This window comes from Crocodylus siamensis, chromosome 3 (assembly GCF_052110815.1).
Source record: "Crocodylus siamensis isolate JL-2025a chromosome 3, ASM5211081v1, whole genome shotgun sequence".
In the NCBI taxonomy this organism is placed as follows: Eukaryota; Metazoa; Chordata; order Crocodylia; family Crocodylidae; genus Crocodylus; species Crocodylus siamensis.
Genome location: NC_143397.1, coordinates 36,693,015 through 36,765,103, shown reverse-complemented (window position 1 = coordinate 36,765,103; position 72,089 = coordinate 36,693,015). Strand labels below are relative to the sequence as shown.

Here is a 72,089-nt window from a genome sequence, read left to right as displayed (position 1 = left end):
TTGCTAAAGTACTATAGTTTAAAATATTTATTAACTAGTTCTGGGAAAATAATTCAGTAGCATATGATTTATTTAGCTTCTTTCTGCTCAGCAGATTTTCCTGAGAAGAGCCACATTTCCTAGAATTTATTTATTTGGATGCATTCTCCCCCTGTTGACTCTATGGATTGATTGCAAATATTTTGATTTGAGTACCATGTGAACAGAAATATAAAATCACATGACATATAATTTTTGTTCCCTTATTGGATGAGCGTAACTCTTACCTAAATGGGTAGTAGTTTAGAAAAAGGCATTTGACTTCTCAAAGATATGAGCTTAAGGTTATGTTCAGGTTACATTCATCTTCCCATGTGATCACTTGAACAAAAGGAACAAGAGCGTAGCTGAACAAACGCTGAGAAAACAAATCTTTGCACACCTCTTCCAGTGATACTCTTTTTAAACACACATTTGTAAGTTAACCATGAACTGTTCTTTGTAGTAATTATTTCTATTACTGCCTGGAGATATTCTAGTATTAATACCAAATACATGAGATGATATGCTATAGGATGGATAGCTCTGTACTTACTGTATTACTATTCCATTATAAAGTGAAACAGCAAAATCTTTGAAAGAGGATATGGAATGAGGAAAAGTGGTCTGTGTTTGTGATTTTTAAGAAAAGCTTTACCAGATAATGTTTCACGTTAACTGCAATAAGTTTGACATCAAAACATTTAGCTGTCCATTCTGGGTTTGGAGACTTGGGATCATGGGAACACAGGGCTGGGAGAGACCTCACAAAGTCATCTAGTGCAGCCCCTTGTTCAAGGTAGGACCATCCCTGACTAAACCATCTCAGCCAAATGTCTGCCTAACCTGCTCTTGAAAACTTCCAAGGATGGAGAGTCCAAAATTTCTCTAGGTAGCCTGCTTCAATGCTTGACCACCCTTATAGTCTGAAAATTCATTTTGAACTCCAACATAAATTTCCCCATATGGTAATACCAGTGCAAACCAAGCCATAAAGTAGATGCAGTTATACCAGATAGGTACTTTAACAAGTTCCCATTCCCTGCAGGTTGGAACAAGAGTTGTAGTGGGGGTGATTTGGCAGGTGATATCAGGAAGTTTACAGTAGTTCAGAGCAAACACATACTCTACCTCATGACTGCAAGAAGTAGCATTAAGCACATGGAAATTCAAATAAAGATCCAAATTTTTTCAATACAAATGGAGTCCCTTTATTATTGCACAGAGCTCTGCGGAAGAAACAGGTATAATCACAATTGTAACCACGCACAAAGGGAGGCCACTCAAATGACATACTGTTATGATTTTAAAAGAGTACAATACCGGTTTGTTTGTAGGGCTGTGCGAAGCTTCAGGTGGTGATTCGATTTGGAGGAAGTTCAGCCCAATTCGGTGGCCAAATCTCCAAATCCAAATCGAATCAGGAGACCAGTTAAAAGGTCTGAATTGATTCAAAGTTCTCCAAATGTTCGGAAAAGATTCGGAGAGCTTTGATGATTTGGACAGTCCCCAGTGTCTGCAGCAGGGAGCTGCAGCTGGACTCTGAGCTGGTAAGTACTAGGGGCAGGAGCTGGGGGCTGGGGGAGGGGACCACGGGGAAATCCCTGCCAGCTCCCACCCACTCCCCCAGCCCTTCCAGCTCCCACCTGCTCCCCCAGCCCCCCCGTGGCTGCCCCACCCACCCCAGCTCCTGGCCCTTTAAAGAAAATCCCCTGGTGCCAGGTGGGGGTGATCCCTGCTGCCCCCACTGCCCCACGCTGCATGGGGGGCTCTGCATGAGCCCCTTGACCCCCCTACTCTCCCAGCTCCCGCATGGCTGTCCCTGTCATGTCTCCGGCCCTTTAAGAAAAAAAATAAAACGGAGAAAAGCCCCAGGACTCTCTGTTCCTGCAGTGGCCTTGGGGCTTTGGGGGGCTCATGCAGAGCCCCCCCCACATGGTGTGGGGCAGCTGGGAGCAGTGGGGATCACCCCACCATGCAGCAGCACCCACTGAGTCAGGGGGGTTTTCCCCCAAGTGCCAGGAGCCTGCAGCGGGCGGGGCAGCCATTGCCAGGCTGGGTGGGATGGGTCTGGCTGATTCGGACAATTGATTTGGGACAGTGATTTGAGTCACTGGATCAAATCACTGTCCTCTGAACCGGCTGAATCCGAAGTGAATACTAGCCACTTCGCACAGGACTATTTGTTTGTAGATAGGCCTGCTGTCTGTTCCTCAGATATTCCATGTCTATTAAAATAAAAGTCCCTACCTCACAGGGTGGGAGGATAACATTAAAAATTGTGAGATACTTGGATACTTTGATAATGGTGGCCGTATAAGTACTTAAATAGAAAGGTGGCTAAAACAGTGGACTGGGGGTCAGGATTTGTATAGGATTCATTAAAACTTCTCTGTGCTTCACCATCTTTTATAGTAATATTATGGATATAATAATAATTCTCTTCCTTTCAGGGTTTGTGAAGATTGGTAGGTTAATGTTAGGCTCTATAATTTCCATATTGGAATTTTTAGTTGTGTTCACTGTTGTCTTAGCTTTGCTGCCACTGAATTCACCGGGATGTCAGAGCAGAGTGGAGACAACACTAATTGCCTTTAAAAATCCAAATCCAAGATGCTATTTAAATGCAAAGTATTACTAGCATTTTTGTTGGGGGCTGGATTTGATCATGAACCTTGAGGCCCCCTCCCAACCTTATACTTCTTTGTGTGATTAATTGGTATAGTTTTTCAAAACAAGTAGGCTTGCAAAATGGCACTCTTGCTCAGTCCATTACAGGCCCCTCCCCCACCAGCAGCATAAAACAAGCAGCAGGAAAAGCAAACAGAGAAAAGAACCCAAGCAATGAACAAGATCCACCTTCACAACCAAGCAGTGTAAGGGTGGATATTGAGGCAGACACAGGAAGCCAGGAAACCATGAGTTTGTATTGTTTGCAACACACTATTATAAGCAGTTACTTGTTGCTTCTTTGCCTTCACCCCACAATGACCCTGATCCACCCCTGTCTCCCTGAAATGCAGTGGCATCCTCCTGGCCCTGCTGGCAGTCATATGGCCCTCCTGTGACCCCACTGAGTTAGGGAGAACAGGCTCGGCTGTAATTGTCCACTTGTCTTGCACAGAGGCAAGAAGAGCAGACTGATTTTTCCCTTTCAGGTGTTGTACCCATTTATTTAGGTACTTTGCACACTCTGAAAGTGTCCTGTGCCCTCTGTAATTCAATGCAGGACTCGTCGACCACGTTGCTTAAATTGTGCGTGGTGTCTTACACTTGCTCGAGGATGGCATCCTCCTTATGCAGCGACTCATAGAGTTAGTCCCGCCAGGCATCTACGCGTTCTGCGCTGGCTACTGAGGACTCGGCCAAAACCTCGAGTGAGCTTTTGTAGGACTGTCTCTGTTGCTGCAAAAATCTCTGCAGTGCTGTGCTGTAGCATGAGCAGGGTGCCGTTCCGGGCAGCCATGGGTTGTGGTGGCTGATAAACAAAAAAGCAACGGTTGCCTTTTCCCCAAGAGGAGGAAAGTACACCCCCCCACCCCCACCATAGAATCATAGAATCAAAGAAGTAGGGTCAGAAGGGGCCTCGTAGATCTTCAAGTCTGACCCCCCGCCTGGACAGGAGAAAAACTGGACTCAAATGAGTCCAGCCAGGTAGGCATCAAGCCTCTTCTTAAAGACCCCCAGGGTAGGAGCCAGCACCACTTCCCCTGGAAGTTGGTTCCAGCTCCTGGCCGCCCGGACAGTGAAGTAGTTCTTGCAGATGTCTAATCTAAACCTACTCTCCAATAAATTGTGTCCATTATTCCTTGTCATGCCAGGGGGCGCCAGGGGAAACAGTGTCTCCCCCAAACCCTTCTGGTCCCCCCTAGTGAGTTTATAGACAGTCACCAGGTCCCCCCTCAGCCTTCTCTTGTGAAGGCTGAACAGGTTTAGGCAGTCTTTCATTGTAGGGTCTGCCCTGTTGTCCCCGGATCATGCGGATGGCCCTCCTCTGGACCCTTTCAATGTTGTCCACATCCCTCCTGAAGTGGGGTACACAGAACTGGACGCAGTACTCCAGCTGTGGCCTGACCAGCGTCGTATAGAGGGGGAGGATCACCTCCTTGGCTCTACTTGAGATGCACCTGTGGATGCACGAGAAGGTCCGGTTAGCCCTGCCAACCGTGACCTCGCATTGTCCACTGCCCACTTCCCCCCAGGTTGAATATGACCATGCAGTGCACCAAATGTTGGCAGGCATGGAAACAGACCCTGCAACAGTGGGCACCACTTGTACTACCCAAAACTTACAAGTACGCACTTTGGAAACAGGTCCATGACTGCCACTGCCCATGCTAGCTGTAAAAAATTAATTAAAGCAAATAATAGTTTGGCATCTGTGTTACATTATGAGCTATCGAACCCGTCATGCACCGAAAGAACATGCCAATAGAAACTATAGGCCAGTTAGTCTTACCTGAATCCTGGGTAAGCTTTCTGAGAGAATTATCCTGGCACAGGTCCACGAGGGACCAGCGGGGGAGGTTATGCTTAGGGTCAACCAACATGGGTTCATTAGAGGCAGGTCCTGTCACACCAATCTGGTGACCTTCTATGACCAGGTCACCAAATCCTTAGATGCAGGGGTAGCAACAGACATAGTCTTTCTGGACTTTAGGAAGGCCTTTGACACTGTCTCTCACCCCTTTCTCATTAAAAAACTAGGGAACTGTGGTGTCGACACCTACACAGTCAAATGGGTCACTAACTGGCTGGAGGACCGCACCCAGAGAGTGGTGGTGGATGGGTCATTTTCGACCTGGAGGGATGTAGGCAGTGGGGTTCCTTAAGGTTTGGTCCTCAGGCCCGCACTGTTCAACATCTTCATCAGTGACTTGGACTTGACTCGGGAACCAGGAGCAGCGGGGAGAGGAGGGAGCCAGGCACATGTGTGTCCTGCATGCACGTGTGCCCCCTTACCTGACCCAGGAGGAGAGGAGAACGGAGCAGCAGCAGGGGCAGCTGTAGCTGAACCCCCTAAGGTAAGTGGGGCAGAGGGACTGACACAGCTTAGTCAGATCTGGAGAGGAAGCCCCCCGGATCCCTCTTAACTGAGCCAGTAGGGAGCCACGCGAACAGAGCGCGCAAACAGGCACGTTCTGTAAGAGCGCACTGGCGTTTGCATCGGTGTTTGCACCAGCAGGCAAGCAGGAAGGGCCAGGAGGGAGAATCCTGCTAGAGCGGGGTGAAGGCACTGCACTCAGCCAGAAACAGGCAGTAACTCCTAAGATGGTGTCGACATGGAGTGCTGCCAGGGCCCCTGCCTGGGGTGGTGCGGCCTTCCTGTGGCTTGTCTGAGGCCTCTACCCAGACAGAGCCCATGGGGAAGCTGGCATCTCCCCACCCCCTGGCCTGCAGGAGTTGCCCAGCAAGGCCTGGGGGGGGGCAGGGATTGGGAACCCCCACACCTGTCCTGCAGGCGCCTGCCTTAGGGCCCTGAAGGCACAGGTGAGGGAGCTCCAGGAGGAGGTTAGCAGGCTGAGCAGAATCAGGGAGGCGGAGAAGAAATTGACAACTATTTTCTTTCCCTGCAGGGTTATGCACCCATAGAAGAAGCACCTCAGGAAGTGCCCTCCACTGCTGAGTGGCAGATGGTCACCTCCAAAACCAGGGCTGCTCGTAACACAGCAGTACCAGTTCCTCCAGTCTGGCTATAGAACAGATACGAGGCCCTGGCAACTCTGGAGGAGAAGGAAGGAGAGGAGGAAACTGGGGAGGAGGCAACTGCACGCTCCCACGTCCTGAGCAGACCGCAGAAGATAAGCAGGCCAGGAGGAGAAAGCGTTGTGTGATTGTCATAGGCAACTCCAACCTGAGAGATACAGAGGGCCCCATCTGTCGCCAGGACCCCTCAGCATGGGAGGTTTACTGCCTACTCTGGAGCAAAGATTCAGGACATGAAGGGGATGATCCAAACTGTGATCCAGCCCACCGATTACTACCCCATGGTCCTAGTCCATGTGGGTACTAATGATGCTGCCAGGAGAAGCCCTGATCACCTGATGGAGGACTACCACACTCTGGGGGGTGTGCTAAAGGAGATAGGCACACAGGTGGTTTTCTCTTCTATCCTACCAGTGAGTGGATGTGGAAGACGGCATGCAATGTGCATCGCGGAGACCAACTGGCGGCTTCGGGAATGGTGTCTTGAGGCAGGCTTTGGCTTCCTCAACCATGACCGGCACATCATGACAAGAGACATGCTCGGATGGGATGGGCTCCACCTTTCCCCTAAAGGTAAGCATGTGTTTTCTTCTAGGTTGGCGGACCTCCTCCGGCGGGCTTTAAACTAGGCTCGTTGGGGGAAGGGGAAGACGAGGGTGGAGGAATCATCAGACTGCCAGACCAAGCAACACCTACAAGTACAGCCCAGCCTAGACCGACGAGCGAAACATATACACAGGTAAGCGACAGGGGCCAGGGCAATGCTGTGATTAGGGGGCCAGTGCACACATCCTACAGGAGGCCTCAAATGCCTCTACACAAATGCTCGTAGTATGGGAAACAAGCAGGAGGAACTCACCCTCCTGCTAGCTGACACCAACTCGGACATAGTGGGGATCACTGAAACATGGTGGGACTCAACACATGACTGGGTGGTGAATGTCAAGGGCTATAGGCTGTACAGGAGGGACAGGATAGGAAGGAAAGGTGGGGGCATGGCACTCTACATTAAGGAGGAATACCCATCCTCGTCAATTAACAAAGAATCAGAGGAAGGGCACTCTGAAGTGCTTTGGGTTAGAATACAAGGCAGTCAAGGGAAAGAGACTTAACGGTGGGGGTCTACTACAGACCTCCCAACCAAGGGGAAGAGCTTGACCAGGAATTCTTAGGTCAGCTCACGGAGGTAGTGAAGTCAAAGGATGTGGTAGTCATGGGGGACCTGAACTTTCCTGGACATCTGCTGGGAAGAGCAGTCAGCCAGGTCTGACCGCTCACGTAGGTTCCTAGCCAAATGCAGGACCTCCATCTAACCCAGGAGGTGCACAGCCCCACCAGGGGGAGACGCCTTGTTGGACCTGGTGCTGGCCACGGGAGATGACCTGGTGAGGGGGCTGAGGGTGCTTGACCACCTGGGTGACAGCAATCATCGCCTGCTGGAATTCACCATCCAGCGCAAGGTGGCAAAGGCCTGCAGCAAGGCAGCAGCCCTAGATTTCAGGAGGGTGGACTTCATTGAGCTAAGGAGAACTAGTCGGGGAAGCACTGAGGTCCCTGGAGGGGAGGGGAGCCAGGTGTCCAAGGAGAGTGGTCGCTCCTTAAGGAGATGATCCTCCAAGCCCAAAGGGAGGTAATCCCAACACGGATCAAAGGGGGCAGGAGGGCTGCAAAAGCCCCCATGGCTCACCAAAAGCATCCAGGAATGTCTTCTAGCTAAAAGGGAGGCGTACACCCAATGGAAAGGAGGGGCCATCACCAGGGAGGACTATACTGCGGTTGCTTGGGGTCTGCAGGGGGCACGGTCAGGAAGGCCAAGGTGGAGATGGAACTGGACTAGCTTCCCGGATTAAGGACAACAAGAAGTCCTTTTTTAAATACATAGGGGGTAAAAAGAAGGTTCCGGGTAATGTGGGCCCTGCAGGACACGTTAGGAAATTTGGTCGTCACACCAGACAACAAAGCCAACCTATTTAATGATTTCTTTGCCTCCATTTTCCTAAGCAGGGACTGGAACAGTCACCCCCCCTGCTGGGCCCCCCTCAGGCCCCAGGGAGGTGCACCAGGCCAAGGGTTAGATGAGGATCTAGTCAGGGAACTTCTGGAGGGACTGGATGTATTCAAATCAGCTGGTCCAGACGATCTCCACCCTAGAGTACTAAGGGAATTGGCTGAGGTCATTGCAGGACCCCTGGCATGGCTTTATGAGCACTTGTGGTGCTCTGGTGTGGTGCCAGAGGACTGGAAGAGGGCCAATGTGGTTCCCATTTTAAAAAAGGGGAGGAAGGAGGACCCAGGAAACTACAGGCCAGTTAGTCTTACCTCGATCCTGGGCAAGCTTTTTGAGAAAATTATTCTGGCGCATATCCATCGAGGGGCCAGCAAGGGGAGATTATGCTTAGGGGTAACCAACATGGGTTCATTAGCAGGCAGGTCCTGTCAGACCAACCTGGTGGCCTTCTATGACCAGGTCACGAAATCCTTAGATGCAGGGGTAGCAGTGGACATAGTCTTCCTGGACTTTCGGAAGGCCTTCGACGCTGTCTCTCACCCTGTTCTCATTAAGAAACTGGGGGACTGTGGTGTCGACACCCACACAGTCAATTGGGTCGCCAACTGGCTGGAGGGCCGCACCCAGAGAGTGGTGGTGGATGGGTCATTTTCAACCTGGAGGGATGTGGGCAGTGGGGTCCCCCAGGGCTCGGTCCTCGGGCCTGCACTGTTCAACATCTTCATCAGTGACTTGGACGAGGGGGTAAAAAGCACCCTGTTCAAATTGCTGATGACACTAAGATGTGGGGGGATGTGGGCACGCTAGAAGGGAGGAATAGGCTGCAATTGGACCTAGACAGGTTACAAGGGTGGGCGGATGAGACTAGGATGGGATTCAACACTGACAAGTGCAAGGTGATGCACCTGGGGAGGAACAACCGGCACCATACCTACAGGCTGGGGAACTCCCTTCTTGTCAGTACAGAGGTGGAAAAGGATCTTGGAGTCATCATTGACTCCAAGATGAACATGGGCCGGCAGTGTGGGGATGCAGTCAGGAAGGCCAACCACACCTTGTCATGCATCCACAGATGCATCTCGAGCAGGTCCAAGGAGGTGATCCTCCCCCTCTATGTGGCACTGGTCAGGCCTGCAGCTGGAGTACTGTGTCCAGTTCTGGGTGCTGCACTTCAAGAGGGATGTGGACAGCATGGAGAGGGTCCAGAGGAGGGCCACTCGCATGATCAGGGGACAGCAGGGCAGGCCCTATGAGGAGAGGCTATGGGACCTGAACCTGTTCAGCCTCCACAAGAGAAGGCTGAGGGGGGATCTAGTTGCCTGTTACAAACTAGTCAGAGGGGATCAGCAGGCATTGGGGGAGTCCCTGTTCCCCTGAGCACTACCAGGAGTGACTAGAAATAATGGTCACAAGCTGGCAGAGGGTAGATTCAGATTAGACATCAGGAGGTGCTACTTCACGGTCAGGGCAGCTAGGATCTGGAACCAACTTCCAAGAGAAGTGGTGCTGGCTCCTACCCTGGGACAAGGCTAGACGAACACCTTGCTGGGGTCGTTTGACCCCAGTACTCTTTCCTGCCATGGCAGGGGGTTAGACTAGATGATCTGCTCAGGTCCCTTCCGACCCTACCGACTATGAAACTATGACAACCCACCTACTATGAAACTATGAACCTGGTGTTGCCTGGCAGTGGCAAGAGGCAGGTTACAAGAGACTTACCAGGTCCAGCATGTTCTTGGGTCTCGGTAGTAATATATGATGCATCAGCTGCATGGGTTTCTTCTTGACCCTCCACCTCCTCTGCTTCATCATCTATGCTAGTCTGTGGAACAGAGGGGCTAAGTGGCATTAAGTGTATGATGACCAGTGGTTCTTCCTGACAGTATTAATGACTATAATAAGAAGATACAGGTACTGGGAGGACATGGAATACACAGAGGAAAGCAAAGAAGTGGAATTTTACTGGGCTCTGTGGAGAAACTTGAGAAGGACCAGAATATGCACGGTGTGGGCCTGTGAGAGCAGCTCAGACTGGTCTGTGGAGAAACTTGAGAAGGACCAGAATATGCACGGTGTGGGCCTGTGAGAGCAGCTCAGACTGGTGGGAGTGAATCGTGCTAACCACTTGGAATGACCAGCAGTGGCTGGAGATGTTCTGAATGAAAAGGATATATGAAAAGGATGTCATACTGTCTCAATGCTGGGGCCCCACACCATGAGGCAAGACTCTAACGCGCATCAGGCCATCCCACCAGACAAGAAGGTTGCAATGGCCATCATGAAACTGGCCAGCCCATCCAGCCTCCGCTACATGGTGAACCAGTTCGGCGTGGCTGCCTGCATGGTTGGGCTGGCAACTTATGAGTTATGCCAGCTGCTTAAGGAGATCGCTGCTAACAAAATTATCTGCCTGGCGAATCCACAGCAAGTCATAGATGGCTTTAATGAGAAGGGGTTCCTTAACTGCATGGGGACTTCAGACAGCACTAACATCCCAGTGCTGTGCCCTGTGAGGATGGGGAGGATATACACAATTAGGAAAGGATATACCTCTGTGATCCCGCAAGCTGTGGTGGACCACTGGGGCTGGTTCACGAATATTTATACTGGGTGGACCGGCAGTGCACATGAAGCATGCATGTTCAGAAACTCCCCTCTGCTTGCTCTCATGGAGGAAGCACACTACACACCTGGCGTGGAGGAGACAGTGATCCACAATGTTGCAGGTCCCCCGGTTATATTAACAGATGCTGCCTAACCCCTAAAGCCCTGGCTGATGAAGCCTTATGGAGGGAGTATGACTGACTTGCAGAAGCTGGCTTTTAACTACTGCCTGAGCAGTTGTAGGATGGCCATGGAATGTGCGTTTAGCCGACTGAAAGGACGGTGGAGGGCGTTACGTGCTGGCTCGAGATGGAGCAAGAAAATATCATGGCCTTTGTAGTGGCAGCCTGCGTGCTGCACAATATCTGTGAGAGCTGTAGAGAGGTTTTCAAGCAGTCATGGGAAGAAGAAGCATGAGCACAACAGGCAGTGGCCAGATGACAGAAATGTGGGGCAGCAGCAGCAGCACAGGGACCAAGGAGATATCCTCAAGGAGAGGCTGGTCAGACAGCCCTTTTGCGTGGACTGTCTGGCAGGATATATTGCCAACAGCAACACCTGGTGCTTTGTTATAAAATAAATTCATTTTTTTACAGTTTAAATCTGTGTCTGTCTACAGGGGCGTGCAGTGTTGCTGACAGGGGGCAGAAGGGAGGACAGTCAGGGGAAGGGGGAGGAAATCTGGACTGGGCTAGGGGTTTACTGCTTCCAGACTGTGAGTGGTTTGGGGGAGTGGGACATTATGCACCATCACTCGCATCTGAATGAGTCCCATCCACGCCCCCCCCCACACAAACACCCACATGGTGAGAAGGAAGGATAACTATATTATAACTCTTAGCAGGCTAGGCAGGTGGGGGACCAAGCCAAACAGCAACCCACATTTTGAAAAACATTCCAAAAACATTTATAAAATAATTCACAACACACCTCCAAAAGCTGTATTTGGCACTGCACAAACAGCTGGACAGTGTACCTGGGCAGGGATTCCAATGGCAGCCGCCACTAGAAACTGTATGAAGAACAATGAACTCAGGAATGCTGGGAAATGTAGTGCAAAAAAAAGCAAGAGCAGCTCACTACCACCAATATCAACAGCAATCACCAATCAACCAGGCAACAACAAACACCCACCCACCTACCCACCCACCCGCTACTCTAGGATATCATAGCAGTTATCACAGCAGCTATAGCAAATGAAAAAAATCACATATATTTGTGACATGGTGGGATGGGGAAGGGAAAGGAATGGGAGGGGAGGATTCATGCAACTTGTCTTTGGGAATCGGATGGGGTCTTTGGATTTGCGTACTGACAGAGAGAGACCAGACCAACCAAGCATTGGCGGGTGCAAGCAACAAGGATTTTGGCGTGACCATGCCCATGCCCAGGGGAGACTCCCAGTGAGAGTCCAGGCGTGGAGATTGGGGAGCCCAGGTGGTTTACATGCGCCTCCTGCTGTAATACATTAGGAAAGACATTCTAGGGGGTAAATTGGTATTTGATTCTCCCTACTGAAATCTGCAGGGAATGATACATGAGGCTTAACTCGCTCAAAAGTGCCATTCATGTGAACACAAATGCCCTGTTGTGCAAACAAAAATGCACTGCACCAAAAAAAGGCGAGTTAAAATTTTCAGGCACTCTACATTAATGTGTGTGTGTTCTACACACGCCCTTAGAGAATAGAAGTAATTTCATTTTAAATGTTGTTTGTCAGGGATTGTTTACCTGGAAGTCAAGTTTGCTTGCAATAAAAGCAAGACTTAAAAAAAATAGCCATGTGCTTTTATTGGAACATTTATCACTGTAGTTGAGTTTATATAACCACAAATGTAATTGCAAAATTTACATACAGGCATAGAAAAAATCTTGGAAAGAGGTCAGGTCTCATCAAAATTACACATGAAAGAACTTGTGCAGAAATTGTTCTGGAAAGTGATTTGTTCTGAATCCAAAGGCACAATAGAAGATGCACTATAAGAGGCCTTGTTGTTTCTCATTTGACTGCTCTGCAATCTCATGTGCTCAGGAACAAGTTGCTTCCTCAGCATTATCTACAGCTGGAGAGAGTTTGGGGGAGCATGCCAGCAAATCTGTAAGTTCAACAAGATTCCTCCTCCACCCCCTTACACCCTTGCACAGCAAAGCACCCTAATACTGGCACCTGTTCAAGAAAATAATGGATTGATTTAATTTTCATGTTACTACTTGACTGCAGCTGCATTAATGACAAAAGAATTCTTGCCCCATAACACAAAAACAAAAAATTGTGTGTTGATGTTATTGCCATTTAAAATATACCTATCTAGGAATGTGTTCCATTTTACTAGGCCATGGGTAACTGTGCAAAGCAGCAAGTTTTTTGCTTCAGATTCGGATTCAGATGATTTGGAGGGGCAGTAATTCGATTTGGTGATTCGAATTACTGTCCTGATTTGATTTGGCCGATTCGGATCCAGAGATTTGGCCGTAGATTTATACAGGCAGCGGTCCTTAATGACACTGGACACAGCTGCCTCCAGCTAGTAAATCTGTTGTGGTGGGCAGAGGGGAGAGGGAAGAGGCATGGGAGGGGCAGATCAATGCCCCCACAGTGAGGGAGAGATTGGTGCTGGGGCTGGGGGGCATGGGACTCAAGGAAGGGGGCTTCTGCCACTGCGTGCTGCCAGTCCAGGATCTGCTTTTTCGGTGGCTCCTCTGGTGGCTCTCGCTGCTGATCCAGGAGGGCATGAGAGCAAGCATGTGCCTCCGGATCCGCGTGGGGTGGGCTGGGCCAGGCTGTGCTCCAGACAGGCGGCAGAACACATTGGGTGCGGGCACTATGCCCTCCCGCCTCTCACCCAGCCGAGGCAGGGAGGCATAGGATGGTGCTGCTGCACTGACTCAGACAAGCAGCATGCAGCAGTGGAAGCCACTCCAGTTTCCCTGTGCCTCCCAGACATGCAGTGGCAGGGCATGAAGGCAGGCACGTGCACCTGGGTTGGGGCGGGGCTGGCAGCAGGGGCTATGGGGAATTTTAGGGTGGCTGCAGCCCCCCCATGGCCCCTGGTCCATTGATCTGTGAGGTGAGCAGAGCCAGGACTGTGGCTGAGGCTAGCTGCCTGGAGCACAGCCCTGCCTCCACCTGCCCCATGTAGCGCAGCCCAGTGGTGGGCAGCGGGGACTAGCCTCCCACATCGCAGCCTGGCCCAGCCCATGCTACGCAGATCTGGGGTCACTTGCCCACACCTATGCCCTCCCAGACTGGCAGTGAGAGCCACCAGAGGAGCTACTAGAAGAGCAACTCCTGGACCGGTGGCGTGCAGCGGCATACAGTGGTGGGAGCCCCCCTCCCTGAGTCCTGTGCCCCTCTGCCCCAGTTGGGTAGCTTGTCTCAGCCCCAGCGCCAATCCCTGCCTTGTGTGGTGGTGTTGACCTGCTTCTCCCACACGCCCCTTCCCTCCCTCCTCCAACCACCACAACAAACTTAGCAAGCTTGAGGCAGATGTGTCCAGTGTCATTGAGGACTGCTTCCTGTATAGTCTGTGGCTGAATCTCTGAATCTGTCTGAATCGATTTGGCTTCCATAAAATTTTAATGCGCCTTTTTTTGGTGCAGTGCATTTTTGTTTGCACGACAAGCTTCCAAATTGGTTTGGACCTTTTAATGGGTCTCCCGATTTGATTCAGATTTGGAGATTTGGCCACTGAACCGGGCCAAATCTGCTCTGAATCAAATCAGCTATTGAAGCTTCGCGCAGCCCCAGTAACTACCTCAGCAAAGCATTTTAACATCTTGCACTTTCTTTTGTGTGTGTGCCCATATTATTTCCTCAATGAAATTTCATTTTCCAGACTACTGTTGAGAGATGTTGGCTTTCATTGTCTCAGCTTCTTGCAGAACGGAGTACTGAGTCATTAACTGAATTTAGTTATCGTCTCAAAATGGAGAAGTAAAATTAGAATAAATTATTTCATTATATTTAATGCTTTTGTACACTGCTTTAGCTATACGTATGGCACTTTGCAAAGAGAATGCCTAAGAAACTTAGTGCCTTGGTTAGATCGCATCATACAAGGGCAAAAGGGAAACAGTACAGTCGCATCTTATGTGGAGGTTATGTTCTGAAGTCAGCGCGTAAAGCAAAAATTGCATATAGTCAAAATTATCTTGAAAATCTCAGCCCGTGCGTGCAGTGTGACAGCTGTGCAACGGGGTGGTGGCAGCAGGACAACCTGCTGCTGCTGATCTGCATGTCCTCCTTACCCCTCTTGTCCTCTGCCTCCTCGTCCCGCCAGGGCACCCAGCTGAGCATGAGCAAGCAGCCACCCCCCAGACATGCCGGCACATGCAGGCAGTAGCACATGGCACCGCACTACGCGCCATGCCCCCGGCCAGCACCTGGTGGCCAGCCCCAGCAGCCGAATGCATATAGCTGAATTCATGCAAGTTAAATGCGTGGAAGATGCAACTCCACTGTATGTGCATTTCTAACTAATTTGGGTTCACTGTCTTGTTATGATCTCTTCTGGATACCTATTTGTTAAAAGAACACCTTTCTAAACAGCAACATAGCACCAATACAAGCCTAAGCCAAGAGCTATACTGTACTATTGTACAGGTTGGCCTTAGCTGTCTAAATTGAACTTTCTTGAGTGGGAAACAAACAAAAAAAGGCCTCCCAGTGAGAAAGTTGTGACCACAAGAACTTCAGGGCTAATATATGAAAAATCACATTAATTGTAGAGATAAGCCTGAACTCACAGCTACAATCCAAACCCTGGAAATTCTAGAGAAGCCTGAAACAAACATGGTTGATCTCTCTGTCTAGGGTGGGCCAAACTAAGACTGTGGAAAGCAAGAAAACCCTGTATCTGAACATCAGTATACTTTGAGAATACTCAAATCTAGCTATGCATCAGTAACTGAGTATTGTGCTCCTTGCCCTTCTTCAAACTGAGGTCTAATTAAACTGAGACTTCTCACAACTGCTTGAACTGTGGGACTTCTCACAACTGCTGTCAGACGAGCTGCATCAACATGGCCAGCAGGTAGGAGCTAATGCTGCTGCAACCAGGCTCGTTGCCACCAATTTGTTTTCCTCAATGGAAATCTCAGACCAGTAATTCTGCAGCAGGTTGAGCAGTGGCAATCCCTGGATGCTGGCTTCTCTGATCTCTTCTAGCAACAGGCCAAATGACCCATCTCTGTGGGCTGCATTTGGTCTGCAGGCCATGTTTGACACTGTTTCTTTAGACTAATTCTTGCCCCACCAAAATAAAATAAATTCCATCTTATTTAGGTTCCATGTTTATTCACAGAAATAACAGAAAATATTTGATAATGGAAGCTTAAAAATTCCACACCCTGTTTTTTATACTAGTCATCTAAAGCACCCACTGCTGGCCACTGTCAGAGACAGGGTACTGGGCTCAATAGGCAGTTGCTCTGATCCAATATGAAACTACTTCTCATATTAGGTATGACTGGAGAGATTGTTAATCTCAATAAATTAGTTTTAAGATGGTCCAAGTATCCTTTATTTAAGGATGGTTGGCACATCGCTTTCCCTGCCAAATAGCAAGCCAGTGTCTTTTAGAATCTATGAGTCAAGTGAGTAAAATATTTTGCCAGGGTGGATCCAACTATGTATTTGGACACAGTTGTGCATGCTCAATCACTCTGTCTCTCTTGCATAGCAACACTAGATAAAATTTCACCAAAGGTGACAGTGCATCTGCCAGTGCTTGGTCTCATGTTCATGTTTATAGACATGGTCATTCTTCAATAGAGAAAAGCCAGACTGTTCCACAGTGGAATCATCCTAGATCAGTTGGCCTGACCACCATATGAAACATTGTCACAGCTGATGGATGCTGTGGTTAGTGGGAAAGAATCCTTTTATTATCCCTTGTCAGAGTAGCAACTGCATAAGTATCTTAAAAACCCTTTGTGTTTCAAGCAAGCATGCTTGGAGCAGTTACCACTGTCCTTCCCTGCTGTTTCAACATTTGCAGGCCATCTGTAGGCAATGGTAACTTAAGAGAACAGTGTGGAGGAGGACATTCCTGGGTACCATTTGATCAATACTCTAAGGGCATTTATAGATGTGCTCTTGGAGTTGGGCGGGGGGGAGAGGAGTGGGAGACACTTTAATTAGCAAGCTGCACTAATTAAAAGTGCCCAAGCATCACGTGTATCAGTGTCCCCATGCTGAAAAATGGTGGCAGGGCATTTTGAACTAAAGCTCATTGAATGATGCTGGAGTGATGCTGGAGGTTGCTGGAGTGTGTTAATGTCCACACTCCCTCAGACTTGATAAATCAAGTCTGTCCAACATGCTGGATTTACAGCAAGTCAGAGCAGCTTCACTCACGTCTATAGGAGCCTTAAGATTTTTTTTATAATACTGTGCATCTCCAACTCACCAGTAGAGTTTTCCATCCATTGAACAATGCTATCTTCAAGGAGACCAGAGCTTTATGAGTCTATCACTTTTTGAGATCAGACCAAGAGATCCCCCAGCCCCGGAGGAAGGCGAACAGGCCCTGACAATGAGCTGTGATGAAGCTACCTGTGTTAACTGTGTGGCTGATAGATGGGAATTCCACGGCCTCTCTGGGTAGCCCCTTTCAATACTTAACTACCCTCATACAGAGAATGGTCTCCTTAATATCCAAAATAATTTCCCCTGTGGCAATTTGGGACAGTTGCTCCTAGACCTGTTCCCTATGGCCATAGTCTGTCTCCATCATCTTTTATAACCATCCTTCAGGTATTTGCAGACTATTATCAAATCTCCTCTCAGTCTTTTCCAGACTAAATAACCCTAGCTCTTTCAGTGCAGGGTGTTCCAGTCACTACTCTTACATCGGACAGTATGATGGACAGGAAGAGAGAGAAATGTGCTACTTCAAAACATCTTTAAAGTAGCACTTCTCCAACTGAATGCTTATGACAACTAATAAGGCTTCTTTACTGCTTGCAAGGACACAATGTTGCAATGAAAACAAGGGAGTCTTATGGAGTGTGGGGGTGGGAGGAAGGGATGGATGCTGCAAGCACAGTCAGTAAACTCAAATGTTTGTCCCTAACCTATTTACTCTGTTTTAATTAAACTGATTCCAGGCTAAAATACGAAGGCATGTTATCCTCCCAGGGCCTGAGCATTATTATGTCCATGTCCATGTCACAGCAGGCTGAAAAACCCTGTCAAATGACCCTCATGGTGTTACATGTGTAGGACCAGCTGTGCATCTTCCACCTTGCAGAGTGCCCCCTCAATGGTCCAGCGTGACACAAGCTGGTCCAGGCTTTCTTGCAATGTGAAGTGTCCAAATTCAAATGTGACGTGTGCGGACTGGCAAGTGGGAGACAGGGAAGAAGATTCTGAGGAAAAAAATCTAATATGAAAGGGGAATAAATTGTGTATATTAATCTGATTGCATTTAATACTTTCAGGAATTGTTTGCATGCAAAATTAACAGGAATGTTTTATGGCTAAGATGGACTGACTGCCTTAAGAGAATTCCATTATTCTCTTGATAATAATAGAGCAATCTTGCAGGATTTTGTTACCCTTAATGCTAAACCACTATTGATTCTCATGGGCATAAATTATGTTGAATTGATATATCCTCTGCCTATTAAAAACGGTGAATAACTGGTTCTGAAAAATTAATCTATACCAAAGTTAATTTCTTAAAGACAAAAATATAGCATTAAGATTTGAAATACTAGGGGCTAGAGGGAAAAGTGTATTGAAATGTAGCAGTTAGTTTCCAATGGTGTAACAGAGAATCTTTCAGATGACTGTATTTGTCAGCTGAAAACACAGAATATTCTCTCTCTAAATCAATGTGAGTTTTAAGTAGAGATGGTCTCTAGCTGTAAAATTGTAAATCTAGACTGAATAAGAAAGGTAATTTTTTTATCTGGATCTAGGCTTGGGTTTTGCACATGCAAAGCTATTGGTTTTTGAGGTGGTTTTATTTTGTTTAGGTCCATCCTTTCTGGTGAAACACAAGTCAGGACAGAGCTTGTTGCTGCAATAAGGGCAAATCCTGAGCTTAGCACCTTGCTTGAGGGTAGATGCAGGGATCAGGAAGCAGCCACTCCATGAAAACTGATCTAGATCATTGGCTGCAGTAGCCCATCTGGCCTTCTGGTTGCTCCTTAGACCCAACGGGGAGGGGAGGAAAGGAGAATTCTCATTGTAACAGGTTCTTTAGCCCTGCCTTTGCTCTGTCCTAGTTGCTTTGGGCTCTGCACTGCTCAGAGGGTTCATAAACCTCTATGATTTCAAAATTATGCTCCTCCTTGCATGGCTGAATCAGGGGTGCCTGATAGCTGTGGTGGGGGAGGGGAATTGGATTAGTCCTGTTGTAAATTCTTGCACATACTTGTTCTGGTTTACATACATTTTTATATTCCTTTTGCTTTTGGGAGGGAGGGGGGAGAAATAACTTGTCAGAGTTTTGTTTAATAAAGGCCCGAACAAATTGTTTCTCTAAGTTAAGGGGGACTTTATATGCAAGTAGTGTTTTCTAGAATCATGCCCAAATACTGTGATTTCATATATTTCAATGGCCAAAACATTTCCAAACTTATGATATGAAAAGCTCTGAACTTGCATGTGTTTTGGCTTTTCTCTTTTCTTTTTTTTTCTGAATTGAATATTCTTCTGACAACATCAGTGTGGGCCCAGTCCCACTGGGTTCAGTGGTGTTCTGTCTGAGTAAAATGTGCAAGATCTCTGGGAGGAGACAAACCTATAGTCATGCTGTCAGTTAGCAGGAAAAATTATAAAAGACGCTGCCTTTGTACTTGTGCTGAATCAGACTTCATCAGCACTCTGGTATGCCAGACTTTGCAAGGGTGAAAAAAGCAACCAGGAATAAAATCAGGTTTTAATTCAGGAATTATATTTGTCAGAAAATAGACAGGTAGTAATCCAATGAACTGCAACAGAAAGGATAGAGTGGGGCTTCCAAGTATGCATTCCCATCATGAAAGAGAGAGCTGAAGTTGCAGAAACACATCTGAAGTAATTGAGACCAAAAGCTTCAAAGAAACAGAAGTTAAATATGTATCCCTTCTTGCCTATGACACGACAGAAATCCAAAAGTGTATTTTTATATGTGTTAAGAATAAATAACTGATTTTGACAATATTAGAGTTCTCCCTTTAGAACATAATGTATAATTCATACATTTCAATACAAGGACCCCCCCCACCCCCACCCCCATTTCTCTGAAGTCAGCTGTGAAGAGCATGCTTCCTTGCATCATTTTAGTCATCCACGATATTTTGGCTTGAATGAAATCATTCAGTGTGAAACTCTATTGTATTGATTTTGCTGCAGGATTGTTGTGGCAATGAAATGTTATCCCTAGTTGTATAGGTGGGAAATAAAAGCAGCCCCCATTGTAAATCCGACTAGGGAGGAAATGTCTCTGACCAGCTGTCACTAACACAACATCCTGCAACAACTTGAAAGCAGCAAAATGTCTTGCAATGAAATTTTGCCATGACCAGATGTCCACAGTGGCAATTCTGTAATGGCAAGCACACAGCAAGAGGACAAGGATCACAATGGATGGATGTCTGTTGCTCTTGATGTGCTAGAAAAAAATCCTTTGTTTCTAAATTAGAAAACACTGAAATGCATCATTAAATTTTAATATTATGTTCCAATAAAAAGGAGAGAGCTAAAGGAAATTGGACAAGTGATTAATGGGGGGTCTATTACATTTCACTTCTATTAAACCAGTGAGGTGGCTGGTAAGCAGCATAACGTACTTTGTCAGTGCTATTGGAATGAACTTGCCAGCAGAGTCTGCAGCAATACCAAGTCTCCTACCTATGGTCTGTATGATCTTGCCAAGGATAGGAGCAACATTGATCAATGCCCTGAGCATGCAGATTAGTTCCTTTTAATGTTGCAGGGGTTTTTTTTGCCTTCTCTTAATGCCCCCCCCCCCCCGAATTTTGAAAGGAAAATATTGATTTTTTGAGTATCACATTTTACAGAGATCTGCCTCTTGCAGTTAATACAACATGAATCTGAACTGGAGAATTTATGATTGCTTTTTAGATCAATAGAAGCCTGCCTAGAAGGGCATGATCTATGTCAGAGGTGGGCAAAATACAGCCCACGGGCCGGATCCGTGGGCTGGATACGGCCCACAAGGCCATTCTACCCAGCCCTCTGGGCACCTAAAAAATTTAGAAAATTAATATTTATCTGTTCTTGGTTCCTGTAAAAAATGGCAGGAGACAGGGGCAGTAGGACCCAGGGGAAGCCCCAGTAGGCTCCTGCAAAAGTAGGGCCCACTTGGCCCTGCCCCCCAGCCAGCTGCACGGGGCTGGAAACTCAGGTAAGGGAGGGGGGGAGCAAATGGCAGGGGAGGACCCTGGGTAGGGAAGGAGCTGGTGCTCGGTGCGGGGAAAAGTGATCCCTCCCCCGCCTCATGGCTGGCGCTCCCTGCTGCAGCCGCTCGCAGCCCGCATGGGTCTGTCCTGAGCAGGTACAGGCAGCCCCTTGCAGGCAGTGAGTGACTACAGTGCGGGGTGCCAGCCACAGGGCAGGGGTGGAGCTGCTTTTCCTGTGCTCAGCACCAGCTTGTAACCCACCCCCACTGCCAGCCTGGGCCCTGCGCCAGCTCCGGGCTCTCCCCTCAGGGCTGCACCATAGTGGCAGCAGCTGCTTGGTGTGGGAGAAAGCAGCTCCCCCGCTTGCCACACTGGGCAGTGTTTGCTGCTTCTGCCTGGCCAGAGCTTGCATGCTGTGCAGCACAGAGGTGGTGGTGGCAAACACTGCCCTGGGCGGCAAGCAGAGGGGCCTCTTTCCTCCATGTCGAGCAGCTGCTCCTGCTGTGCACAGCCCTGGTGGGTGAGCCTGGAGCTGGCGCAGGGCCCAGGCTGGCAGCAGGGGCAGGTTACAAGCGCAGGAAAAGTGGCTTCACCCCTGCCCTGTGACCCCCTGCACTGTACCTGCTTGCAGGCCACATGGGGCTGCCTGTGCCTGCTCAGGACAGCCCTGCATGAGCTGTGAGCAGTTGCAGCAGGGAGCACCAGCCATTGGGCTGGGGAGGGGCCGCTTTTCCCCATGCTCAGCACCAGCAGGGGCTTGGGGCTGCAAGCTGGCCCCCACCTGTACTGCAGGGCTGAGGGGCACTGGGAGTCAGTGGGTGCCAGAGTCAGGCCCACACCAGTGTCCTGGGGCCAGCACCAGTGGGGCCCAGAGCAGGGTGTCAGGAGTACAGGGTCCCAGCTGGCAGTGGCTCTATAAAGCTGGGCCAGCTCCCCACTCTACCTGCTTGTGCAGCCCAGCCCGGCTCCACAGACCCCTGCCAGCCTGCACCCCGCTTTGGGCCCCACCAGTGCTGGCTTTGGGACATTGGTCCCAAGACATTGGGACACTGGTCCCAAGATGGTGACCAAATGGCGAGGCACCTGTCAAGGGGTGGGACTACCCATTCGGCCCAAACTGGGTAAGTGGCCCTCTGCCTGAAATAATTGCCTGCCCTGGTCTATGTAATGACCAAACAAGAAAGCGATGACAAGGGTAAGTTACTTCAGCTGCAATGCAAGGACCTATAAATAAATATTAGAACTGAAGCATATTTTCACTGCACTGTTATGTTTTTCCCTTAGAAGTCTCATCAGAGACATTAAAACTTCTCAAATAAAGGTGATCATGTTGTATAACTGCAAGCAGTTTTATTCTGAGAAACATTCCAATTTAAAGCCGACTAAAAGATATGATTTTTTAAAGCAAACCATAAATAACCCATGGAGCCCACTGTCACAGCTTTCATGGTGTCCAGTAGGGCTGTGCGAAACAGTACTGTTTCATTTTGACTTCCATTTCACCATTTCGATAGGACAATGTTTCATTTCTAGTTGTGTTTCATTTTGAAAGCACTGTTCCGTTTGCAGGGATGGTAGCCCCTTCTGAGGGCATGAAGCCTGCCAAGTTTCAAGGAGAGAGGTGCATGGGGTTTCTGGGAAACTGCACCTCAAGCTGCTGACAAGCAAAACTCATGTTATGTGTGTGTGTTAAGGCACATCAGGATGAGAACTGCAGGCATGGTAGCCCCTGCTGAGGCTATGAAGCCTGCCAGGTTTCAAGGAGATAGGTGCAGGGGTTTCAGGGAAATTGCACCTCAAGCTGCTGACAAGCAAAACTTGTGATGTGTGACTGTGTGTGTGTGTTAAGGCACTGGTGGTGGGGCCTCTATATGGTATGGCAGCATGCCCCAAAAAGGACTTCTCCTCCCCTATAGCCCCAGGCCAATCCACCACTTGAAATAACAACAGGTAATAATAACTTAGTGAGCAGCACAGTAGCACTAGCAGAATCTCAGGCAGCCAAGCTGTGACAGAGCCTTTCTTTCCTCTCCTGCAGGAGCTTCTTCCCTAGCAGCTGCCAGAGAACTCTCCCTGCCAGCTCCAGGGAGGCTTAGATGTGCCCAAGGCCCTGCATCCTTCTGGTCAGGTGCTAGGGGTGGTGCATGGCACTGGCAGACAAGGTTCTTTGGGTCAATCTAATCTGGTATATTTTAGCAGACTGACTTAATAGTTACAGAAATAGATCTTAGCAAGGTTTCAGGTTAAAAAACCCTTCATCAGGCTAAGGAAGCACCTGCAGTTGGTGTGTGTGCTGTTTCTGGATGGAAGAAATAGTAAAGAAGCCAGAGGCTGGCATGCAATGCAGGCAAGAAAGCCAGTCAGCGAAAATGGAAATGGACGTTTCAGGGGGTGAGTGACAGGCTGGGGTGGAGTGGGCGGGAAGGGAAGGGGGTTGACAAAGTACAGTTCATAGCCTCATCTGTTTAAAGTGGTTTGTAAATTCAAACAAGAACCAAACCTCGCTAACCTCATCACCAGAAGCCAACTTCCTACAGCCCAAAACACTGAATGGATCCAGGCCATGCCATGATAAGACATGCAAAACCTGCCAACAATATCTCTAGTATGGAGATATCTTCATAATATAATACGTATCTCCATCAGGGCACTTTCGTAGATTTCTGGTGCTGGGCAAGCCACAGCCAAATGTGGCCAGATCTGGCCATGGTTGCCTAGGAACACCTGTCCTGTTCACTGATCAGTGTTCCGAGCAAGAGGGTATTCAGCATTGCTGGGGATGTAGTAACATCCCCACACCTGCTTGGATCCTGGTTTGGTGGAGCAGCTAGTGTTCCTCAAGCTGAACCTCCCACTACTGGGTTCTCCAAGCTCTAGGTGCAGGTGGAAAATACATGGAGACACCAAGCAACAACTGCGTACCAGAATGAGCGCACACTGAAAATCTGTGTGGGGCTCACCCATCACCTCGGCTTGAAGGAGAGCCCACTGATGGCCTGACTGGTCCCACCAGTGCCCTGTGGGGGAGAGGTAGGTGTGATCTCCACCCTGGCTGCTCCAGATGTCCAAGGTGAAGTGTAAGGCCACCTGTGGACCTGCCTTCCACAGCTCCTCCCTCAAGTACTCCCTGCATGCCTCATACAGGGAGGGCACTACCGTTCTGCTGTAGGTGATGCATCAGGTCACTTTGAATGTTGGGGCCACAAGCATCATGAGCTGATTGAACCCTGGCTGCTCAGCTAAGGAGAAGGGCTGGCCATCCACAGCAAGCATCTCCCCAGTGCTCTGGGTGATCTCATTTGCCCTTGCAATGTGTTCCTCCCCGTTTCTGTATGCCTTCCCCCTACTGTTCCAGGGTGGCCTGCCTCTGCTTTGTAGGGACAGGGGCTTTGGAGCGAGAGGAGGACTTCCCTTTGGGCACACTCCCACTGGTGCCAGGAGAAGGAGAAGGAAGAGCAAGGGGGTGCTGCCTGCAGAGATGCATCAGCATCCCCATGGTGCTCATGTGTTTTGTTCCTGTGCCCCGGCTGGTTTTGGCTCGGCAGTGCAGGCAGCTAATGTATGTGGAATCATCTGCCAGCTCAAAATGATCCCAGACCACACTACCTGCTTTCTTCTGGGGTGCGGGTGCATGTGTGGATGCTGAAATTTCTCCCTCCTAGCAGGCAGAGGCACAGCAACAGGAGGAGCGGACTCAGCTGAGTCACTCACCTCTGCAACCTCTACCTCAGCTTCCTCTGAAGTGCCTTCTGTGGAAGGAGACTTGGCTCTAGGGGAAACTTGAGGGATGTGGAGCACAAACTCAGATGATTCCCCCCTCCTTCCCCAAAATTTCCCTTGCTATGGCACTCAGCTCCAGATCCCACTCCAGCTCTTCCTCTGACACTGGAAGGCTCAGCATGGGATGTGAAATGGGGGTGGAGGAGACTGACATGCTGGCACTGGTACTGCTGCTTGTTGTCATGCTGGTGAGGGCAGGGGGGAGGTAACTTGGGTATATACTCCACTTCTCCAATTGAAGGGGATTGTTAGCTGGCAGGTGTGCGGGTGGGGGGAGCTATGGCTGGTGCCATTGGAGGGGATGCAGGCTCAGGCACAAGCAATGTCACTGCTCCCCTCTCATTCTCCCTTTGTACTTGGCCTTGGTGAGGCTGCAGCTGGAGTACTGCGTCCAGTTTTGGGCTCCACAATTCAAAAAGGATGTGGAGAAGCTTGAGAGAGTCCAGAGGAGAGCCACGCGCATGATCAGAGGTCAGGAAAACAGATCTTACGATGACAGGCTGAGAGCCACGGGACTCTTTAGCCTGGAAAAGCGCAGGCTCAGGGGTGATCTGATGGCCACCTATAAGTTTATCAGGGGTGACCACCAGGATCTGGGGGAACGTCTGTTCACCAGAGTGCCCCAAGGGATGACGAGGTCGAACGGTCACAAACTCCTGCAAGACCGTTTCAGGCTGGACATAAGGAAGAATTTCTTTACTGTCCGAGCCCCCAAGGTCTGGAACAGTCTGCCAGCGGAGGTGGTTCAAGCACCTACATTGAACACCTTCAAGAGTAAATTAGATGCTTATCTTTCTGGGATCCTATGACCCCAGCTGACTTCCTGCCCTTTGGGCAGGGGGCTGGACTCAATGATCTCCCGAGGTCCCTTCCAGCCCTAATGTCTATGAAATGTCTATGAAATGTCTATGAAATGACATTAACTGAACACGTGACATGGGACCGATGTGGCTGGGAGCCCCATCTGCTAATCAGAGCCCCCAGCTTGGGGGGGTACACCCCAGAGCCTGGGAGCTCTCAGCAGACAAGGTACCCCGTATGACACCCCCCCTGCCACCCTCACAACTGGGACATTGCAATAGCCAGCTTCAGGCTCCCTGCTGCAGGGGTCCCTGGGGTGCCCCCTGGACTGGGAGCCCAAGTCAGCTGATGGGACTCCCAGCCACAAGAGTGCATGGTGTGTCCCTGCATCTGGAAGCCCCATCAGATTTCCTAGGGCTCCCTGCCATGGGAGCTTACTTCTTGCTAGTGCACCAGCAATAGAGCACAATGGGATCTAATGCATGATCCACACAATCATGCCTCCTGCCATATCTTAGGGGTGTGCAAAATGGGCCCTATTCAGTTGGGATTCAGATTTGGCCAGAATCAGGGACAGTGATTCGATTCATTGATTTGGATCGCTGTCCCCAATTTGATTTGACTGAATCCAAATCTGAAGATTTGGATCAGAGAAACAGTGATTTGGCCATAGATGGTGCTTTAAATGTTTTTTCTACATACCTTGAGGTACCAGGCATGGCTCATGCATGCTGCAGTGCTGGGATGGATAGAGCATCCCAAGGAGTGGAGGGGGCCCCCCCACATGCTCGGCAGCAAACTCAGAAGTAGACTGGAAGTACATCCATCCTACTTCCAGGTCCATCAGGAAGCACACTGGGGGCCCCCCTTTGTCCCACCTGTCTTGGCAATTGGCCATGGGGGGACCCCAGGTCCCCCCCCCAGACCCAGGAGGCACCAGTCGCTGAGCCACTCCCTGACAGGCCCAGAAGTGGACCAAAAGTGCTTCTGGTCCACTTCCGGGTCTTCTGCCAAGCATGCTGGGGACCCCCCCACCATGCTCTTGTGCTCCAGGGAACCCTAGCCCTGTTACCAGGAAGCAGAGTGGCTTTGTAACAGGGAACCCTAGACCTGTTTTCAAGAAACAGGGCAGCCCTTTAAATCCAGACCCTGCTGGGCGCAGCCGGCCATTTGAGCAGGGGTTAAGCCCTGCCAGCTGGTCAAGTGACAGGAAAGGGAAGGCCAGAACCATATAAAGCACAAGTGGAGAAGACCAAGGAGGCAGCAGAGAGGGAGACTCCTGATGACTACGGAGCAGCTGCAGCAACCTCCTTGGGAAGAATATGTCATGCTGTGAGACAGAAATACAAGTACATGTAAGCTGGCACTTTCCCTCTCTGATTTTTTTTTATTTTTATTATATGGCCATAGGAGCCTATAGTTTATGTTTAACGTTAAAATGCCCTGGTTTGTGGATGAGGATGTAGGGAAGGAGGAGGCCTCATTAGTGCCAAGGGGCACCATGACAGAGGGCTCAAGAAGCCCTGCTGCACTAGGGCCATGAGCCCAAAGTCACCTGAAGGGGACATAGGAGCCTTGAAGCCAGGTCCTAGTGAGTGGACTTAGGCGAAAGGGCCTAACTATAGAAAGAGGGGCAAAGCTGGGGGGGGGCGGGGTTGAGGCCCCAACAGCCTGATGCCACAGGGGTGCAGCATAGAAGGGCCAGTAGGCCTGGTGTTGTGGAGAGTATGGAACAGAGGGCCTTGAGCCCACGCGAGTTAAAGGGCTAGAGCCTTGGAGTCAAGCCCTGATTAGTGGGTTTTGACTAACAGGCTCAGAGAGAGAGGGGGTAGCCCACAGTGGCTGAGACCCCAACATAAAGAAAAATTTATAAAACATCTGTGAGGCACGAGCCACATCAAGGGGAGGTAGGAGCATGCTTTTTTTTTTTTTTTTGCCCTTAAGGCAACAGCTTATTATCATACAGGTGGTGAGCCTGGAGCCTGTCTGGGAACCTGTGGGCCAACCTCCCTCTCATTTTTAGAACCAAATAACATCAAGTTGTGGCAGAGGAGTAAAAGTGTGTGTGTGTGGGGGGAAGCTGATCCTCAGAGAAGGAAATTCAGGCAGACTTGATGGGGGCACACTCACCGGCCTATTTAAAAAAAAATGCATCTGAAGACGGCACCCTGTCACAGGGACGTTCCATCTGCCTCACCATTGCATCATTCATGAGCTGCCTAGTACCCTGAGGTATGTAGAAAAAACATTTAAAGCTGTGTCTATGTCCAAGTCACCAAATCTTTCCAAATTTCTCCAAATCGATTTAGAGGGTTCCAATACTATTCAGAGAGATTAAAGGGTCTCCTGATTCAATTCAGATTCAGAGATTTGGCCACCAGATCAGGCCGAATCTCCACCGAATTGAATCAGCGACTGAAGCTTCGCACAGCCCTATCATATATCTGTGGCATAGCAGGAGGCGTAGCTGTGTGACTCATGCATTAGATTCCATCATGCCTTTACCTGCAAATGTGGAGGGGCCCTTATGATTGTCTATATTTCTCCCCGGTGATTAGGCCTTTGTCCAGGTCACTGTAGTGTTATAATTATTGTGCATTTAAGTTGCTGACCTATGTTGGAAATCATATAAAGCCCTCCTCATTAGGCTAGCAAATCTGTGACCAAAAAGCCACCCACATAAAGGCCTCACCAGTGCCCATTCAGCTCTGCTGCTGTTCTCCATATTGTACCGACTGCAAAGTCCTCCATCTGTCTTACCTTTTTCAGAGAAATCACTTGAGTGGGAGCCGATTATGGTTGGAACCCGTGACCAGAGTCCCAGCTGCCTGCACTTCCATAAAATAAGAACTTGCTCCTTTCTCTGAGTGCACACTCCTCCCAAAATTTGAGTCCATGTGCAGTTGTTATGGGAATGTAGGACTGGAAGGGTCTACCTGGGTCATTGTATCCAGTCTCCTGCCTTCACGGGTAATCACTACCCAAGGAATCCCTCAAGTTACCACTTCAAACCATCACCAACTGTAAGGTATAGCTCCCAAAATACCAAGAAGATCCTACAATATGCCACATGCATAAGGGGAGATGCTGGCATTTAGTTATCGCCCTGTCACTGCAATGATGGGGAAATAATTGGTTAATAGATGCTTGGAAAATCCTAGGAAAAGGATGGCAAGCCCTCTCATAGTCTGTGCCAACCTGAATTTATTTCTTAAGTGGCGCTAGGCTGGAGACAGACATTCAAAAAGCAAGAGCCTGAATTGATTCAATCCTTGCAGGTCAGTCTAATCTTTGCAAGTGAACAGACGTTCCCTCTGCACTGATGAAATGCAAGCACATGCCTGCAGCCACTTAGCCCAGCAGCCAGGGGGCACTAGAGCACACCCTCAGATGCAGGGAAGCTGTGCTGGGGGTGTGGCCAGCCCTGGCAGTACCTTGGAGGGAACTGGCCAGGGAGGGGATTTAATTCCCCCCTCCCTGTCCCACTGGCATGGACCCAAGCCTGGGTCTTCCTGGTGATCATCCCTTGCTGCTGCAGTGGCAGAGGTGGGGGCACAGCCAGATACCAACTGGCCTGAACCCCTGAGGCAAAGTGGGCAGGGAGGAGGCGTTATTCCCCTCACCACACCCTCAGGACTGCAGAGGGGTCTACCCACCTGGACCACTGCTGCCCACTCCCTACATGGGGAAAGCAGCAGGATAAGCCCCCTCCTGCCCCCTGTGCCAGATGCCAGAGGGAGGGGGAAATAACTCCCCTCCCTGCCCCCTTGCCTAAGGGACCATGCCAGGCAGCCTCTGGCCACACCCCCACCCAGGCCACTGGAGCAGGGGGGAGGTACCCTGATGGAGGCAGCACTCCCTGTCATGGTGCCCAGGGAGTGTAAACCACTTCCTGGCACCACAAACAAGGAGTCAGAGCTGCCATAGACTGTGTGGGGTAAGCGGCAGCACTGGGGCTCAGAGGGGTGGCTATAACCCCCCAAACCCCCCACTGCACCACTACCATCACTGCTCAGCCTTGCAGTCTGTGGCAGCTCTGATCACCTCGTAGCATGCCCCTCCCCCCCATGCAGGGAAGAGGCTTGCGCTCTGGGACACTACTAGGGGGGCTGCAGACCCCATCATGGTTGATCCTCCCTTGCCACTCCAGCAGCAGGGGCAGAGACATGGCCAGAAGCTGGCAGAGCCCCTGAGGTGGGAGGGCAAGGAGAGGGGGCTATCCCCCCTCTGCCCCTGGGGGACTGCAGCCAGCGTCGGCCCACCCCAACCACTGGCGCTGCTCATTCCCTGTGTGGGGCTAGTGATGGGATAAGTCCCCTCCTGCCACCTCCACCAGACACTGGAGGGAGTGAGGAAATCCCCCCTCCCTGTCCCCTTGCCTAAGGGGCCCTGCCGGTGGGCTTCTGGCTGTGCCCCTGCCCCTGCTGCTGGGGCAGTGAGGAGGGAACGACTGTGATGGGGCTGCAGCCCCTGTCATGGTGTCCAGGAACACAAGCCTCATCCTGGTGGGGAGCTGCACTGTGGGGTGGGGAAAGCTGCCACAGATGGCATGGAGCAAGTAGTGGTAGTATTAGAGCGGGGGGGGCGGGGCTTGGGAAGCTATGGCCACCCCTCTGAGCCCTGGTGCCACTGCTTGCCCTGTGCAGTCTGTACCAGCTCTGACCCCCTGCTTGTGCCCCCCCCCCCCAGCAAAAGGCTTGTGCTCCCTGGATACCAAGACAGGGGGCGCTGCCCTCATCAACAGCTCTTCCCCCTTGCTGCTCCAGTGGTGGCGGCATGGCCAGAGGCTGGCTGGCAGGGCCCCTTAGGTGAGGGGACAGGGATGGGGGTTATCCCGCTGCTTGCCCTGTGCAGGGAGAGAGCAGTGGCAGTTGGGACAGGCAGACCTCGCTGCAGTCCCCCGGGGCAGAAGGGGTGGAGGAGGGAATAACCCCCCTCTCTGCCCCCTATGCCTGAGGGGGCCAAGCCAGCTGGTGTCTGGCCAAGCCCCTGCCCCCACCACTGCAGCAGTGAAGGGGGAGTGCCAGGTAGACCCCAGCTTGAGTCTGTGCCAATGGGATGGGAAAGAGAGAATTAAACCCCTTCCCTGGCCAGTTCGCTCCAGGCTACTACTGGGGCTGGCCATGCCCCTGCCACTCGAGCAGCCAGTGGAGAAATGCAGTTCTGTGCTGGGGGGACAAGAGAGGATGGGGGGAGTAAATCTCTTCTCTCCTCCCTTCCAGGATCAGTGTCTGGCCAGGCCCCTGCCCCTGCCCCTGCCCCAGCTAGAGCACTGGAGCAGAGAGCACAGCCCAGAGAGTATGCTAGGGGACTTTAGTTTAACTAGGACAGAAGTTGCATAAACCAGTTTGAGCACCATCAGTTAATTCTAATACTGTATTCAGCTAGGTTTATTTCAAACTGGTTTTGGCCATTTTGAAACTGCTTTATGTGCACTGAACTTACATTCTGTTACAGGTTTAATCGAGTTTCTGATCACTTAAACTGGCTTATGTGTAACTTCTCTCCCTAGCCCAGAGGAACTGAGATCATGTCACCTATGCAAATGAATATCTCTATGGCAGAGAGCCTCTGGCCAGCAGAGCTTCCTGTAAATTATCATATACAAATGACCAATTTTCATATACAGATGACCAATTAAACATGTAACTAGCTAGTTGCACAAGTGGCTGTCTTACTTGCTCATACTGCTTTGTGAACAGGACCTCCAGCTTTCTTTATACACAGTTTTAATAGCTATTTCAGTGAGCTTCCCCGACCCCTTACCCCAGCCCAGTGAGCTTACCCACCCTGCCCCAGCCCTACTCCTGGGAGGTGGCAGCACTCCGTCCCTGCCTGCCTGCATGCCATCCTTGCCTTCTTGCTCTGTGTCCGGCCACACTCACTACCCCTCACCCTGCCCTGGCTTGGCGTCTGACCATGCTCTACCTCTCTCCCCCACCAGCTCAGCATCCAGCCACCAGGGGTACTTAGACTAAAAAAGGTTAAAACCCTTGAGCTATTTAATTGCATAGGTGAGGAATATAGAATCATAGAAATTAGGGTTGGAAGGGACCTCAGGAGGTCATCTAGTCCAACCCCCTGCTCAAACCAAGAACATCCTCAACTGGATCATCCCAACCAGGGCTTTGTCAAACCAGGTCTTAAATGGAGATTCTACCACTCCTCTAGGTAACCTGTTCCAGTGCTTCACTACCCTCGTAATGAGAAAGTTTTTCTAATATCTAACCTAAACCTCCCTTGCTGCAAGTTGAGACCCTTGCTCCTTGTTGTCTGTCATCACCGAGAACAGTCTAGCTCTGTCCTCTTTGGAACTGCCCTTCTGGTAGTTAAAGACTGCTGTTAAATCCCTCCCCAGTCTTCTCTTCTGTAAACTAAATAAGCCCAGTTCCCTCAGCCTCTCCCCTTAAGTCATGTGCCCCAGCCCCTAACTGTTTTTGTTGCCCTCCACTAGACTCTCTCCAACTTGTCCATATATTTTCTATAGTGGGGGCCCAAAACTGAACACAGTACTCCAGATGTGGCATCACCAGTGCAGAATAGAGGGGGATAATTACTTCCCTCGATCTGTTGGCAATGCTCCTACTAGTGCAGCCCAAGGGCAACAGGGCAAACTGCTAGGGCCGGCCTGTCCTACACTGCAAAACCTGCAGCCTCAGGGGGCTCCGCAGCTAAGGGTTCCCCTGCACATAGGCAGCAGAAGTGAGGGGCTAATGGGGCTCAGCCCCCCCAAACACAGAGCAGCAGCAGGCATTGCCTTAGGGGAGTCTGGCCGCAGGATGGGAGGGACAGGCACGTTGAGCTACCCTGTGCATTTGCAGCTGGCCCAGCCACAGGCAGGTAAGTTTCTTGTAATCTGTTTTTTTCATTTCCATGGGCTTGGGGAAGGGCAGATTGAGACTCCCACAGTGCAGGAGAGAGTGGGGTAGGGGAAGGGCAAATCATTCACCTTTGCCCCTGGCCTGCTCCCTCCTGAACTGTGCGGATTCTACCATGACCCAGCCTCCATTCACTGTGACCCCACTCTTGGCCCTTTTCCCTCCCCCCTCAGATTTTCCCATGGAGGGGAGGGGCTATGTGAATCCGGCCGCTCGCCAACTCCACCCCCACACCCCACCCTACTGCCAATGCCGCCGCTGGCTTCTTTGGGGTAGGGGGCCCAAAACTATTTCTTGCAGGGGGCCCCAAAAATGGTGGGCTGGCCCTACACACTACTGACTCATATTCAGCTTATTGTCCACTGTAACCCCCAGGTCCTTTTCTGCAGACTGCTGCTTAGCCAGTTGGTCCTAATCCTGTAGCGGTGCATGGATTCTTCCATCCTAAATGTAGGACTTTATACTTGTCCTTGTTAAAGTGCATGAGATTTCTTTTGTCCCAATCCTCCAATCTTTCTAGCTCACTGTAAATCCTAGCCCTACCTTCCAGCATATCTACTATACCCCCCAGCCTGGTGTCATCTGCAAACTTGCTCAGAGTGCAGTCCATTCCATCTTCCAAATTGTTAATGAAATATTAAACAAAATTGGCCCTAGGACCAACCCTTGTGGCACTATTTACATTATAGATTTTTTTTAACCTGACAGCGGTCTTTCCAGGTATGTAGCTACTATAGTACTGTGAAGGGAGTGGTACAGAAATCTGATAGATTGTGATAAACTGCTGGCAACATGGGTTCTTTTGCCTAAATGGTATGCATTTCAATGGTCCCAATCCTGCAAATAGATCTGTATTGACTGACCACTTCTGCAGACTCTGCTGACTTCAGTGGGTTCCATGCGACCACAGAATTTATCAGTGAAATTATAATGGGGTCTGGCCCTGGGTGAGCAGTAAAGATTTGGGAAAAGAAAGAAATGCTTCTATATAATGAAGAGGTATTTGGATTGGACTTAATAAAATCCCTTTCTAAAATGACCTTGTTTTATATGTTTTATTTTGGTTAAGGTTCAATGTTTCCAAGAGGAAAGTTGGCCCAGAGTAAGTTCTCTAATCTCATACAGTTTATATTTTCCATCCTTATTTCTTTTAAGTAACCCATTACAGCTGCAGTGGATTACAAAGGAATCAGGCACTTTTCTACTGATGCCAAACCCATGTGATTCAACCTTTTCTAGCTGGCTGTCTGCAGACTAAATGCATTCTTTCTCAATAAAGGTCATAAGTTAAAGGGAAACAGGAGAGCTAAAAAATAAAAATGTACGGTGTCTGAATCATTGTGACAGAGACCATCTAGAGTTGGTATTGGTAAGGTAACATAAATATTGGAAGAAAGCTCAGCTAACAAGGCATGTCAGCGAGCATCTCTGAACATTCATGGGAAAAAATTCTACAGCTTGTCAGCCTCTGTATCACAGTGGTTTGAAATCATAATGGCAAAAGTTCACTCTTGAGAAGGGACATCTTTCATTTACATGCCTTCTAGGCACTAAAAGCATCATACCTTTTTGACAGAGACTTTGGACAATGCAACAACTCAGATGGGATGCTGTACCAAAAATATCTTTGTAAGAACAAGGATGGGCTAAGGTAGGTAACAAGTTAGAAAAGGACTTTCAAGCTAGTTGTTGAGTAGTTGGATAGATCCCCTCCATGCTGCGGCTGTGCTGAACTTGTCATGGCTGCCATTTTCTTCTTAATTTGAATCCAGAAACTACTTGCTTTTTATCAAAGGAGCGAATTTTGCAGTAGCCTGCAAGTACTTGAGCTCAGTTATGCAAGCTCAATATAAATAGAGCAATTGTTACTGTTTTGTAGAAAAATATATATTTTTGGGTCATCCTGCAAAGAATGGTAATTTCTCTAATGCAATTAGATTAGTGTCTATTTCTTTCCAAAATAAGTTTGAAATGTTAGCCTTGCTATCTCAATGCATAAATTACAGTCTGACTTCAGCAAGGGAGGAGCATTTTAAATGTGTGTTCTAAATTAAATACAATGGCAATTGCCATTTCTCTGCCTTTCCCTTCTGTCTGGGGAATATAAGCTTGCTGTCATTAAGGGCAGTGAGATGTAAACAGGTCTTTAATTTCACATGTATATAGTGTGTCCGCATCTGTTTTCAAATAAAGAATTTAGCATCTATACCCAAGTACAAAAGTAGGGACCTAGAAGTAACCTAATATGTACATACAAATACCCATATGTGTGCAAACCTTGCATTTCTACAGCCAAACAGTTTCATGCACCATTTTAGAAGTGTAGATTTAGAGGTAAGACCTAAAAATAGGGCCTTAGAACTATAGGTCAGAAGAAGATAGAGAATTTGCTCTTCATTCTTGATAAAAGAAATTATTTTAAATAGGAAGTATTATACATTCCAGAGTTACCATAAGACAACAACTACTGTATCAAAGTTCCATGTACTCTAGGGGAAGAACCCTTTCTTAGTTCATGTACCCACATGTACAGCTGCATAACTGCCATTTCTGGTGCTTGTGAACTGTTTGCAATCCTACTCCAGGTGAAGGGCAGATGTGTAGAAGGCCATACAGATACTGAGAAAGCATGGTAGGCTGCGTTACAGAGTTGGGTATCATTTGGGTGCACATATTGAATTCTGCTCTGTATGTAGAGATACCTCTACTACTATAGGTGCACTGGGGAGTAAGTGCTGAGTTTTTAATGCCACTCACAGTAAATAAATAAAACCAGAGGATTTTGGTATCTGGTATAGGAAATGCTTCTACTGCATTTACTTGAATACAAAATGATTCCCCCCTCCCTCCCAGTTGTCACGGGGAAAAAAGCCCCTTGTCTCACATACAAGGACATCTCACTAAATACATTGTCATTAAACTACTGCCAAAAGCAACATGTGCTCAGCAATGGAAATCAACTATGAAGTTGATTACATGCAGCCAACATTAAGCATGACTATAAAATAAATGGCCTGGATTGAGCAAATCTTTATTTTGTACGTGTGTGGCTGGCCCTTAAAAGAAAACAGGCAGTTGTTCTGCCAGGAGGGAATGAACACTGGGCCTAGAGGTATGTGCAATACCAGGCTGGCCCTTGAAGAGGCCAGCAAAATCTCTGACACCCTCCCCTGATGCCAAAATTGCTGATGGGAACCTTACACATTTTTTTTTTTTAATTTGCTGCTCAGGCCAAATCAGTCAAATTAGTTCTGAATTTCATGCACTGAACAGAGCCCAGTTGTTCGGGTCTGTGTGGTATTACCACTGGCAAGTATCTTGGCAAGTGCCAGCCTGGGGTTTCAGACACTCCCAAATCCTATGTGCAGACCCCAAACCCAGAGGTCTTGGGATTTGAATGCCCCCGAGTCTTGCTTTCAAATTGTTTTCAAAGTTGTTCCTCTCTTTTGTGTGCTCAGAGAGAGCAGGGTTTGACAGTAAGGGGAAGAGGCTGCTAGGGGAAAAAGTTAGGGAGAAGCAGAGAACAAAGGCCTACCGGATATCTCAGATTTATTTTCCCTTGTGTAGCAATGGGAGGGGGAAAAAAGTCAGGGCAAACCTCCAATAATTAGATTCTATACCTGGAAAATTATAACAAATGTATACATTTTCCATATATAGAATATAATGATGGGAGGGGGCTATCTTATATTTTAGTAAATACGATATATGGAATAAGAACATAAAATTTGCCATACTGGGTCCATCTAGCCCAGCAGCCTGTCTCTGTCAGTGGCAGGAGTGGATGCTTTAGATGGAGAGCACTGAACCAGGTTTATCTACAGTGATATATATTCCCTGTTCATTACCCTCCCTGGCATCCACCATCATTGGTTTAGAGATGCTAGAGGGAACATCTGACTATTACGTTTAATAGCTATTAATGGCATGAATTTTCCAAGTCCCTTTTTGAAGCTGGCTACTATCTGCCTCTACAACCTGCTGCGATAGTGAGTCCCCATGTAGGTGACTATACACTGCATAAAAAAGTACCTTCTCTTGTTAGTTTTAAACCTGTTCCCTGCTAATTTCAGTGGGTGCCCTCAGGTTCTAGTATTCTGGGACTTGGTGAATAAACAGTTCCGTATTAACTTTGTCCACATCCTTCATGATTTTATAGACATCTATCATATTCCAGCTCAGCCACCTTCTTTCCAAACTGTACAGTCCTAGCCTTTTTGGTTTCACCTGGTATGGCAACTGCTCCATACCCCTGGTCATTTTGGTTGCCCTCCTCTGTAGCTTTTCTAATTCTGCTACATCGTTCTGGAGATGTAAAGACTAGAACTACACACAGGATTCAAGATGTGGGCACACATGGAGCTGTAGAGTGGCATGATGATGCCCTCTGTTTTGTTTTCAGTTCCATTTTTAATGATGTCCAACATTTGATTGGTTTTTTTGGTTGCCACTGCACAATGAGCTGACAGTTTTAGAGAGCTACCATATTTACCTGACTTGAAGACAACTCCAAATTTAGAAGACCCCCCCCCTCCCCATAATTAGATTCTAGACATGGAAAAATTATAAATTTGTTATAATTTTCCATGTCTAAAATCTAATTGTTGGAGGGTCATCTTAAATTTATACCCTCCCCCAACTGCAGTGGGATAAGCAGTGGCAGGGAACCAAGCAGGGTGGGGGCCAGCAACAGAGGAGTCAAGTGCAGTGCCTGTCCCCTTACCATTTGTCTCCTCTCCCATATGCCACTCTGCCCCCCCAGTGCCTGCCCCCACCCCCAGTGCTGGTGCCCCCTGCTTGCAGTCCCCCCACTTCCCACTTACCTTCCCATCTCTGATCTTGCTCCAGCCCAGAGTATGGAGAACATGCTGGTTGTGGTCTCCACAGGCCGTACAGCAGCTCTGGCCCAGCCCCAGTCCCAGTTTAGAACCAGGGCCAGGCCCAAAGGTACCAATGCTGCTGTTGCATGGGTGGGAGCCAGAGCGAGCATGTACTCCGTGCCCAGGGGTGGTGCTAGGGAAGGACTTGTGGGGCCTATAGCCACCCCAAAATTTGCCTTATCCCTCCCCCCACACCCCATAGCCACCCCTCGCAGTGCCGCTGCCACTGCCCTTCCTTACTTGTTTGGATTCAAATCCAAGATGAGGGGCTTCTTTTCCCATGGTGAATGCAGGGGCAGGGAACCTTGCTTGGATTTGAATAATTATACTATCTACCATGATTTTAAGGTCTCCTTTCTGAGTTGTAACAGCTAGTTCAGCACCCAGTATTGTATATGTGTAATTGAGGTTAGTTTTCCCTACATGTATTACCTTGCACATGTTGACACTGAAGTTCATCTGGCATTTTTTTGCCACCTCACTCGGTTTGATAAGATCTTTCTGCAACTTCTCTCTGTCAGATTGGGATTTGACAACCTGGAATAATTCAGTATCTATATACCCCCATTTCAAGATCATTAATGAAAATGTTGAACAAAAATCAGGCCCAGAACAGATCCTTCCAGGACCCCACTTTTGACCTTCCTCCATCCTGAAAAGTGACCACTTAGACCTACCATTTGCTTCCCATCTTTTAAGCAGCTCCCAGTCTACGCAAGAGCCTTCCTTCCAATCTTGTCGCAACTCAGTGCTTTTAAAAGCCTTTGGTGAGGGAGCTTGTTGAGAGCTTTTTGAAGTCCAAATATCTTATTTCAATTGGACCTCCCTTGTCTACATGCTTGTTAGCATCCTCAAAGAACTCCAGAAGATTGGAGGCAGGATTTCCCATTTCAGAAACTATGCTTACCATATTTCCAGCTCCAATAAAGAAAACAGCTGTCATGCATGGAGGGAGGTATATGATTGTGGGGGGCAGTGATATCCTGGTGCCCTGCCCCTACCCATTCTGTTGCCCCTCACTCCCAAACCACAGCTCCCCCCAGCCTTGCTGCTGTCCCTCACTCCCAACCCACAGACTGCTGGCCCTGCGAGTGCCCCTTACTGCCAACCCCCCCCCACCCCATCCCTGTTGGTTCCCCTCACTCCTGACCCATAGCCCCCTGGCACTGCCAGTATCCTGCATTCCCAACCCACAGTCCCCCATGCTCCCAGTGTCCCTTACTCCTGATCCACAGCCCTCTGCTCCCTCCAGCCCTGTAGCAGCTCCGAGCTGCCCTGCCCCTGCGATCATATTTAAAGAAACCAACCAGACAGAGATCAGAGGATCCAAAAAGAGGATATGTCTGGGAAAACCCAGACATATGGTAATCCCAATGCTGACTCTTCTCTAGAATGTCATGTTTGTCCATGTGATTGCTTATTTTAATTTTTATTATAGGGGTAGAATTTGTGAGGGATGAAAGTGAGACTCACTAGCCCAGAGCCAATCCTAGTGCGGTGCAGGGCCCAGGGTAAATTAGCCTGTGTGGGGCTGCTTTAACACTGCATGGGGCCAATCCCACGTGCCCCGGATGAGCTGCTCTTCAGCGGACGTGAAACAAGCAGCACACAGTGGGGGTGGAGAGCGACTGGACACTTCTTCTGTGGTGTGGGACTCAGCCGCCAGCTCCAGTGGGCCCCAAGGGAGGGGCCGCTCCATCCAGCTTCGCACAGCCCCCCAAAGCACACAGCCCAGGCTGGTTACCCCAATTCACCCTACACTAGCCAAAGACTACTGTGCAGTAGTATTGCATCATGGTTTCTGCCACATGATGCTACCGTGCAGTAGTCTCAGGCTACTGGGCAGTCAGCAACTTGTGTAGACATGGCCATTGTTCTGTTGTTCCCAGGATCCCCTCTGGATCCCTTTTGAAAATTTGTGTTAGGTGGCTATCCATAGAGCCTATTTGTAACAATAGGTTTCATACTGTTGCCAACAGTTATGCAATTTCACCTTTGAGTTCCTTTGGATGCCATCCAGTCCTGGGATTCTTAGTTGGTGTAATATTAAAAAGGTATAATCTCTGAACCAAATGTTCTAGAGTATTGCTTTTTTTTGTCTCAGACCAACATGGCTACCAAATACATCCCTGAAACATGGAAGTTGACAATTTTTTGCTGATTTTGGATTCAAACTTAATTGCTGAACAACCAGAAAGATTTCTACATCTCCCTGACTTTCTGCCATCTGATACCACCAGGGAAGTAATTCTGCCTTAGCTGCACATCAAAGAGCAACTCACAAAGACACTCGTGGACCTAGAGGTACAGCTTTCCACCTTCAGCTTCCTTTATGCAAAAAAATGAAGTTTTTTTTCTACCTATGGGGACTTCGTACCATCTTTAATTTTCCCTGATCCTGAGGAAGGGCGAGTATGCTTGAAAGCTTGCAGAAAAAGATCTTTTTTTGTGATTTCTTAGTTGGTCTAATAAAAGGTATCATTTCTGAACCAAGAGTTCTAGTTTTACATGTCATCCAGTCCTGGTGCTGTATTATTATTGAGTTTATTAATTTGTTTTAAAACTTTTGTAACCCGGCCAGTACTCCAAGAGGTACCCCCTCTCCAATTGAAGGGATCAAAGCAGGTGCATGTCATGGAAATTTTTTGAGTATGTGCTGCCAGCACAGAAGAGGTTAAACTGACATGCGCGGTTTGAAGCTGTGAGTGGAAATTTCCAAGGCTCACCCAGTCCTTGCCCCCTGGGTGACCTGCGGAGCTGTCAATCATTGTTGACCTACTTTCCCCACAGACGCATGCTCAGATTGTGTCAGCTCCTGACTGAGAGCATGCTCAGTCAGAACCTGACATGAGGTAATCGGACTAGAAATTTCTCTGCGGAGAGCACGCTGATTGGCTACTAAATTGATATAAAAGTTCTGTGAGCCCCTCCCTCGGTGTGGTGTGTGTGGTGGTGTGTGGGGGGAGATCGCGTGGACCAGAGACAGAGGCTGCTGCTGCAGGGACTGTTCTCTGAGTCAGGCTTCAGGGCCTATTGATCTCCTCCTTCGGTGGCTTCATATTGCTTATTGTATTACGGTTTTGACTACGTTCATCTGGCTTCCTGACTTACCTTTCGAACTGATTAACGGCTTACGATTTCGGATCACCCTATGGACTTTGTTTAACTCGGTTCCGGATCACCGACCTCGGCTTTCCTTCACCACCTACGACTCTGCTCATCCCTCCAACTGACGTCTCCGCTGCATCACCTTCTGGCTCCTGACCTCGGCTTTCTCATTCGACCACCCGATTCGTCCATTGCTGTGGACTGGCGTCACGCGGTTCACCATCACCGTGTTACAGTTCGTTTTATTGTTTGTTTTGTTGTTTGTAATCCCCATTTATGAGCTGTTGACCAGCCCTGGGACTAGGTCTTCGGACTGAACCTCGTGGGCCAACAGACCCCTTTGTTGTTAATTGTTTGTTTGTGTTTCAAAACTGTAACTGAAGACCTTTCTGCCTACGCCTGAAGCGTAAGTCAAATAAATTCACCTGTTTTTCCTCAACCCGCTCCGAGTCCCTAACTCCAGACTCTATGCCGCTAATCCCACCTGTCCGTATCTAATTGCCACCCCGGCCCACCGTGACCTTGGGGCCCGATCCTTCGGTTTTCCCCGACATGGCGTCACGAACAGGATCAATGGGAGGCGTATTGGAGTCGGAGATTATAAGGAGTTGCCCATGGAGCAACCGAGTCCGGCAGACCATCGGTGCCGAGGACTTATGGGACCACATAGCATTCCATCAGGCCGCACCGGCTGAAGGAACTGTGAGCGGTACCTGTCCCTCCGGGGAGAAAGTGGGGAAGAATGGGCCGTTCGGCTCACCCCAAGTGCGCTGGGTTGCATTATCCAGGACCCTCGGGCCGTTTACCGCCCAAGGGGGGAGACCGGGACCGTAGCCCTGGCCCGTAAGAAACCTTTGGGCATGGCAACCTCAGGCCCGGATCGAGAATTTGCCCGGTGCATAAAGTATGTGAAGGAGGGTGGTGAGGATACCCCTCCTGACGGGTTTAACTGCCCGACCCTTGCCATCGGGTCTAGGGGGCATGAGCTCTTGGTCCAGCTACGAGAGTGCCTGGAGAAGGACGGCAGAAAAATAAAATGGTCGGGACCCCGTTGGAAGAAAGGCCGTATAATAAATGTTCTTTTTCGGGAGTACGTTGTCTTACTGAGGGAGCTAACTGACACTAGGGCCCAGCTCATGGCAGCAACCAGAGCTGTGACACAAAAATTGGCCGAGCGGCCATTACAAGATGGCACCGACCAAACTGTCAGCGCGCCAAAACCGATGCTGATGTCACGACGCCCAGCTCCACCCATCCCGAGCCTGCCTTCCGGGAAAACCCTGTCTATGGTTCCGCCCACGGAGAGCCGGCCTCCCGCAACAGCGCCACCTGCTGTACGCAAGCCACCGCCCCCGTACGTCAGCCAGCGCCACCAGGAGGACGTACGGGAGAATTGCACCCAAACGGACAACGAAGACTGCAACAAAGTAATTAAGCACATCATAGGAACGGAAACAACTGAAACAACAAGCGAAGATAAGACTAACAACGTAACCATAAGGAAATCAAGAGTAAGCACGAATACTATTGGAACCGACACGAATGATGTAACAAGAAGCTTAACGATTAAAACGAGTACCATCGGAACAAACACAAGCAACGGATTAATAGAAATGACTAAACCAGTAACCAAGATGAATTATACAAACGAAACCATAAGTGCTGATGAAACTGAGAACGACTTCATAAGAGTAACACGAAATAAACCAAGCCAACAACACAATGATTACACCGAAGAACTGGTATCTGCTTTTCCCATTGCAGTCCAAAAATGGGTAACTGATCCTCAGGGTCAAACAAGACAGACCATCACGACACGAACTAGAACACGTTCTGAGATGAATGAATTGAGAAAGGAAACCGGCATACGAAATGATGAAACACCGATTGCCTGGTTGGGGCGTTTAGTAGCAGAAGCAGGGAGTGAGACCATCAATCAAGATGAAGCCTTGCAGCTCGTGCGCAATTCAGCTTGGAGCCGAGCTAAAGTAGTGGACCCGGTGCCAGTGCTGGCCAATTATTATTGGCCAATACCCATTCCAGCTCTGGTTACCGAGGCACTTCAGAGGAAGATCCACATCTGGCACGAGGGACATGCAGGTCGTGCGAGTGCTACCTCACTGGTGTATACAGTGATCGGAGCCTCATACGCCATGTGGAACCCAGCCCACCAAGCTCTAAATTTGACACCTGCTCAGGTGCAGGGGGCATGGCCACACAGATATGTACTATCATCTGGGGATGTACCTTGTTTACAAGAAGCGGTCGATGCCGCCACTGAAATCTACGGTGGGAACCAAAGTATTACCGCGAGGTTATTACTAAGTACATCCGTGAATGGGCCCGTTATCCATACTCTGGGACAGCTCGACCAGTTAAGAGGAGCCATGGAGAAGCAACGACATCAAAAGAGTGTAAGCTTCGACAGGGATGAGAAATGGGAATCAAGATATGTACACATGATTGAGCACAATCAAAAAACTACTGATAAGAACCAACGGAAACCACCTCGAGTGTCACCACAGGAAACAAGAAAATATTACTCTCGATCTTCTCCGCCGCCAGCCCGTACAAGTTACTCACCGCCCCAGAGGACCCCTCTAGAAAGAGCAATGTTTGGGTTCCTTCTGGAAAAATCTGGCCTAAATAAAGAACAACTAAGGGCTCTAAGAGATGAAGGACAGCGAGCTCTTGCCAGAGCTCTAGGGTTTGTTGAGAAGACCAAGCCAAAAAACGAGTGATCGCCATCGGCGTAAGTCCGGCGATCGATGGCTTGACTGACCCAGCAAGGCGACAAACGGACTCAGCAATCGGAGTAACACAAAACGAACGTAAGCGAGACGAATCTAAACCGCACTCAAATGAGGAAATGATTAACGAATTGAAACGAAGCGAACTTAAACGTGATGAAGCAAAACTAAGCGGACAAACCGAACTGAAACGGCGTAACCCAGAACGAAACGAACCAAAGCGTAACGAATCTACACGAAGCGAAACTCAACGAAGCGAATCCAAACGACGAAATGAAAAAACCGAAGTAAAGCGAAGAAAACAAACCGAACTTGAAGAAACCGTGATAACTGAACCGAAACGTACCAAAACGAAACTAAACCTGAAGCGTAATGAAACCACACAAAACGAATCGAAACAAAACCAAGAAAAACCAAGCGTAACGGAAACTATTTTGTCTGAAGGAGTACAGGATAGGGTTGGAGAAAAAGACATGGAAGCCCGAACCGGAAAACAAAAGATATTAGTAGCGACGAACCACATGAAACTCTTTGATAGCAATCCTCGACCGTACGCCTCAATAGAGATACAGAACCCCGATGATCCACACGACATCACTACGGCAAGATTCCTACTAGATACAGGGGCCCAGGTTAATGTCATCAAACCGTCGATCCCACATCATCGTACCAACAAGGTAATGATGGTTCAAGGCCTCAATGCTGCTACTGCAACAGCTCGTGTGAAATTTACCGTCAAGGGCCATCCCAAACGACTGGATGCGGTCCTCGGGAACGTGAACATTTTAGGAATCCCCGGCATTCGCACTTTGGAACTGAAACATAAAGTGTCAGAAGTCCTACCTATCATGACTGTACCTAGACCAGAGTGGCATACACCCTCTCTAAAAATCCACTCCCTATGGCGGTATACTCCGATACTAGCGAAAGTGCATCTTCAGGATCCTCTGGACACCTTGCTAGACGACTTGGTCCGTGAAGGCTCCATCAGGCGAATACAGGCGAGCACTTACCTTTCCCCAGGTTGGGGGATACCAAAGCCTGGAAGACCAGACGCCGTACGCCTCGTTGTGGATTACCGTGAGGTTAATAGACGTTGTGTAGCACTGACCCAACCTTCATCGAGTACGCTGCCACAGAACCTATATGAGATGGCCAATTATCAAGCCCATGACTGGGTGGGCACGACTATAGATCTGAAGAACATGTTCTATTCCATACCTATCGACAACTCTGAGGGTATCCTCAACATGTGCATCAGAGGGAAAATGTTTCACTGGAACGTATGTCCGCAGGGCTATCGAAATGCTCCAGCGTTAGCCACCAGTGCTATGAATGACACCCTTGACAGATTCACCAAAAGCAACGAAATCGCCAAGTCCATCCGAATCTGGGCTTACCTCGATGACATCGCCATCATGGGGAGGAACGCAACCGAAGTAATCCAAGTCACGACCGATCTCATCCAACATTTAACTACTGAAGGATGGATCGTAAATAAAGAAAAATCTCAACTGCACCCGACGAGTGAGATCACGTTCTTAGGGACTACCTTTACTCGTGACCTCCGTAAAGGCGTGGCCCATGATGATCTCTCCTTTGATTTATGGAAAAACAAAGAATTATCAAAGAAGGTAGACTTTCAATCCCTGCTGGGAAGATTGAATTGGGTCCGACATTTCATCACTCCTGATCATCTCCCAGTTATAGCTCGGATTCAGAGGCAAATTCGAGAGAAGTCCAGGCGCCAAACCCCCTGGACCCCAAAGGATGATAAAGCATTACACAACCTCGTAATATCTATTCGGGGAACGAATCTTCACGCGATTGATTTTGATTCGCCATTAACGGTCACGGTGGGATTTACAACAGAGCACATTTTCACCACGGTAAAGAATACAGATGGAAACTTAGTATTTCTCGCTCATCGTACCATCCGCACGAACCAACATCGATATGGTGCCATAGGCAAAACCCTCCTAGCCGCTCAGCTGGCAGAACCACTCGCTGTCGGCCAAGGGCGATTGCAGGCAGTAGGAGCAACTTTGATACCTCGCCTAGCTCACGACCGACCCGATCCATGTTTCCATGGAGAACCAGCCACATGGAGTGCTTTAGTCTTAAATCACTTATACCATTGGAATGCATGGAAGTACGAGGATCTACCGCCGCCCCCGATCATTGACACAACACTACACCTCACATTGTACGGAACAACCCAGCCGGCTTGGATGGCGTCGGATGGTTCCACCCGTGAAGGCGGGAAGTATGGTTTTTATTGTCATCCATGCTGCATACACGATATCAAACCCGGCTGTGAGTCAGCCCAACGTAATGAACTCCTGGGATTCCGTGCAGTTACACAGCACTGCTTAGAAAACCACGACGCGACTCTCCCTGTCCCAATCATCGCTATTGATTCTCATTACATCTACGAGATAATAACTGGTACGATTAATCCGACTGAACACCTTGACATTTGGGAAGACACATACCGACTGTTGTCGCAGTTCACGATCCTACCACTAGTCCGCCACACATGTTCCCATAGGAATGACACCGACCCGGTACACGCTACAATTGATGAGTTGCTACGACCAGTACCTAATGATGAAGTACTCCCCCTAGACGATACGAGCGAACCCTCGCCACGACCAGTACCTAATGATGAAGTACTCCCCCTAGACGATACGAGCGAACCCTCGCCACGACTAGTACCTACTGATGAAGTATTCCCCTTAGACGATACGAGCGAACCCAGGCCACGACTAGTAACTAATGATGAAGTATTCACCCTAGACGAGACGAGCGAACCCATTTGTATTGACCCCTACCTCACTTGGTTGCACGAGCGATGGAGTCATCCAGGCCCCAAGGCATGCTACTCCCGATGGCGTGAGACCATAGTAGAAAAGCCACAGTATGGCTTACATCGTGACTGGAGGCGCGTAGTCCAAGCCTGCGCAGCCTGTGCAAAGGAGAAAGTACATCCAACGAGGAGCACGCAAGGAGCCCTCGCAAAAGAAAATTTCAACCCAGGTCAAACCTGGCAAGTCGACCTTTTTGGGCCATTACCTGGAGCCTCAGTCCCAAATAAGGGGCTACTCGTTATTGATCTCAGCTCTCGGCTAATGACGGTCGTACCCCTTCGGAAGTCCCACGCCGCAGCAGTTACTACAGCCTTAACCGCCGTCTTCGCGATGTGGCAAGTTCCCACCACAATACAATCGGATGGTGGGCCACCTTTTACATCGAACACTGTCGAAAAATTCGCTAGGTCATATAACATCACATGGCATCATCATCTTCCTTACCATCCCCAGTCCAATGGGGTTGTGGAACGGGCCATAGGACTTTATAAAGAAGTGCTCCGAGTAACGGGAAATGGGAGTTATCGAAATTGGACAGTCCGTAATCATGAGATCCTAATTAATCTGAATGCGACCAAACCCTTGTGGGAACAATCTACGGAAAAACCAGTCGAACCATGGGAGAAGAAATTTGCAGACAACGAGTTAGTGTGGGTCTCCCTTCCAGACCATAACCATCGCCATCCTAAAGTTTTGCAAGGCGTAATACAATCTGCAGAGAGCTATCCGAACACCTACTTGGTCACCCTTACAGATAGCGGACGGACCATACTCACCCACCACAACTGGCTATCGAGACGCTCTAATACAGAAACGATTCTACCACAAGACGTTAACGATACCAATGATACTACTTAAAGTCACAGCTCCTGTCTTCCCAGCAAGGGGGCAACTGTTTGTCCCTTATTAAGTGCTGGAAGGTACAGGAGAAAGAGGTCTATAGGAAAAAAGGACACGTTCTGTTGTTTTGTTTATGTTTGTCGTTTCAGGTTATCGGATCATTCCTCAGAGGATTTGAGAGGAGCCTGGAAATTTGAGTGACAACTTAAATCAGACAAGGCTACAAAGATGCCAAGAAGACAAAAGGACTTTGGAGTACTCTGGGTTTTGATGTGTTGTAAATATGTTACTTTTGTATCTACGGTATCGATCTCAGAATCTGACCAGTCTCAAAATTTTGTTCTGCACCTGCTCTCATTGTGGGCTAATAACACTAGGGATGAAGAGACAGGACAGCAGGGGGTAGGAAGTGTGAGTGTACCCATGCAAATCTGTATTTCTATGCATCTTGCCAATTTTATATTTGCCGTACTTGTCTTTGTGTTCCTGTTTATTTTATCGGTCATTATTGTCATCCTTAAATCCTCGAGTCGTGGCCGCAGTAACCATTGTGTGTAGTCTCAATCCTCCAGTTGTATATCTTTTCAGGTTTGGGTGGAATGCCTCCTCGTGGCTACTGACCTTGCTGACACCCTTGTTATCGTTTTTATTCGTGTTCTTAGTTATCGTTCTTATTGTTAGTTGTATTTCTAAGATTCTGACACGGAAGGTTTCAGCTTTGTCTGTACACGTGTATTCCATCGTTCCCTCTCCCGATAAGTTTCGGAACGACGACAACACCGAGGGGGAGGAGGTATAATTCGGCCTTCTAGCTTCTGTGCTGACAGCAAGGGGGCATGTCATGGAAATTTTTTGAGTATGTGCTGCCAGCACAGAAGAGGTTAAACTGACATGCGCGGTTTGAAGCTGTGAGTGGAAATTTCCAAGGCTCACCCAGTCCTTGCCCCCTGGGTGACCTGCGGAGCTGTCAATCATTGTTGACCTACTTTCCCCACAGACGCATGCTCAGATTGTGTCAGCTCCTGACTGAGAGCATGCTCAGTCAGAACCTGACATGAGGTAATCGGACTAGAAATTTCTCTGCGGAGAGCACGCTGATTGGCTACTAAATTGATATAAAAGTTCTGTGAGCCCCTCCCTCGGTGTGGTGTGTGTGGTGGTGTGTGGGGGGAGATCGCGTGGACCAGAGACAGAGGCTGCTGCTGCAGGGACTGTTCTCTGAGTCAGGCTTCAGGGCCTATTGATCTCCTCCTTCGGTGGCTTCATATTGCTTATTGTATTACGGTTTTGACTACGTTCATCTGGCTTCCTGACTTACCTTTCGAACTGATTAACGGCTTACGATTTCGGATCACCCTATGGACTTTGTTTAACTCGGTTCCGGATCACCGACCTCGGCTTTCCTTCACCACCTACGACTCTGCTCATCCCTCCAACTGACGTCTCCGCTGCATCACCTTCTGGCTCCTGACCTCGGCTTTCTCATTCGACCACCCGATTCGTCCATTGCTGTGGACTGGCGTCACGCGGTTCACCATCACCGTGTTACAGTTCGTTTTATTGTTTGTTTTGTTGTTTGTAATCCCCATTTATGAGCTGTTGACCAGCCCTGGGACTAGGTCTTCGGACTGAACCTCGTGGGCCAACAGACCCCTTTGTTGTTAATTGTTTGTTTGTGTTTCAAAACTGTAACTGAAGACCTTTCTGCCTACGCCTGAAGCGTAAGTCAAATAAATTCACCTGTTTTTCCTCAACCCGCTCCGAGTCCCTAACTCCAGACTCTACGCCGCTAATCCCACCTGTCCGTATCTAATTGCCACCCCGGCCCACCGTGACCTTGGGGCCCGATCCTTCGGTTTTCCCCGACAGTGCACAAGTGCTGTGGGAGGTGTAGGGACTCTCTTCCCCATATAGAGCAGAGCCAGACCACCAATGGGGACTTAACCATACACCTTTTAATACTGGGAACATAACAGGCATAAATCAGAGGGTATAGTGGACACTACAATGCCCCAAGGCGGCAGGTTTCAACAAAGTTTAGACACTTACAATCATTGACAAAAAACAGGGTTAACAAACTATAAAACACAAACAGCAGAACAAATAATACGGGTTGGTGAAATATAAAAAGGCACAGAATGCAAAATGTCAAATGACGAGGAAATATAGGGCCTTGGTACCTGGAGGAGGAGAAAGGGGGAAAATACAATGGCCCCTTTCCACCGCAAGAAGTTTTTTTTCTTGTTAACTCACTCACCCCAAGCAGGATTTGAAACTAGATAATACACATGGTAGGAAAGAACACTGCCACACAGCCACCAGCCTTTCATAGGGGATCCTGGAGCCCTGTGGGGAGCCTCTCCTGCCAGCTGCACACCATGCTCCTGCCTGTAGGTCTTGCTCTTTCAGGCTCTTTTGGGGCAACTGCCCTGCTGGCTTAGCTCTTGCCCGCTCTGTGAAGCTCTTTCCTTGTTGTCCCTCACTGGTCTCTTCCCTGAGTCAGCCCACGCTGCCCCTTTTATCCCCCTCCAGGTGACCCAAGGGGCCAACCAGGGGACACGGGGGGTGAGTCTCTGGGGCCAGATTGGTGCAGAAAGGGAATCCCAAGTCCTCCAATCATCTTTTGCCCTTTCAAAAGCCCTGGGCTAAGTCATTGCCAGCTAGCCCGTCACACTTCTTTAGTCATTTCAATGCGATCCAACTCTTAAGAACTTTCTGCTAGGAAGAATTGATCTGGTATGGGAATTCCCCCAATATCTTCTGCAGTAAAAACTGATGCAAATAATTCATTAAGTTTCTCTGTTATGGCCCTATCATTCTTGAGTACAACATTTACACCTTGATCATCTAATAATCCCAAGGGTACCGTATCTACAGTAATTAAAGAGAAATAATATCTAACCCTGAAAACAAAACCCGTAATAGAAATGTAGGTGCCAAATCTGTTGTCAAGTTTTATGTTAATTTCCCATACTCTTTGTTGGACTTTTCTCTTGCAGGATGATGGCAAGCTGGACATAGTTTTGAGGTGGTGCTGTTTTCCCAAAATGCTGAAAATGAGAAATTGAAAGGCTTTTATATCAAGTAGCATAGAACATAGCAGGAACCTAAGTTTTGCCGATGTCATTTCATGAGTTTTTGCCAGAGACATTGGAGGTTTTTTTGTTTTGTCATCAGAGTTAAGACTGTCCAAGACTGTAGGCAAATCTTAGCAGACAACACTATCAAAACACTTCATTGCATTCTGAGAGAAGTACTCTGCAAAATTCTAGTCCAAACTGCAATGCTTTTCAAAAGAAGGGTGGAGAGTTTGAGAATGGTGCACAAAGCCATTGCAGGAAATGGGACTAAGATCTTAGTGCCAAATTCACTTGTAAGCGCTTATTGGTGTAGTCAACACATTCTATTCAAAGCAAATGCATATGGGTTTTCAGTGAAAGTTCTAGCATTGAAAACATTAAATGCAGAGTCTGACTGGGGAATCTTTGCTTTACACCAATTTATTTTCTTGGTTTATTTTAAGAGGCTACTTACCTACTGTGTTTCTTCTGTTTAGAGCTTCTTTACCCTAACAGGCTAATAATGCCTTGGGAGATAAGGAGTTATTCTCTCGATAGCTCTCTGAACAAGACAGAATGGTTCTGTTTGATGTATAGCAACCTGTGATTTGTTCTCTACCTTGGGTATATATTGAATGCAGTGTATATTTATTTAAATGTATTTTATTTACCTTTTTAAGCAGATATTTAGTTTAGTAAAAATAACAAACAGTGAAAAGTTAATTTCTTTTTTTTTTTAATTCTATCTCAGAGCCGGTCACCATACCGACCGGCCCCTCTGTCTAGGGCAGTCTGCCCCATCTCACCTTCCACAACTTGTAATATATTTGATGTACAGTACCGAATACTACCCATTTAATGCCCTGATGCCTCGGGCATTACCCATGGCTCCAACCTATCCTATACTGTGTCCCATGCCTTGCAGATGGCATCCATATTGCACAGTGCTGCATACTGTGACTCATGCTCTGGGGTCTCACACAGGACTCTCACTCCCCCCTGGAGCTTGCTGTCACTGTGCCGCCACACTGTGCTCCAAGCTACCCACTTTAACTTCCCTGGTTCCTGTACTGAGCCAGTTTTTAAACTTATGATTCACACTCGGCCTCACAGTGTTTGAGGGCTTACTGTGGTCTTCCTCTGACCCAGAACTCAGCCTTACCTCATTTGAGGACTTACTAGGATCTAACTCCTCCACCCCCTCGCTGGGGCAACAATTTACTTGCCTTACTGGCGTTCACTCCCTGAAATCTAGTGCAGCCCTTCAGGTCACCCCTGCAACCCTACTCTGCATCCACGACTGCATAGCCCTTCAGGCCTCCCTTGCAGCCCTACTCGATGCAGCCTGTTCTCTTGCCATGCATCCTCACTGGGGCCAGCACCACACCCCCATGCTGGAGCCTTGGGGTTTTGCACCCCACGGGCTCAGGTGCCTCTCCCTAGACATTCCTAGCCCTACTGCCTGTTACTTCCCACAGGCTCAGGTGTCCAAAGACATGCCTGGCCCCACTGCTTGCTCTACTACCCACTAAGTTGTGGGGCTAGGGTTATAAGGCACCCCTACCCACCTTTCACTGGGGAGGCAACTGGCTGTGCATTTCTGGGGAATTGCCCTGCCACGGGCAGTCCCACCAGGCTATCCTTCCCCAGTAGGATGTCGTTTTCAAGACCAAGAGCCTCCTGCCATCCCCATAGCTCTTGCCCTTACCTCTAAGGATGTTCTGAGCAGCCGCTCAGCCAGGCTGAGGGCCAGCCTTAAAATGAAGGCTGCTTAGCCCCCTTCTCCAATCACATGGCCCTCCTGAGGTCATGTGATCACCCCATCGGGGTAGCCTAAACCTGGCGGCTGTCCTGCTACTTGTTCTGGTCCTTAAAGTGGTAGGCACCAAAGGTGCTCTGGCATACTTTTTATGTTATTCACAGAAAAAGATAAGGGGTTAATAGATTTAATTTACTTAGTCTGAGTGAACATTAAGAGAGTGTGGGTTTAAAACTTGGCTCAAACACAGGAGTTGAATTCACCTCCTGCTTTTGGTATGGGAGTGAGAAAGAAGGAGAAAAGAGGCAAAGTAAAAGACAATTCAGGAAACAGAGAGTGTGTGGGAAATGAGGACAATGGAAAAACAAATGGAGAAAGATTATGAAAAAGGAAGCAGATATGAGAGGCCAGTTTTATGAGCTCCATGCTGGCTCACAGAGGGTTTTCCATGACATGGAGGAATACTGTCTATCTTTCTAATTGTTTCTCCCTTTACTATGCCTACAGCAAATTTAACAGTGAGGCAATAAGTTCTCTGATCCATATTTATTGTGGAAATCCAGTAAAGCCAATAGGGTGGAAGTGGGTATAAGGTCAGGCCAGATCGACTAAACAAACAAACAGACAAACAAGAACAAATGGATACACTTTGATTTGATTTTGAAATGTAGGGGATAGACATGTCCATCAAATAATCTTACGTTTTATCTTCATTAGCTGATCTCAAAGTGACATTTTTTCCTTATGAAAAATTTTGCAGTATCGCAAGGACGATATTGGATTATTTCATTTTACAGACTCTTGAAGTCAGTTGAGTTCCACTAATGTAAAACTGATGTAAGTGAAAGGAGAATCAGGCCTGAGGGAGCAGTAAAGTAAAGAACTTGGATAAACCTAAGTGTAAAAGGAGATGAGAAAAAAGCTGTAAGCAGGACTGGGGTAGTATGGAATCCTGAAAGCAAGAATGAAACAAGTCTGGGCATGCTAAATTGTACGCAAATATTTATAGTACCGAACGGCTCTGATACTACAAACACTTATATACATGCTTAAAGTTAAGCCCATGCATAACTGTCTACAAGAGTGAGACTTAGTACATACTGTATATTGGCCTTTCAACTCATTCCCGTTTCTGAGCTGTGAAAAAGTTTCTGTGTATTTGAATAAGAATATCCCTTACAAAAGATCAGCAGGAGGTATCAGACTGGGGGGTGGAGTGTACTGCTTTTATACCTAGAAAAAACAATTCCTTTCTGGATCTAGTGGCATAATAAGGTTTAGGTATGATTCCCCCAGAGAGATAATACCCAGTCTTTGTCAGATTTGAAACAGGAGCTCTGCCAATAAAAGTAAGCATTACATCCTCCATAACATTTTTAGCCACGGTGTTATTTTTAGCAATAATTTGCAAATTCAATTTTAAGAAGAATTGGTCAATATGTTTACTTTGGGAATACAACTGAAAAAGCAACACATTCATGAAATACTTTGCTTGCCAATTTTCCTTCAGTCTGGGAAAAGGAAGTTCTCTCCATAAGGAAGATGCTTCTAATAACAGTTAAAAAGTAAATAATGAATTAAATCCTGAATTCTTAGGTGAAGCTTTACATTGTTTTTCTTATGGCATACTTTCATTGGCTGAAGTATTTATGAAAAGCCAAATACAGCCCTCAGGATTTGACCCAATAATATATCTGTATATCTATCTATATATATATATAGTACTGGGTCAAATCCTGAGGGTTGTATTTGACTTTTCATAAATACTTGAGCCAATGAAAGTATACACAGCACCTTTCTTTCTATAGAACTCACAAATATATACAGATATATGAAATAATGTGTTGTGTGCATGCCTATTGTTAGCACCATTGAAATGCAACTCATTTACTTTCTTGGGTGGGCAATTACCAACCATCACACAGGAAAGAGAGGCCATTTTGTCCAAGTATATCAGACAAATCCTTACTCTTTTGTAAAGTCCAGTACTATCTTTAACAGCCATGTAATGATAAAGCAGGTGGTGAGTTAAACTGTGAGTGCAGCTAATCTATGCAAATGCATATACTGGCATTATCTTTATTTTGTCCTTCTTCTCATGCATTGGTTTGTTTCATTCAACTTCTTTTGTCATTACCATTATTTTAATCACCAGTCATTGGTTCCTTTTCTTTTACATTATTGTTGCCACTATTAGAGCTGCAGTAATATTAGTGATTGTGGAATAATTTAAGCTCTAGGGAATCCTCATCGTCTTTTTACTTCACTTCTGCAGCATCCAGCACAAGGGAGGCCCGGCCCCTGATTGGGGGTGGTGGATGCTAATGTAATGCAAATAATTAATTAAGTAGCCTGTGTGGTTCTTATTTTAAGTTCCCATCTGCAAACTGAATGGTAACTAGATGACCACCCTCCGTAAAAAAAATAATTTTAAAATTAAAAACTCTACCTTTATTTAACTGTTACCAGCAAAGCATGAGGAAAAATATTCTTGCCAGCTTTTTGGCGTCTTTATGTATAGCAAAGTGCACTTGTGTTTAGAAATTCACAGCTTATCTATTGTGTCAGACAGGTTTTTTTCTGTTTGAAGAACTAGTAGGTTTCTGGCACAAACATGGTTCTCTGTAAGAGGAAGAAGGTTGAATGTAAAATTGCTTGGGAAAGGTGCACTTCTGCATCTGAACTCAGAATGTTTTTGTTAGTTTTATTGGAGAGTTTCATAGATTTCATAGACATTACGGCTCGAAGGGACCTCGGAAGATCATCGAGTCCAACCCCCTCCCAAAGGGCAGAAAGTCAGCTGGGGTCATAGGATCCCAGCAAGATAAGTATCCAATTTACTCTTGAAGGTGTTCAATGTAGGTGCTTGAACCACGTCCGATGGCAGGCTGTTCCAGACCTTGGGGGCTCGGACAGTAAAGAAATTCTTCCTTATGTCCAGCCTGAAATGGTCTTGTAGTAGTTTATGACCGTTCAACCTCGTCATCCCTTGGGGCGCTCTGGTGAACAAACGTTCCCCCAGATCCTGGTGGTCACCCCTGATAAACTTATAGGTGGCCATCAGATCACCCCTGAGCCTGTGCTTTTCCAGGCTAAAGAGCCCCATAGCTCTCAGCCTGTCATCGTAAGGACTGTTTTCCTGACCCCTGATCATGTGCGGGGCTCTCCTCTGGACTCTCTCAAGCTTCTCCACATCCTTTTTGTATTGTGGAGCCCAAAACTGGACGCAGTACTCCAGCTGCAGCCTCACCAAGGCCAAGTACAAAGGGAGAATGATGTCCCGGGATTTGCTTGAGAAACATCTATGGATGCAAGCCAGCATTTTGGTCGCTTTACTAGCCGCAGCATCGCATTGAAGGCTCGTGTTCATCTTGTGGTCAATGATGACTCCCAAGTCTCTTTCTTCCGTAGTGCTAGCCAGTGTAGCACTGCCAAGCCTATAAGGATGCTGAACGTTTTTCCACCCAAGGTGGAGAACCTTGCATTTTTCAGTGTTAAACACCATGAGGTTCTCGTCTGCCCATTTGCTGAGCCTGTCCAGGTCAGCCTGGATTGCCCTCCTGTCTTCAGGTGTGGATGCTTTGTTCCAAAGTTTGGTGTCATTGGCGAACTTGGCCAGTCTGCTCCTGACTCCAGTGTCCACATCATTTCATAGATTTCATAGACATTAGGGCTGGAAGGGACCTCGGGAGATCATCGAGTCCAGCCCCCAGCCCAAAGGGCAGGAAGTCAGCTGGGGTCATAGGATCCCAGCAAGATAAGCATCCAATTTACTCTTGAAGGTGTTCAATGTAGGCGCTTGAACCACCTCCGCTGGCAGACTGTTCCAGACCTTGGGGGCTCGGACAGTAAAGAAATTCTTCCTTATGTCCAGCCTGAAACGGTCTTGCAGGAGTTTGTGACCGTTCGACCTCGTCATCCCATGGGGCGCTCTGGTGAACAGATGTTCCCCCAGATCCTGGTGGTCACCCCTGATAAACTTGTAGGTGGCCATCAGATCACCCCTGAGCCTGCGCTTTTCCAGGCTAAAGAGTCCCATGGCTCTCAGCCTGTCATCGTAAGATCTGTTTTCCTGACCTCTGATCATGCGCGTGGCTCTCCTCTGGACTCTCTCAAGCTTCTCCACATCCTTTTTGAATTGTGGAGCCCAAAACTGGACGCAGTACTCCAGCTGCGGCCTCACTAAGGCCGAGTACAAGGGGAGAATGATGTCCCAGGATTTGCTCAAGAAGCATCTATGGATGCACGCCAGCGTTTTGGTCGCTTTACTAGCCGCAGCATCGCATTGGAGGCTCATGTTCATCTTGTGGTCAATGATGACCCCCAAGTCTTTTTCTTCTGTAGTGCTAACCAACGTAGCACTGCCGAGCCTATAAGGGTGCTGCAGGTTTTTCCTCCCAAGGTAGAGAACCTTGCATTTTTCGGTGTTAAACACCATGAGGTTCTCGTCTGCCCATTTGCTGAGCTTGTCCAGGTCAGCCTGGATCACCCGCCTATCTTCTGGCGTGCATGCTTTGCCCCAAAGTTTGGTGTCATCGGCGAACTTGGCCAGTCCACTCCTGACTCCAGTGTCCACATCGTTAATGAAGATGTTGAACAGGATGGGTCCCAGGACAGAGCCTTGAGGGACCCCACTGGTCACAGGGCACCACGATGAGTGACTGCCATAAATCACAACCCTCTAGGTCCGACCACGAAGCCAATTTCCCAGCCAGCGGATCGTGGTGGAGCCAAAGCCACAACTGGCCAGTTTGGCCAAGAGGTGATCATGGGATACCAGATCAAAAGCTTTTTTGAAGTCAAGATATATGACATCAATCTCTTCTCCCTTGTCCAGGTGATAGGTCACCTGGTCATAGAAGGAAATGAGATTGGTCAAACAAGACCTACCCGCAACAAACCCATGCTGGCTGTCCCTTAGAATGTTAGCCTGGGCCAGTCCCTCAAGGATGGCCTCCTTAATAAACTTTTCTAAGATCTTCCCCAGAATAGAAGTCAGGCTAATGGGCCTGTAGTTAGCCGGATCCACTCTCCTCCCTTTTTTGAAGATCGGCACCACATTGGCCTTCTTCCAGTCTTCGGGCACTACACCAGAGCGCCAGGAGTTTTCAAAGATCCGTGCCAGGGGCTGGGCTATGAAGCTCGCCAGCTCCTTGAGTACCCTGGGGTGCAGGTTGTCAGGGCCAGCTGACTTGAAGGTATCCAGCTTCTCAAGGTGTTCCTTCACGAGGTCAGCATTGATGGAGGGTAGGGGATCCCCCTCACCCAGATTTCCCTGTCCCATAGCAGGCATGGGCATCCCGTGTGACTGATGAAAGACTGATGCAAAGTACCTATTTAATAGGTTGGCTTTTTCCTGGGCGTTAGTTGTCAGTTGCCCCATCTGGTTTAGCAGGGGTCCAACATTGCCCTTGCTTTTCCTCCGGCTCCCCACATATCTGAAAAAGGACTTTTTGTTGTCCTTGATGCCTGAAGCTAGTTGGAGTTCAGTTGTAGCCTTGGCTTTCCTGGTTTGCTCCCTGCAGGACCGGACCAGCGCGGAGTAATCCTCCTTGGAGGTGAATCCCATCCTCCATCCTTTGTAGGCTTTCCTTTTTAGCCACAGTAGGTCCGCTAGGTCTCTGGAGAGCCGGGGGGCTGCTGTGCCTTTTTGCTGCCTTTCCTCCGTGTTGGAATAGATTTAGCTTGTGCACTGAGGATCGCTTCCTTGAGAAGCAACCACTCTTCTTGAACTCCCATCTCCCTGGGGTCACGGTCCCTGAGGGCCTGACCGACAAGCCTCTTGAGCTTGTCAAAGTCGGCTTTTCTGAAGTCAAGGACTTCTGTGTTGCTGACTGACTTGCCAGCTTTACAGCGGATGGTGAAGGTGATCAGCTCGTGGTCGCTGTCACCCAACTTCCCATCAATCACTAGGTTGCCGATTAGGTCGTCCCCCGTAGCCAGTACCAGGTCAAGCAGCGCTTTGCCTCTCGTTGGCCCATAGACTTCTTGAGTCAGGTAGAGGTCATCCACGCATGAGAGAAAGCTTTGCGCCCACTCAGATTTAGCTGAGTGATCTTCCCACGAGATGTCCGGGTAATTGAAGTCACCCATGACAACCAAGGTCCTGGAGCAAGCGGCCTCAGTCAGTTCCTGGGCGAACTCCTGGTCAAGCTCGGGACTTTGAGTGGGAGGTCTGTAGTAGACTCCCACCGTTGTGTCCCCTGTGCCGAATTCCCCATGAATTTTTACCCAGAGGGTCTCTAGCTGTCCATGCCGGTCGCCAACATCAGCTTGCAGGGACATGTAGCTTTCCTTCACATAGAGAGCTACACCCCCGCCCCTTTTTTCAACACGATCCCTGCTGTACAGGGTATAGCCCTCTATCCCCGTGGTCCAGTCATGGGTGGAGTCCCACCAGGTCTCCGTTATCATTAATGAAGATGTTGAATAATATGGGTCCAAGGACAGAGCCTTGGGGGACCCCACTGGTCACAGCGCACCATGAAGATTGACTTCCATCAATTACTACTCCCTGGGTACGACAATGGAGCCAATTTCCCAGCCAGCGGATCATGGTGGACCCAAGGCCACAATTAGCCAGTTTCACCAAGAGGTGATCATGAGATACCAGTTCGAAGGCTTTTTTGAAGTCAAGATATATGACATCAATCTCTTCTCCCTTGTTCAGGTGATAAGTCACCTGGTCATAAAAGGAAATGAGATTGGTGAAGCAAGACCTACCCGCAACAAACCCATGCTGGCTATCCCTCAGGATGTTGGTGTCGGCCAGTCCATTAAGGATGGCTTCTTTAATAAACGTTTCTAAGACCTTCCCTGGGATAGAGGTCAGGCTGATGGGCCTATAGTTTGCTGGATCCACTTTCCTCCCTTTCTTGAAGATAGGTACCACATTGGCCTTCTTCCAAACTTAACCCACCACAGGTAAAGTAGGGGGATAACGGTGGCTAATGTCCTACTGTGCCAAAGGAGTTGGATGATGGTCCATGTGAAAAAGTCTCACTATGTGTAATCATAGGTGAGGGAAAGCTCAGTTCCCCATTTGCAGCTTCCATAGGCATCCTGAGCTATACAGCCATGGTAGCATATCCTACTCTACACAGGTTTCATGCATATTAGCTTTTCCTCCATTGCTAATACTTGTGCCACCTTTACTACTGCATGCACGCCCCTCCTCACCTCTGCTGCAGCTGTTGGAAGCCTGCAGCCAGGGTGCCTTGTGGCCCTACCACTGCCCCATGTGTTTGGGGGTGCCATTAGCATCCCCCCTCCCCTTCCACTGCCTATGATTGTTGGAGGCAATCCATCCCCCCTTGACTTTAGTTTTGGGTTATAGCATGCTCTATACCAACTATGATTTCTCAGCAGATCTAGCTAGTTTTATCCACTGTAAGAATTCCCTTTGGAAGTTTGTGACCCTTGCTGAATCAATGGTAAACATTTAATCTTAAGAGCAGGAAAAAAGTATAACATGAAATAATATTTTAACACAGTAAATAGCCTATAGGCATTATTACACATTAGCCCTGTTAACTTCATAAGAAGTACCTTTGCTCTCACTAGTGTTGTTGGCATCTGGCAGAAGAAAGAACACAGAAGAAAGAACCCTTTAATTTTGTTCTTTATTCTGCTTTTTGGTTAAATGTCCAACATCCTCCTCCATCTCCTCCAAGACTAACTTGATCAGAATGATTAGTTCTTCCTGGATAAGCATTGATCAGGGAAGATCTAGGTATAGCTATGTTTTACTGTGGGTTTTTTTGCCATGCTTCTGTGCTTTGCTGATTGCTACATGGGGCCAGGAAGGACTTTTCCCCGCCTCCTGCTGGTACTTGTGTCAATGGGTTTTTTTTCCCACCTTCCTCAGAAGCATTGGGTGTCAGCTGCAGCCAATACTGGGTATTTTGAATGGGGTATGCCAGGGCTCCTGCTGGGACTTAGAGCTGGAGGTTCCTGGCTAGAGGGTCTGGCCCCTCCACTCAGAGTCAGACCAGTCACCACATTAGGGGGCAGGAAGAAATTTTACCCTGTAGTCAGATAGGTACAAACTGGGTTGCGGGAGTTGGCCTTCCTGTGTAGTGGGAGGCATAGCCCCTTTCCTTGCATTATTTAAGTGTATTTTAACAACCTTTGTCCCCCTACTTTACCTGTGGTGGGTTAAGGTGTTATGTCTTGTGGTTGTGTCAGGGTTGACTGTGAAGTTTTGTTAAGAGGCTAGACAGTGGATTTGGTTGGACATGAATGATCCTGCATCAGGCAGGGTGTTGAAGTAGATGACCTCCAGAGGTCCCTTCCAGACCTACTTTTCTATGATTCTTCTTCTTCTATACATATGAAATTTTTTTAGACAACCTCATATGGTAATATCTCATATTTGTACAACTTTGCATAAGCATAATTGACACATGAACTGTTATTGTTGTAGACTGATTTGTTACCTGATAAAATGAGCTTCAGCTCATGAAAGCTTGTAATATACAGATATCAAAATATGAATATAAATGGTTAGGCTATAAAGTGCAAATCTACTCTGCCTTCTATTTGACTTGAGACTAACATGGCTAATTATTTGAACTTTTTAAAACTTTTGAAACTAATTATTTGAACTTTTTAAAATCTTTCCTGTATTAAATAGAAGAGGAAAATACAATTCTCACTTACAGAACAATAGAATACCACTATCCTTCTCCACAGCCAGTCTCCCTGCCTTTTTAAATGTGAGCCATAGTGAAATGAAGATGTTTGAGTTTTGGTCACCCAAGTAAAAGTCTATGTTTTATTAAGATGAAATAAATAAGGAATCATATTATTAAACAGTTGAGACTGTTGAGTGGCTATTTTTTGAGGAAAACCTTTGTTCTAGTTCATAAAGGGATTAAAGAAATGGGAAAGAAATTAGAACAAAGTATAAATAAAACATTTTTGTGATACTGTCATAGTTCAAAATGATAGTTAAAATGATCAAAAATAAGTTATAGTCAATTCTGAGTTATTGTTTGACTTAATTGTCAGGTGAATTGTTTATAATGTACATATTTCAGCATTTATGTGAAACTGCTAAATAACATGCAGAAATACAGCTAAAATGACAATCAAAGGACATGGTTCTCTTGTACAAGCTATGGCAGGGGGAGGGGGAGAAGGATCATAAAAGCAGGACTATAAAAGTATTCCCTTACTACACCTAACTTTACATCAGATGCTTATGACTGGAGGGTATAAATATAAAAATCACATGGAATGACAGGCCCCAATCATAAGAAATCCTGACACTAGTCCTCTGGGATATCATTAAACTGTCTAGGAAAGGATCAAAAATGTCTGTATAGACATTTCAAGGGTAATACTGATGATAGTTATTCAACACTCCATACATTATCACCACTCCATAAAATGACCTCTGCATTTGAGGATTATTTCTTACTAAAGGTCTAATCTTTCTAAAACCCAAACATTTAGGTTTACTGTTTTAAATCAATGCCATTGTTTTCACCCCTTCCTTCTGTATAAAACTTAAAACAATTTTTAACTCAGTTGCCTTTCATGTTTAAATCTTATTGATGTCAACGGGATTGTATAGCTGGACCAAAGAGAGTAACTGAATTATATTTATGGGCAAGTGGTATAAGGAAGAGGAAAATCATACCCGCAGCATATAGTAGAACTTGTTTTGTATAATAGAAAATACAATACCAGCAAAAGATGTCTTTCCTATGCTAACGTTGCTGTTTTACTGTCTGATCTTCAGTGGCAAGGGAGAGAAGTGAATGATTCTAATGGATATTACGTGTTATAGTAACTACTTGTTATTGACTTGGAGGTATTTAGAAAAATGTCTGATAAACACTAGTAAGCATATATTTAAAACAGTGTGAAGAACATTTTGTTTGTATCTCATTAAGACAATTTTGCTTTGTGGCCCTTTGTGAGGTAGAAGGCTAACTTCTATTTTCATCTCCTCCAGTTTGAATCAGTAATTCCACTGATTAGCACAGAGATTCTCACTGATGGAACTGAAGACAAGTTTGACTCTAACTATACCGGTAATTACCTCAGTATTCAAAACCAGTATTTCAAATACTCAAATCTAGTATTTGACAAGACTTGACTACCAAACTGGATGAAATTCATTGATCAGGAAAAAGACCTGGCAACTGAATCAATCTACATGGTAAAGGTCAGAATTAAGCCTGTATTCATTCTTCACTGGAAATAAATGTGCTCATAACAATACAAGAGAGGCTCTGGGTTCTTTGCTTGTATGCCTCTCACAGCACTCCCCCTCCCTTCTGCTTTTCCACCGATGGTAGTCTAATCACCAGAGATCTTGGTTTTCTTTGTTTAAACATCACAAATTCTCTGGGAAAAAACCTGCAAATTTTCTGATTAAATCTGTGTTTTTCCATGATTAAAATGAAACGCAACTATATATATATATATATATATAGGTGTCAGTTGAACACCATGTTTTATTGCTATATTTACAATTTTAAAGCAGTTTGGAAGCCTACCAGTGCCTCAGTCATTCTAAATAACTATACATTTTGGCATTTCATTTTAGGTTTTTTTATCATGGAAAATCAAAGTTCCCTTTGCCCCTTTCATTCACCAGGATGCAGGTCCAGTTGCAGCTGTCCACCCCCACTGCCACACCTGTGGTACCCCTCACTCTCCACCCACAGCCCCCTGGCCCTGCTAGGCCCCCTCACCCCCAGCCCTATCAGAGGGGGCCTCCAGCTGCCAGGGCTATGGAGCCAGGGACCCAGATCTGCAGGCCCCTTGCCCCTGCAGCAGCACCCGAGCCCTGGCTGCCGTCTGTAGGAGGTGGTGGCCGCTGGAGCAGAACGGAGCATGGAGCCTGGTCCCCCTCCCCCATGGGTGGCACAGCTGGAGCAGAGCTGTGGCTATACCAGGCTTCCCCACCCTGCTCTTCCAGGTTTTGCCTACTGGGCCATGGAGGCCCTAGAAGGGGGCAAGGAGCAGGAGACAGGAGGGTGGGGAGCCTGAACTGGCAGTGGGCAGCCTGCCCCTGCCCCTGCCCCCAACCCATGAACAAATCTGGCCCTCCCGCGAATTGTTAAACCTCTCTCCTGTGTTCATCTGGTCTGTAGGGCTCTCCCAGAAGTGTGCGCAGTGGCAGAGAGCCAGCCTCCCCACCCTCCAGATGAGCTGCCCACAGCTCTGTCCCACTCCCCATCGGGGCCCTGCAGCTGCACATTCCAGCCCTGGGCCCCAAGCCCCAAGCCCCACGCATTGCCCAGGCTGGGCAGTAGCCCTGTCCAACTCCATCTCTCCCTCACTATGGGGGCCTCAAACCCCCCCACCCCCCACCAGGCGTACCTGCAGGGAGGTGCTCTCCAGGCTTCCAGGCTGCTATGGGCATGTGTATGTGCACACATGCACATGGTGCCCCCTGCCTGATTGCCCTTCTCCCACTCCCCCCAGCCCCTTACAGGCTGGAATTCTGCCAGCCTGAGGGGGAAACCCACTGTTTCCCCCCATTTTTCTCCTTTAAAGGAGAGAATCCAGGTTTTTCTCCTTAAAATAAGAACATTCATGAATTTTTCTTTTGTGAATGGAAAACCCAGATCCCTGCTAATCACTCACTCCACTTTATATTCTGCTCTCTGCAGTCCTTTCATAGCATCTTATGAAGTGAATTTTGGTTTACAAAAGCTTGTGCTCTCTCTCTGTATCTCTGTATTTCACTAGTTTATGAAGGTACATACCTACTCTGCCTTCTATATGCATTATGATTGTGATGGAACTAGAAATCAAGAATGATTGTACTGTTGGTTAATGATTAAATTCAAGAGGTTGCAGAAGTGCAGCTGAAGACAGGATTTGCCCCAAATGTATCACATTTATGCATTTTTGAGAAAAGTGAATGAACAGTTATATTCATGGGAGCTGAGAGCATTACTTGAGCCTGTTCTGACATGCGGGAATTCCAGTGCATTGGTGCAGCCTCTGCACCCATGTAGAGAAGCCCTGTGCTTCCACAGGAAAACTTTTATTTTTTGGTAAGTGTTTTAATCTAGAATAAGTCATTCTGTATGAAAGCATATATTAACTATGGAGAAACCTAACTTTCAGTACCTAATTCTCATAAACTAATATAGCAGTATTGTATTAAAATTTCCACTACTACCTGGAAATGTTTAAAGGGCAAACATTTTCAATTGCAGTTTAAAATGAACTGTAAAGAACATTCCTGCAAAGAAAAACTATGAACAAATGTTCCTATTAGATTCTGTAAAATACTCTTTTGACAAAAAACTATAAGTTTTGACTGCTAGTCAAGCATCTTTTCTAAGCATTTTTGACTTTGTGGGGGTTGTTTTGATTTTTGTAGTGCACTAGTGATGAGCAATGCACCTGTCTACTAGCTGGTGCCAGGGAGAAATAAGCTTCTTGTTGAGGTTTTTGGAAAAATTCCAGCACCAGATTCTGCTCTGGAGAGTTCCACTGAAGGAGAAAAAACTACATTTCAAATTAATTATTAATTTAAAAAAATGCCATCTTTTTTTTTCCTCAGATCACCTATTGCATTAGCTTTAGCAGTTCTTCCTGTGAGTTGCTATGAATTTGAGACTGTTAAACACAGTCAGGCAGCATATACTGTGAAAGCAGTAAGGTTAGCCTACTCTCCTACATAAATATGTCCAGATAAAACCAGGGCTTCTGAATCAATGCCAGCCCTTCTTGGTAATACAATAATGCTTCTAATATATATAACCTTCACAATTCTTTATGTATATTAATTAATCTAACAGCACCACAAACAATCACATACGAAAAGCCAAGAAAAGTATTCAAGAAGTTGCTTACCTCTCACAAAAAAAAAATATCACAAGTCATGATGTAATTTCTATCCTAATGCCTAATATATTAGGATTTTTTTCACATAGGTTTCACCTAAGTGTAAATCTAGCGAGCTTGAATTACATGTATAGCCTATTCCACAGAGGTAGTTTCATAGGTGGGGGGCTAACATATTAACTGTTGTGGTGAAAGTTAGTGGGAATGTGGAATACAACCTGTCAAAATGCTATTGACTGCAAATATTTTATAGCACAGCAGAACTAAAATGCTGTGCTTCATTTTACTGCACTCAAGTGAGGTAAAGCTTTGACGCCTAGCATCACATATCAGGCTAAAAGGGAACAATGACATTAATTAGTGGCCACTGTATGCCTTCTGGGCATGCCTGGTGGGGGTTGTTTTTTTTCTAAAGAAGAATTTCTATCCTTGGGAGAGAAGGAAATTGAGTTGTGCTGCATCACTGTGCCTGCAGTATGCACTGGCACAACTCTCGCAGTGTTGTGAGAATCTTCAGGAGAAATCCAGCATTGCTGTAGGACAGATGAAGACTGAGAACTAACAGACGACAAGAAGGAAAATTTAAGAACCTGGTTGAAACTATTGTAATGTATTGTCCTCTGGCACCCAGTTACATGATGGTAGTAAAAAGTATCAATGTATGTTTCTGTGAAATGTGATAAAGTACATCACTTTTTCTCCTGAATGACAATAACAGTAAATGAGAGAGAGATTTCATGTCTGAATCCCCAGTTTTGCTGGTACAGATAAAGTGTATGGATAATGGTAGAAATACAGAGAAAGTCTCAAGAAGTGACGGTGTTTCAGACAAGAACCCTTGTTTCCCTCCATACAAACTTACTTTACATGTAGCTTAGCTGATTGTAAACTTTGCTTTATCATCATTGCTCAGCCTCCAGCTGGAAGGAATCCTAGAGTTAAAAGCCTGAACCTTCCAGAGCAGCCAAGCATTTGGCAGTAGTTGCTAATGATATAGAGCCATACAGGCCAGTTTGCTTCTGGGTCCTCAAACTGGAAATTTCTTCAGAGATTAGTGCTGCAGACTGCATTTCTCTCTTGCAAAGACATGCAGAGCTCAGATTTCACTTTAGCTATCATACCGCCAAAGCCAGGGTGACAAACATAATGGGAAAGACTTTGCAAATCTCAACAAGCAGAATTTATAACAGCAAATTAATTGGGAGCTGAGTCTTATAGCTCTCACTCACTTGCTATATCCCTCTGCTTTCTCTCACCTTATTTTGCTCTCTGCTGTGAGGATATAGTAGACCTTAAACTCTGTGGAAAAGAACAGAAAGCTTTTGAGATGAGCAGCACTCAAACCATGTCTTAAGTTTCTTCAGGGCTTCTAAACTCCAGGGGAAGCTGGAGGCAGTGTTGTTACTGACTATGGAGTGCTTTGAAGAGGACACGGGCAACCCTGAGAGAATGAAAGCCACTGATGACACCATCTTTCTTGTATAGCTCAGATTTCAGAGACTACAAGTTTACAATTGATAGATGATAATGTTACTATAGAGACAGTGCCCTTTGCTAGTCATGTTTTACTGCAGACAGCAGCTCTCACACTGCCAAAAGATTTCTACTAAATGTGTTCTCTGTGATATAGTTATGTGTGACAAGTAAATGTATATTTGGATTTTCTCCATTATATTCTTTACATAGTACATTTTCAAGTATTTGACTTCATAAAATCAAAAGGTCAGTTCTATCCAAATACTCAGTTTCACAAGCTTGATTTAAGTAATACGTTAACATCAGCTTTTACCCATACTTCACATATGTTTGTACTTCTTTGCTTATATTACTCATCTATTTTTACCATAGCTCATAACTATTGCTCACCAATGTATTCCTTTCTGGCTTGCATTCTGGCTTATTACTCCTTTAGTAAAGGTTACAGCAAGCACAGTATACGCTCGTTCCAAAAATGCAGTACAAACAGTTACAAATCAGATGTTCACAGGTTAGAAACCAAACAGCTGCTTCTAGATTCATCTCTCTAAAGCTGCTCTCTTATCACGAGGTCATATAAGAAAACACTCTTATATTAGCATTCAGTAAAAAACATGGCTACAATAACTGCCCTCTCATTAATCCAGTCTAGCAAAACTACTGTTACATGTATACTTGTTCCCTTTTGTTTTACAGTGCCTGATTCTTAGAAGTCTAAGTATGTTTTTCTCCTTCAGGTGACTTTGTATACAGAGCATCATCTGTTCAAGAGATGTTCTTATACAGAGATGAGAACTAGGAAGTGAAAGTTAGATTCTTCCACAGCTAGCATATGCTTTTACATGGGATGTGCTCCATGACTATGAAAGCATTATTAATGATCAAGGAAGCTTTTGCACTTCTGCTTGAGAAATTACCTCTAATAACTCAAAAGAATGATGTATCCATATTCACTTCTTGGGATACTTTTCATGTCAAAGGTTTTTAAAAATACAGTCAGTGTTTAAGTTACTGTCATTTTATGCATCTATTTAGTTGAGTATTTAGACAAAAATGTGCAGCTTGAGTTCAATCAAGGATAGTCAGTGACTAGACTGATAAACTTGTAAGCATGCTTTGAAATCTTAACTATACTTGGTTTTGTCAAATTTCACCATTTACATAAAAAATGTTCATCCAATTCCCCCAAATAAATTCATGAAACAATTGGATGACAGTTTTACAATCATTTTACCAGCCCTATGCCTGTTCCTATTCGGGATCATAAGGTGACAATTTATAATCCCTGAATAATTTATTAGGTTGATTAGAATGGCATGGTTGGTAAAATAATATAAAACAAATGCAGAGATTTGGCAAGACAAAACATTTAAATCTCTCAAAAAGAAAATGTTAAGTGGCAGTCCTGGAACATTTTCAATATATCTAATTTCAGTTGTGACCATGTAGGAAAAAATATACATAAATAAGTACTGAATTGTTAAGTCACTATTTTATTAAGAAACTCATAATATGACTCTAAGATCCAGAATGACCTGGATAGACTAGAGAAATGGTCTGGAATCAACCAGATGAAATTCAACAAGGGTGAGTACAAGGTCTTACACTTGGAACAGAATAATTGCATGTACAAATATAGATTGGGGGATGACTGGCTAGGCTGCAATACTTGCAGAGAAGGATCTGGGAGTTACAGTAGACCTTAAGCTGAATATGAGCCAATATTGTGCTCTTGTTGCAAGAAACAAAAATGTTCCCATAGCATACTGGACCATATTAACACTAGTGTCTCGGAAATCGAGGGAAGTGATTATTTTGCTCTATTCAGCACTGAAGTACTGTGTCCAGTTTATGCTCCACACTTTAAGAAATATGTGGAATTTCAGGTGGAACTTGGAATGTTTCAAATACTCTGTCAATGGCCTAAATGTGTATTAGCTATGTTGGATAATCAGCTTTCATGTTGCATTTCAGAGAATAGTCATAAACACTCACAGTTGTCTGAAGTAAAACTATTTCTCTTTTCATGGCTTATTTAGGATCAAGTTCTTTTGTCTTATGTTAGAACAGTGGTTCTCAATCTTTTTAGACTCAAGGCACCCATCTTAGCACTTAGCCAGCTCTTAGCTTTCACTTGTTTCTTGACTATAGAAAAATAATAGAGCAATGTTTCTGTTGCAGAGAGTTCAGAAAGCCTATAACAAAATCAAAATGTTTTTGATACTATGGCTTGCTCTTTGAAATCTCTGGGTCTATCTTGTGAATCACATGTAGTTGTTTGCTCACCTAACAGTGCTAATATTTGGTGAAAACCTATTGCATTCTTAAAAGGATCTTACAGTATCCAGTGTGCTGCAGCACCATGGGTGAGAATCACTAGGCATGTCTACACATTAATGTGCAGTAGTCACTATGCATTTAATTTAGTACTTGTACAATCAAGTACTAAATAAATGCATAGTAACTGGAGTTACTGCGCAGTAGTGCTGGCGAACGCCTTTTAGTGTGCAGTAACCTAATAATACTGAGCGGTAGCGTATTAGTACTGTTTGTGCTGTGACACATTACTGTACAGTATTATTAGGCTACTGCACTGTTAGCATCTCATGTAGATGCATCCACTGTGTTGAAAGAATCATTGACCTCCCAGGTGCAAATTCTTTAAGCCAAGAAGGATATGGCCCAAGGACAGCAGCATAGGATGTACCCAGGTGCCTGGGGCAAATGAGAAGTGATAACTTTTGGTTGCCATTGTGTTTACCATTTTGAAGACATGGCTGTCAGCAGCAACTGCTTTTTTTCATCCCTCCCACAGTCAGTGCCTGTGGGGGTTGTTTCTATTCCCCCCCCTAGTTACACCACTGCCCAAAGAGTCCTGGAAGCAAGTAGTCAATTTGGTTTCAGCCAATCTGGTTGCTTTCCACAATACAATCAGTTCACTTTCCCCAGCATATCAGCATTTAATGAGTTGGAACAAAAGCAGGTCAATAAAATACACACTGCTAGAAGAATGCTTATGGTTACCAAGTACTATATATGGATGCTATTGGAAATCTAAAGGATAAGCAGTTTTCGTTTCTAAAAATAGAAACTTCCATCTAGGCTGCTTTAGCTTTCATTTCATATTAAAAAAAATCAATCTAGATATTACAACTCAACCTAACTATATCATTCTAACATCAAAAAAAGCCAAAATAAGGGGCATCTTATTTATATATATTTATATATTTTATTTGAATGTATAAATAAAAATTGTCACAGATTTAGTTCTTATGAAAGAGGACCTGCTTCACAATCACATTTGAACAGGCTTTTTTTCCCCAGACATGTTCCCTCTGGATTCTGGCAGAAGGAACTCTTGTACTATAAACATTCAATTAATTTGTATACTTTGGATTTTGAATGAAACATGAAATTAAGCCATAAGATAAGAAGAAAGCATTAGTGGCTTAACAGAATAGTAACAGTAGCAGATACGGTACAGTATTTACTATCTCTACTGATTTTGATACCAGTTTGAGCCAAAGGAAAAAAAAAGTGTATAAAGGCTTTGAAACCTAACTTGCTTCCATACTTGTGCAGTTGCTACAACTATGGAACTGATTCTGGCAAAAACTTTTGCTTAGTGTTTAGCTTTATAGCATCATAATCATTCAAATGACTTTGATATGACTACTCAAAGTGTGTACAGTTAAGTGTCCCTTTGTTACTGCGTCATCATTTAGTACTTCCCTTTGGACATACTAGTAACAGCCTGTACTGCGCTGTGCATGCTGCACATGGTAATTTTTAGCTGCTAAGTTGCCATAGCAATGTGTTATAATGAGGGATATGGTGACATAGCTGCAATTTGTGATTGCTGATGCTATGTTGCCATAGCGTGGTTTGTTCTAGCTCATTAAATACTGAGGTAATGCCACGTGTGGACACAGAATTCTATACAGGGAAGAGGCCTAAATCAGTAAATTAATTAGAATCATTAGATATTAATGGAATAATATTTACAATTGTGGGTGCACAGTCTTTGAGTTGACCCTGGAAGTATTGGATATAAAAAAAATTTCCAAACTTATTTTTCATTAGTCATATTGTTACTAACAGTCCAGTTTGTAACTAACTGCCTGGCACAAGATGTTGCTACAGAATACTCCATCTTTATGCATACCAGAAAATTTATGCATAATTTGTTTAACCACATACTGTTGGGCCAGGCCTAATTTGTAGCCTGCTGCTTACATTGGCCATGAACAGGAATTCATTTCTGGCAGTGGAAATTTCTGAGAAATTTTCATAGCTAGAAATCTTTCTGGGAGACGGCATGTACAGGTGTTCAGCCTGTAATCCCTCCCTCTATGCTGCTATCCATACCTTTAGCAGACCAGGGTTATCCTGGTTTGGGAAAAGCGTGGGGAGCAGCAGCTCCATTCTTTCCAGTCCCTGGGGTGGGGTGGACTGGCAGGAAGACTCTGTGTGCCCTCCCCAGGCCAGGATCTGGGGAACAGGTGGGAAGCAACCTCTTCTGCTCTGTTTCTTGTGTCCAGGAGCAGAGAAGAGGGAGCAGCTCTTGTTGTTTGAGTCTGACAGACATCTTCCTTATGTCAGTTTACAGACATGTCACCCTATTTACTTCAACGATTTTTCCTCACTTACCAGGTATGAAATGAGAATTGGGCCCTCATTGAGCTTTAGTATGTATTATGTATATATACAGTAGTCACACATGCACGTATATGGTGAAGAACATGGAGCTGCTCTATAATTTGTAAAAACAGGGCTGCTGTTTGACTTACAAATGTTAATTGGCTATAGGGATATTTGTTGTGTGATTACTGGGTTAAAGCAATACTATGGAGAAACAAATAGAAAGCAAAATGGTAATGCAGGATATTACACAGCCCCTCAGCCAGGCTTTGCATGTTGTCACAAGACCATGGAAAAGCAATTGGTCCTGAAAGAAGACTATCTTGATTTACTGTGGAGTTCACCAAATTGGTTCTGGGCAGCACCCAGAAAACTGATAAGACAAAGGAGTTCTGGCTGGACAAAGAAAGGACTTGCTCACAGGGGTGGGGGATAAAGTGTTAGGAAACTGGGGAAAGTCATGCACAGTTCCCTACTGGAGGGTGCCTGAAGATGCTAAACCTTTCTTCAGCCTTTTATTGGGTATCATATCCTATCAAAGTCTTCAACTTCTATGTTTTAAAATTATTCTCTCCTGCTCTGCTTTGCTCTTAAATTTGAGATTTAACCAGTACTTTGTTTTTTAAGGTGTTCATTGAATCACACCATTTACTCTGGTTGCAGACTCCTGAGGGGAAAGACCACTGGTATTTATTCAGTTGCACCTCCTGGATAAGGGAGATAATCATATAGTTTCACACCTGGAAAGGTTAAGGCACAAGGCCCGACTCCAGATGGGGAATACCCAAGATGACCAAAAAGGATAAAGATGCAGCTCACCTGGCAACCATGATATAAATTGCACTTAAATAATATAACTTTCAATATTTTAACCTGAAACATTTCATAGGAACATACCGTAATTATTAGCATAAAAACTGAACACTATAATGAATGAATTAATTTTATTAGATTTAACTGCTCTCTAGACAAGTGTTTTTATACTTCATGTTTGCTGACTTTTTACTTTAAGGTGCTGATAAAAACATACTTTGAAAATGCTGTTCCAGAGATAACACTATTGCAAGAACTACTTAATGTGCTAAGCTTATTTCAAAACACAAAATCAATTTCCTCTTTGTCACGGAGGCACTGGGGTGCTCCATGCCTGAGAGAGGACAGAAGGTGAGCTGTCAGTCACCAGGGCAGCTCAGGTGCGGTTTGACAGAGCTGCCAATCAGCAGGGCAGCGCAGGTGCGGGTTGCTAGGGCCAAGCCCTTTATAACAACTCAGGCCTGTGCCCAGGAGCTGAGCAGCCTGGGTTGGTGGTTGCAGCTTTACCACATGGACCGGCTGCGATGATGCCGGGAACGAGAACACCCTAAAGGGAGGTAGGGTTGAAAGCCCTGGTGAGGGCTTGGTGTTATGAGCAGGAGGCTCTGTTGTTTATGTTGTTTATATTGTAGCCAGGTGGCTTGAGTTTTGGTTACAGTTTACACCGGAGGACCAGGTGAGGCTGTAGGGGAGTGAGGAGGCCTCAGCAGGGCTCCCCAACAGCTTGGGGGTTCCTGGTGCCCAGTAGGGGCACAGTGCCACCGGGGCACTATTGTCTGTGCCGGAGAGGCACAGTATTGCGCCGGGGAGGCGCGGTGTGCGGGGTTGCAGACCCCAGCCCATAACTGCAGTGTTTTGCCCAGTGGGGCAACCGACCCAGAGAAGGGTCAAGGGGACAGGCACGGCGGCGGTCGCCTGTG

The 72,089-nt window shown here is 46.8% G+C and overlaps 1 protein-coding gene across 1 annotated transcript; it reads left to right on the top strand.

The window, feature by feature from the left end:
• Window positions 1-42,253: 42,253 nt before the first annotated feature.
• Window positions 42,254-48,353, top strand: LOC149868185 (uncharacterized). Its single transcript, XM_090037197.1, has one exon. The coding sequence runs from the start codon at window positions 43,009-43,011 to the stop codon at window positions 46,615-46,617; it is 3,609 nt and encodes a 1,202-aa protein (XP_089893323.1). The 5' UTR covers window positions 42,254-43,008; the 3' UTR covers window positions 46,618-48,353.
• Window positions 48,354-72,089: the final 23,736 nt, after the last annotated feature.

Excerpts from the sequence above, each read along its gene's own strand:
- LOC149868185 (XM_090037197.1), top strand. The coding sequence starts at position 43,009 with ATGATTAACGAATTGAAACGAAGCGAACTTAAACGTGATGAAGCAAAA.